The sequence below is a fragment of the Gobius niger genome (genome assembly GCF_951799975.1).
Source record: "Gobius niger genome assembly, chromosome: 3".
Taxonomy (NCBI): domain Eukaryota; kingdom Metazoa; phylum Chordata; class Actinopteri; order Gobiiformes; family Gobiidae; genus Gobius; species Gobius niger.
Window position 1 is genome coordinate 17,320,641 of NC_136854.1, and position 72,089 is coordinate 17,392,729.

At 41.5% G+C, this 72,089-nt stretch overlaps 2 protein-coding genes across 2 annotated transcripts; both read right to left on the reverse strand.

Annotated features, from left to right (window-relative positions):
- Nucleotides 1-2,599: 2,599 nt before the first annotated feature.
- Nucleotides 2,600-10,662, reverse strand: tmem184c (transmembrane protein 184C). The gene is made up of 10 exons (XM_079552777.1): nt 10,090-10,662; nt 9,439-9,569; nt 9,112-9,148; nt 8,826-9,031; nt 6,411-6,485; nt 5,897-5,990; nt 5,639-5,751; nt 4,772-4,871; nt 4,407-4,578; nt 2,600-3,182 (listed from the first exon to the last, which is right to left on the reverse strand). Exons 1-10 carry the CDS (start codon nt 10,204-10,206, stop codon nt 2,893-2,895), a joined length of 1,335 nt encoding a protein of 444 aa, XP_079408903.1. The 5' UTR covers nt 10,207-10,662; the 3' UTR covers nt 2,600-2,892.
- A 4,886-nt stretch (nt 10,663-15,548) lies between these two features.
- On the reverse strand, nt 15,549-34,457 carry ednraa (endothelin receptor type Aa). The gene is made up of 8 exons (XM_079552723.1): nt 34,063-34,457; nt 28,436-28,952; nt 24,211-24,338; nt 22,115-22,313; nt 19,983-20,135; nt 19,746-19,879; nt 19,555-19,663; nt 15,549-18,986 (listed from the first exon to the last, which is right to left on the reverse strand). The coding sequence occupies exons 2-8, from the start codon at nt 28,889-28,891 to the stop codon at nt 18,849-18,851; spliced, it is 1,317 nt and encodes a 438-aa protein (XP_079408849.1). The 5' UTR covers nt 28,892-28,952; nt 34,063-34,457; the 3' UTR covers nt 15,549-18,848.
- Between the last annotated feature and the right edge of the window lie 37,632 nt (nt 34,458-72,089).

Below are 72,089 nucleotides of genomic sequence, written 5' to 3' on the forward strand. Positions count from 1 at the left end.
TTTTGCCTCCCAAACAAAGTTTTAGTAATTTATATATGACAGTCTGATGTCTATGGCGGAAGCCATGCTGTTTGCTGTGCCAGAGCGTCATTACGCACATGTCAGTTCATATTTTTACTCGTGTAAATATTCATATTTTTACTAATTTACCAAGTTACAGTTAGATTCTACTATTTGCAGCATTAGTTTTTTCTGAGAAAAAGGTACTGTGTGATATCCGACTGAATCAAATATCAATCAAATCGAGTCGGGCCCTTGTGAAGAGAATCCATTTGGTCAGAATCGATAAACAGGCCCTTTTTCTACCATAGTGTCACATGCAACGAGCTGCTGCAAGCAGTAGGGGGCGCCATTTCAATCGGAGTTACTTTCAGTCATTAGTTTCCATTCTCATAATCCTGAGTGAAGTTTTCACCTACTGAATGATCACTTTATCAGTTGTTTTTTACTGAAGCATCAGTTTATTCTCACATGGTTAAAGAGCTCACTCATGACAGCTTGATTCACATTTCTGAACTGGAATAAATGAGATCAGCCCACATTTTTTAGCTGAACAGCTGCAATTCATTTTTCACCTTTACAATGTAGCCAGCCAACACTGTGTGAAACAATGTGATGTAAGCATGTGACACAAACCTCTGCCCATCACTAGACCTATGAGCTAATCCTATGACGACAAAAAAATGATTTCTGGATTTTTCTTATTTTCTTGATTTCTTTATAAACCTTGGAATAACCCCAGTGCCGTATCCATGAGTTTTATTATAGATATGTGAATAAAACAAGGACAGGAAACAGTTACAAGTACAGAAAGTGTAACATTCCATGCACATACACAGAGCCTGTCTGCCAGAGGGGTCCAAACTTTTATTATTTTTTATTATCAAAGGCCGCATATCAAAGTGTACACGGCATGGTCTCAGATGGTCAGTGCAGGGAAATATTCAATTAGGTGCATTTAGTGAAGGTTTTAATCATGAAACCAAAGAATGAATTTAGGCTTAATGCGGCTCTTTCTCACTTTCAAATCAAAGGTATTGAGATCACAATCAACTACTGTGATTCAATTTGCTGTAAAAAGTACAACTTCTTTCAATGTGTGCCTACTCGGTAAGAAGCCTGAGGGCCGCACATTGGGCTGTAGGCTCCATGACGGCATTGAGCTATACACTACGCTTAACAGATGTGTCCCTGCATCAGTCAGTTCAAGTAGCTAAGACAAAGCTTCAGTGAACATAAAGTTGACTAAAAGCTGCATCTAAATGTTTCTGTAGAAAGAAAAACATGTACTGCACAGAGAACAAGGCAAAATGAGACTAGTCTTGCTGCTAATTACAGCCGCTTACAGTTACTTGACTTGAATGCAAAGCAATGATTGTATAGTTGTCAGTTGGATACTCACTTTCCACTTCATGTATAATTGATCATATTTTTGTTAACACACACATGTAGAACAATTTATTCAGGCATCCTAACATGTACAAGGCAAACATGTGAGCAATCAAAAATGGTAATAGATTAAAGAAGTTGTGTTTTTTTTTTGGTGTGCAAAGATGCTTTGCAGATGAAATGTAGAATGGCTTGGGTTCAGAAAAAAGATGTGCAATGTGGTCGGCAAAAAATTGCTCTCTGGTTTGTCTCCTTAATGTAATAAAGTGATAATAGGAGGACTTAATTTCAGATATTTCAAAATGTATGGTTTGTATAGCAGCCATGTTCTTCTACATGGAAAGGTATGAATGATTATGTGCTTTAGGAGTCATAGACATTACTAAATCAAGTCCCTTGATTCAGGGGTCCCCAACCTTATTTCCCCATGAGGTACTTTTATGAAATGCTGCAAAAAGAGGGAAAGTTATTTGTTTTTTTAAGAAATCTGTAGTCATCTGTAAAAGCAATCATGTGTGGCTCCTTTGGAGAGCTACATATTGGAGAACCCTGCCTTGATTGCCATATCTATTTAGTTGGCATACCTAGACTAGCTAACATAAAAAACACGATGATAACTGCATGCCTTAAAGGAAAAGGCCACCGTTTTTAAATACTGAGATATGTTCTTAGCTTAGACGAGCTAATATGTACCTGCCTGGTCTTTACGCGTGCCCGCAGTCACGTAAACAGAGCACAGACGGCGTTAGCATATAGCCTCTCCTCTTTTCATCTATGGATCCAAACAGAAGTGAAGCGACCAAGCTCTTCCATGTGTTCTCTATTTAAATACAGTTACATGAGCCTGTACACAATCCAAGTATAGTCACACAGAATTAAAAATGCGGATAAAAAGGGGCATTATATTGCAAGGCCTAGTAATATTACTACGCCTTGCAATATAGTTCCCCTTTTTATCCGGATAGAAAATCGACATGTTTAATTTTGTGTGACTACACTTGGATTGTGTACAGGCTCATGTAACCGTATTTAAATAGGGAAAACGTGGAAGATCTTGGTCGCTTTTAACTTCATCTCCATTTGGATCCATAGATGAGGCTATATGCTAACGCCGTCTGTACTCTGTTTACGTGACTGAGGGCACGCGTAAAAACCAAACAGCTACATATCAACTCGTCTAAGGTAAGAACATATCTCAGTATTTAACAATGGCCTATTCCTTTAACCAGACAAACAAAACAACTCAAACATTTCTGAGTTACTGTGTGCTCCTTACAGTTAGAGCAGGTTCCAGAAAGAGGCGTGACATTCTTGAGCTGTCTCTGGTCGATACAGTAGGTCCTTCTGGCATTGCATTAGTTTGCCCAAAGTCAATATTGTGTTGGTCTAAAGGAGTAGCTCTAAACTGGTGTAGCTTGTGAACCTTAAACCTTGTACCTATTTGTCATTTTCGGCAAAGCCCCATGAGCCACCAGTTGAGAACCACTGATCTAAAAAGTAACGTTAATTAATCACTATTAGATCCCCCTCGCCCGGCTCTTTGCTTTGGTCCATCTTATCGTCCTGTTCCTGGGAGTCCTCAGCCGTGGCCTCGTAGCCCTCGTCCCATTGGGCGGAGCTGAGTCCGGCGGGGGCGGACACAGAGTGCGGGGTGTGCGTCCGACCCAAACCCTCGTAAGACGACTGTTCAGTGATGGCGTCCTGAGAGGCTGAGGACAGGAGGCCGGAGCGCTCCCCGTCATTCCCTTCCTCGCCGAAGTAGGCCTTCCTTGGGCGGCCCATTACTGTTCTCCCTGTGGATGAATATTTTCAGATGAAATATCACAGAATAAAATATCCCTTGATTGTTCAACATGCGTGTGTTTAAAGAAACCTGTACGATTCATGGCACTTCTTTCACAGCCATAAAAGGTGAACACATCTTTAACCATCATTGCCGTTTCATATGAAAACACATTGACCAGTGTTAACCTCTTGTGGCAGTATGAATGATGCGTGGTTGCCTGCGGGGTATAAATAGGGCAACATTCCCCTTTGTTCGTCCCACCTGACCTCTCCCCTCCGTGACGTCACCCGCCGACCAGGAGCTAGCATGGCTGTCAGAGCTTTGTGTAACATGTATGAAGATTGTCGCTAAGAAAGAGGAAATGTCACTGTCTCAAGGCGTCAAGCCCAGTGTTCGGAGCATGCGGTGTAGCATGTGCTCTCGGTGAGTGGCAATGAGATCATTATTGTTCGTAACTATCAGTTGTGCGCTGAGCTAACACTAGCATTGTTTGTAGCTTCTCGGCTGTGCGAGGTCGGCGTCGCGGCTGTAGCCCTCGCGTGTGTGCAGGTCTGGATGTGTCACAGCCACCCGGTATGTGCACGTTTACTGTCCCTGTTATGTACGTAGATTTATACTGTTAGACTAATTATATTGTAACCTCCTAGGCTGCTGGTCGGCGGGAGAGCCTCCCTTTCTGTCTCGTGTCTGTCACCTGGTCCTTCCTCCGCCACACGGCGTCTCGTGGTGGTCGAGACCCGTATCGGACTGGTAACATGGACATTGTGCATTGGACTGACTGACAGCTACATGAAATGATACCTGTCAGTAACTCAAGGAACTGTGAACCTGTCTATGAACGAACTATGTTTTAAAGGCAAAGCAACGAAACGTTAATAAATTAACCGACTGTATTATTGTCTCTGTCCCAAGTTAATACGAACCTGTGGTGCCTTAAGCGTGGGGATATTTTCATTTGCCCAGTATAACGCTGGGCTGGCGTTGTTGGTTTTAAATGGTAACATCATGGTAAGATAATGCACCCCCCCTGCGCCCCCGTCAGGTCACACTCTTAAAGCATATTTTCTCCCAATAAATCAAAAAAGCAACAAAACAGCTTATAAGCTATTTCTTCTTTGCAATAAAAGATATCTTGCCATGGACCACACAGTGTAGAAGCATAATCATCTACTAAAGGTTAACTACAGTGGGTTGCAAGCTTCTGCTGGTACTCTTAAACTCGGACACTTACCGACATTGCGAACCTGCTCGGAGATATCCGCCCTGACGTCTGATATGTCCCACATGGCCATGAAGGAGTCGAAGCAGGAGCCCTCCTCAGCCTCCTGGATGTAAGGCTTGTACGTGAAGCTGAAGTGATGCGCGATGGCTGCCAGGAACATCTCCACACAAATGACAAAATCCTGCACGCAAACAACAATCCGCGTGAACCAGTTTGTAGCGGCGCATTATGCTTCCAAACCAATCTTGGGTCCCTACATACAGCCTCCGCTAAGGGTAGGTAATGTTACTTCATAGATTTTCTTTTTCTCCATTTTTGCAACTTAAAAGGACCGATTCATGATTGGAAAAAGCGCCTGAGCAAACAAACCTTACCTGCAAGCCAGTGGCTACAGCTTCTACACTATGCCAGTCCCAGGTCTGGGCCTCAGAGATGACCCCTGCTTTCACCAGTAACGCTATGAACACGGCTTGCCTAAAGAGAAAGATACAAAAGGTAAATGTGCCTGCATGTTGTGCTATTTAAACATTATCTGCATATTTTTAAACCCCCCCACCTTATAACCGGGCGCATTTTCTCCAGTTCGGCTTTACCCAAATCCAACAGCTTCCCGACCGCAGGGCAACAGTGTAATGTCTTTTTTTCTTCTCTTTTAATGTCGCTTTTTCGACATGTTTGAGTTGTTTTTTTGTGGTTCTTTGGTCACTTTTTTGTTGCTCTTTTGTTGCTTTGTCATCATACAGGTATAGGCAATCAGGGTCCGGCTGCTTGAGGATAGCATCTTCTGGCAGCAGACTCCTAAATCTTGTTTCTTTTAATGCAAAGCATAGGACACTTAGCAAATGATGGTCCAGCTCCCCTCTGGCAGCAGGTCCAGATCATTAAGATTAAATCTTGTTATCATGAGCATCGATCAGTTTGTTATTACTATACTTTTCAAAAAAATGTAAATGCATTTGTTGCAAATATGTAGCCAACTTAAGTACCAAGGACTAAACTATGTTATTGTAGCAACCACAATATTATTTAAGTATTTGAATAGGGGGTGGGAGTAAACAAGCTTGTCTTCTTTCGAGCTTGAAATAAAGTATTCATTATCTCAATTTTTTGCGTTTTCATCCTTGTATTCTTCGCTCTATTGTCGCTTTTTCAAGCGTTTACATTTCTGTAAAGCCAAACTGGACAAATGTGCTTGGTTCAGGCGGGGATTAAGTGGTTGAAAAAAGAAAAAAAGTCGTCACCAGAAAGAGACAAACACCACCATCTTGACGCAGAGGAACTTTCCGACCGGTTTAATGGGGCTCAGTTCATCTCTCAGAGCTCTGTAGAACAGCACCAGGCAGTACATGGCAAACTGCGGAAGGAGAAATGATATCACTTTGGACATTACTCTTCAGGTAAACTATAATCATGGATTTAAAAAGGCAAAGGGTGTAGGATTTATTTTGGTAAACATTTCACACTAAAATAAAATAAAGCAAACAATAAATTTTCCTCACCAGCTGGGACATGTTGTTGAAGATCACGAGATATGTCCACGCATTTTTGGAGCTGAAGTTACCTTCGTCGTATACACCACACAGCTGACAGATCCTACGGGACGAGAAATGTTGACAGCTGAAATCTGATACTGAAAATATCAAACGTAAAAAACATTTAGGCTTATGTATTTACAGTAGACCTTTAAAACTTGAAAGGAATGAAATGGGGTCTGCAGATGCTGTATGGGGTTTAATACTTTTGCCATTTTTTGTCTTTAGTTTTATATGTGTTCAAGTTAGAATTTCTACCTATAGAAAATTACACTACCTAAAAGGCTGCCACCACAAAAAGCTCCCACACTTTTAGCTTTGACAAAGGCGTTTGCTGTGACAGTGTTTCCATAAGGTTGCTCAATGTCACCAGATTTATTTCCAAGCTGTATTAATTTTTCATGGGACGTCAAATCATAAAAGAACAAGCTCTGAACACTTTCCCGACGTCCTGTACAGGTAACACATGTACGTTACTTACAAGGCGATGACAGTGGTGACTGGTCTGACGACGGTGTACTGCAGCACTCCCAGCTTACACCGCAACAGCAGCACTCTAACAGAGGGAAATCAAAGCAGACTTTGAGCTGAACATATACATAATACATATATACATAAATACATATACATTACGCTTGTTTAAGTTGTGGCATGTGTTAGTCAGCTGCTGTCCTTGATGGAAATTCATTGAGATTTAAATGGTCAGAGATAAAACAGCGGCGTGCCTACAATGAATCCTTTTGACTGGGGTTAATATAAAACTGATGACAGCAAGTGGACCGGCCCATAGTCACAGGACGAAGAACAATAAAATATTACTCACGTCTACAGTGTGCTAATAGGGAGTAGACACTCTTTATTCATCAGTACAGTGTAGAGTAATGTTAGTACAGTGTGATGTTTGTGTATGCTTGTTTTGATCAGAACTAAAAATTTGACAGTAATAAATATAGTCAGAGTTTAAAAAAATATGCCAAGAAAAACAACTACGGTAACACTTTTTTTTTTACCCTACCCTTGATACATTGTACCTGCCAAATTTAGTGCAGTGTAATGTGCTGTGAGTATTAACTTGAACCTATGTGTTACATACACAATGGAATAATATGTATTTGTAGTTTGTAGGTATATAATGTAGTAAGACATAAGACCCCAACTCTAACCCTAACCCGAAGGATCCTATGTCTTATTACAAAAGGTACCTCCAAAGAACTAATTCACATTATTCTTTTGTGCATGTACAACATAGCTACAAGTTATTACAGACTGTTACAAAGCAGATTACATTGTACTAAATTTAGTACAATGTATCAAGGTGGTGTAAAATAAAGTATAACCATAGATACAAAAGGAGGATTTTCTTTTATTTTTTATCATGAGTGATCTTCTAGTTACTTTTTTTTAAAACACTGACAGCCTGTGCGTCAACATAACTTAGTAATATTTACTGGAAAGTGAAGACTTTTGTACATTGAGCATTTGTGACAATGTTACACATTGTTCAGCTCAGTGTTTTTCTTTCTTCACTGTTTCTTCACTGAGTAATTCCTGGACATACAATCCTAACTTCGAGATGAGGGTGATAGGTACTTGAAAAAAGTAATGACTATATTAAAAAATACTACACAAAAAACGTATTTAGAAAATAGTAAACAATCATTAGTTATACTTAACATGTAAAAAATGTTTGTAGGTGTTTATGTTTACATTTTTCATGTTGGGTTTTGAGGCAGTTACCCCATCAGAAAGGAGCATGTGCCCTACACTTTGGGACTTAAAAGTACTCTCTCACTTGTAACAGGCCTGCAGCCCTCCTGTCGTAAAAACAGAGACTAAATGTTGCCATTTTCCTCTGACTGTGTGAGCCCTCGTCTTTGATTGGTGGATTGCCTCATACCCTGCATTAGGATTGGTCCCAGTGGTCTGCTGCCTTCTACCTCATGATTGGTGCGGCAACTTGTCTCCACCTTTAATGGCCGCACCTATTTAAGAACACACCCGTCCACATGTTTGGGGCTGCCGAACCTTTGTGGCCTGTATGCCATTCGTCTGTGTCTCTTTTTGGAACGTTAAAAAGGAAAAACACGCACATCCAATCTTAATAGTGTGCAGGACCAAAATCGACGAAGATGAAAAAGAGAAAAGTGCGGACTAAGTAGAAAAAGTGTTTATTACTTACACCACATGTAACGTTTCAGGCCTAGACAAGGGCCTAGGCGAGGGCCTAGGAGGCCCTTGTTTGAGGAAGGGCCAAGCCCGAAACGTTACATGTGGTGTAAGTAATAAACACTTTTTCTGGGAGCTACTTAGTTGTGCGGACTTTTCTCTTTTTCATCTTTTTGGAATGCTCACTGTAATGTGACCTGGAATTAAGTGACACTCGTTCGTTTAGTCATGACTTGGTTTGTATTTGTTAGGCCTAATGTTGTTAGCACACTTGTTTACTTTTGTGTGCTTTGGTTTTGTTGGTTCAGTTTGCAACCTTTGCTTATTGGTTTTGTTTGCACTTGCAAATTTGTAAATAGTCTTTCTGTTCACCTTTTTACTCCGCTTTGTTTATTTTATTAAATCACGACTTCATTTAACCTTTTACATCTTCACTTTTTGTTATTCCCCTTTTGTTACTGTCCAATCCTGAACCCCTTCACTACAAAGACAGTGAGCTGATAAAAAAAATTATAATAATAAAAATAATGTCCTTTCTAAAGTTGTTGCTGAAGTTGACACAAGAAAAAGATCACAACTATTCAGTTTTGGAAGTGGAAGTCATAGTAATCTCATTCTCTGGTAACTTGCTTTGAATAAGGAACTGCTTTGCACAAATGGATTTTCTACTTTGGGATTGCACGCAGCAGGATAAAAACGTTGTGTATTTATGCTGCATGAAGCCACTCACTCTCCCATGGGCCAGGGCGGGCAGCAGCAGAGCGGAGGCAGGTGCCTTTGCTGTTCTTGGACCTCCAGCATCATCACCAGACTGGGGTACTGGTTCTCCAGGTAGTTCAGCAAGAACGTCATGAAGTTGTAGATGACATAGGCCTCATAGCACTCTCTGCAAGTATCCACGTATATGGCTATGTTGGGGTATTTCAATGCAATCCACTGAAAGACAAAAGCGTAAATCATTAGTATTATGTTGTTTATATTACTTGAGTATTTATGTCATTCCATTTGTGACTTACACTGTCAAGGCTATAGATTGGAACCATCCATAATATTCTGGGGAAAAGACAGAATTAGGCTGCAGGCAGTATATCGTCAAATCACAATTATTGTAAAATTACCTCATATAAAAGAAACAAGTGTATCTATCTAAAAAGTAACATACTAAAAAAAAATGCTGTTTACATTTAATGGAACAATCTGCACTGAAATGGTGAAGAAAAATATCGCAATACAAAGAATATGCTAATTTCTGCAACAACAATTCACTCTTCTTCAGTGTGTGTGTGTGTGTGTGTGTGTGTGTGTGTGGGCGTGCATGTGCATGTGTGTGCACCAGAGCTAACCTGATAATGGGTTTCTGAAGTTCAGGCTGAGTGTAGTGCACCAAATGCTGAAGAATGCCCCATAACGAGATCGGTATGGTCATGAAGACGAAGATCCCAGCAATAAACCAGGCTTTATTGTGAGTCCCAACCTGTCGTCACACAAAGATAAAAAAAAAATGTTTGTAGGAGGCAGAATGTATAACAACCACTTTTGTAACTAAAAAACAAAATACTACAAAAAAAAACTACAATCCAAAGTAAAAGAAGTCACCATTTGTAAAGACATTGCAGTGTTTACTATGTTGCTTTGATTTTCTCCCATGAGATCATGTGATATGCGTTACATGTCGGGGCTAAATAAATATTCAACCTAATCATTCAACAACAAATATTACAGCGCACTAAAGTGATTAAAAAAAATACATATATACAACTATATAACTACAAATATGTTAAGCTGAAGCATGCAAGACTATGTGCAGAAACTTTTGAGCTTAATGGGGGAGTTCACATTAATCAATTCCCAAACCCCAACATAATGATACAACTTTATGCTGTATAACAAACTTGACATATTATTGGGCAGTGTAAAGTTAAGCGTTTTATTCATGGTAACTCAATACAGCGTGATTAAGATATTTACAATATGAACTATTATAAAGTACAAACCCCTGATTTCTGCAGCTCCCAGATGCACAGGGGGAGGACCACCAGCAAGAGTAAAATGTACAGGAAGACCACCAGCGGTCGGATCCATCTCCTCCAGTTCCCGCAGGAGCAAGGCATTTTGTCATGTAGACAGCAAAGGCCTTTCCAACTCAAGCAGGGCTGAGTCACTAAACGATTTAACTCGTCTCACAAGATCTAAGGCTAAAGCTCGGTACATTCAGCTTGACATCTTTTGGCTTTCAATCAACCCTCATCGACTGCCTAAATCCAAGGAAAAAGCGGCAATTGTTTGGGTTAGGTGCTTCTAATGTAGTTTTTCAGTCAGGTGGATATAACTGAAAGGTCATTATAGGTTAATATCATTCTTTAACCTAACAGATCAGCTGGCTAACATTAGCATATCAGCTGCTTCATTGTGTAAACAAAAAAAGCACATGACCCATGCTTTATCTCCTTCAAAAATCTAAACGACACAATATTCAATGAAAGCTATACAACCCGATTACAGCATCAACATGTTATACTTAGCGCCATTTCTAGTCCACATTATGCTCGAAAAAAGTTTCCACTGATGTGTTTTTGTTGCTGGTTGTGTACTTCCTGATTTCGAACGTACTTCCGTGCGTTCTGTAAGCTGATTGGTTGCCGTAAAACAGGCAACCAATCAAAAGGCAGATCCCCGCTTCGGGGTCCCGTGACTTGTTGAGTGACTTTTTTTCTCCCTTCTTTTAGCATAGAAATGAAAAGGCATCTGAAAAGGCTTCTTCCCTGCGTCCCAGGCATCGGTTAATAAAACCTACATATAAAATAAATATAAATATAATTCAATTGATCCGGGCAACTGGCCATTTTCCGACCTCCAACCGGGAAAATGCTCGAAATACATACAACATGTAAACCATATGGATCTACATGTAAACCTGGAGATGATCAGATACAAAAAAGAAAGCATTGGCAGCCCCACGTGGAGAAGAGCCGCTGACGATAAAACTTTAATAAAACCACTGCATTATTGAACTTTATTTTTAGTCTCAACAGTCTCAACCTACAATATCAAGTTATAACGCATGTTATGAACTATGCCTGGTGAAGATAGCTTAGTGTTGCAGCAGTAGTCGTGTTGTACATACGACTTTGTTCAGCTGGAAGCTCCGAGGGCGTAAATTGTAATTTTCAAGTGGGAAAGAGGTAGTTGCCCGGAACGCAGTAGACCTAATCCACCAGCAGATGGCACTCACTGCTTTGCGGTTCTTTCTTTTCTATTGTATTCATTTTAAATGAACATTTTAGAACAAAAACAGGTGAGTGGAGTATCCAAAAATAATTAATTGAGAGCAACGTTAAGCTGCTATACAATGATTCAAAAGTGGAATAAAAGAATTGTGACAAATAACTAGTCAACACAAGTAAAAGATAAAAAATAAAAAATAAGAGACTGAAACTTTCTCTATTCTAAGGTTGTTGTTTGTTTTTTCTCCATCAAACAGGCTCTTTCCTTGCCTGCAAAATGTATGTTTTTGTTTTTTTCGTTTTTTTATGGTAATATATTATCTACCAAATACACCTGACATTTAAGTTATTGAACAAGACGTGTCCCATCAAAAGTTTTCTCTTTCATTGTGTACTGACAAACCTTCTTATCTTTTATCTTGAGAAAATCTTTGGAGACAGTGCTTTCCCTTCTGTTGCAGCATGTCTCCACTGCCCCAGAGTCACAGAAATCACTCGTTGTTGCAGGACAGATTGTTCATGCATTTTGCATCCATCCTTTTGGCTTTTATGAATTAGAAATGGTCTTTGCCACAAGTTGTGAGCGTCGCTGAGAGGGACTGCCAAGCAGAAGTGTCATGTGGGCTAAGGGCAGGCATATAGGCTTATGCAGCTTTGGATGATCACTGTATTCATATTTTAGCCCATAGCTGTACATAAATATGCAGCGGGACCGGTGGGGATATGCGTGTGCAATGAAGCACAAATCAAGACAACAAGAGCTCCTCATTTGTTACAGAAATACTCAAATCTATCTTCGAAGATTGCCTATCCCAATAATCCTGCTATTGGACTTCGTTTCAGAAAATGTTGCCCTTCAGTCAAAGGCCTTGGCTAGCGCTCACCTTTTCCACAAAAACATCCCAGAGTAGAATGTGGAATGTGGAATGTCCTGCAACATAAACACCATTTATAGGATCTCTACAAGTAATAAATATTTGGTCTAAACGGGCCTCATTTGAAGATTAGTGCCAGCTCAATTATAAGAAGCCACCATCTGTTAAGAACTGTATTGTGAAACAAGTTAAGAACCCAGAGATGTAGTTCAAGATTTTATGTTCTTTAGACATTGAGATCTTATTTGTAGGAAGTGGTCAGTGCAGTGCCTGAAATAGCTGCTGCTATTTCAAATATTTCTTTTGCTCAAGCGGTGGTTAAAACTATAGTGAAAGTTGTGTGGTATATCCCGTCACTATCTGATACTCCTCTTCTAAGAAATCATTCTCAAAGATTTGTGAACTGTCTTTTGGGGTGCTGTAAGGCTCCAAGTGGTGTTAACCCAGGGCTCGATCCTTCTCCCAGTGGTGCCGATGCCAGAGCTGTGCAATCATAAACTAACACAAGCCAAACCAGAGCGCCCCTTATCGGACGCTTGTCTGTTTGTGTTCGAATTAGTCGACACTACATCCACTTTTGATAATACAGTATAAAAACACCAAATCTGGAAGCCACAGAGCCAGAAAAATACATGTCAGAACAATGTTGTCAAATTTAACATGTTTTGCCATGGAATTATTAAATCTTTTAGTAAATGTTAAAACAACTGGAAAGGTTTTAGATTTCATGTTATTTGTTATTGTCATTTTTTATTTCAGTCAGTCTGTGTTATCAAATAAGATGGTATGCCTCCACTTTATTTGTTGTTATTTATGAAAGTGCTGTGCATTAATTGTTACAGACCTTATAAATCATAAAGCAGAACAATCCACTTAAAGCTGCATTGTGCAACTTTTCATGTTTCATATTTGTGCGTATTTGACCTTGTAGTGATGCAGTGGCTGTGCGAGTGGTCAGCATGGCGCCTTTTAGAGATGCGCGGGTCGGCTTTTTTTCTGACCCGCACCAACCCGACCCACCCGACCCAGAGAAAAGCCTCTCAGTTTCCCGACCCGACCCGCGCCTATTAAAAAACTGCTGCATGAGTCACGCTGCAGCTGGATATCACTCAAACGCGAGCACACCACGTGACCGCGAGTTTACAGGAGAATTAGCACTTGATGCTTTGTTTTGCTACTTACTGCACCGCTGAGGAACCTTTGAAATCGCGAATGGACTTCGAGAAGCAGAAACTATCATGAGGCTTTACTTCAACCACGTCATGGACGACTCTTTCTGTCAAGTAAACGGAGTTTGGACTAAAGTGGAGCAGCTTAACCTGACGCTAAGAAGTTGCCCTCCTCAGGTCAATAAGATGCGGTGTCTTTGATTTTAGTTTAACCTTGCTTCTTGTGGATGCATTACTTTTATCACATGTCATTATGTGCTTGGGAACGGCTATTGTGACGCATTTGTAGCGGTGATCAGAGTCATACAGAAGCGATCGTCCAGGTGACATCTAAACATAACATGCAAACATAACATAATGATACGTTTACCCCATGAAACAAAACATTCAACAAAATACAGCCGGCTTTGTGTGACATTTATGGATAAGCATGCACTGTATATGTAGTAATCCAACAATATAAGGAAAAAATAGTGCACTTTTTAACCCGACCCACCCGCACCCGAAGTTTGCCGTAATTTTGAGATACCCGACCGAATCCGCGGGCAGTGAAAACCTTCCAAACAATTGATCCTGGTGCGTCCTAGAGACCACTGTGATGGAAAGTAAAGGCGCCATGCTGACCACTCATACAGCCCCTGGGTCACTACAAGGTCAAATACGCAATACCAACTTTTATTTTCACCAAAAAAGTTGCATAGTGCACCTTTAATGACTACAACAGGTTTTAGCCATTAAGTGGATTGTTCTGCTTTCTGATGTTGTAAACCTAAAACAGTGTTCCTGCAGGTAGCCAAATTGAATGCTTTTTATTGCCATTTTAATGCCCAAATACTACATTATTAATGCTACCAACCCCCCCAAAAATCTGCATATATTTAAAAGATTTGTAAACATTCCATCATCTGTACTTTTCACAAACTTATGCAGAAGTGTTGTCGATGTGATCCCACTTGGATTCAATTGAATGTGTTTTAATGACACTTAAAGGGAATTTACAAAGTTTAATATTGTTAAAACGTATTTTCCTCCCCCTACATGTTCCTACCATGCCCTAATGGGTAGAATGAGCCCAGACCTATTCACCATAACTGCCTCTAAAATCCTGCACTGCCGAAGTGCCAACATGCACAAGCTTAATATAGAAGCTGCAGTTACACGCAAGACTTGAGGTGGCAGTAGTGAGCATACAATGACCAATTTGCATCTAGTCCCTTTAAGGCCTTCATTTTAGCTAAATAAATGTTCTTGCTTTTGATCCGACTCAGAATAGGTTTTATGGCCATTGTCAATGAACAGGTTCTTGCTGCCAAAATTGTCCCCAACCATCTTATATAGCAACGCAGACGGACACAGGTATGGCACACTTAAAATCTAAACCCTGTCCAGTTGTTGAGAGATAATTGTGTTAACATTTGTATCTCGACCTGGATATAGACATGAACCCACATAACCAAAGCTTGACTACACTAACATAATACGTTTTAAATGGTGTAGATGTAGAGAAGCGATAACGCATTATTAATTCCTCAGAGCCGGTTTGACAGAGGAGCTGCAAAGTTACTTATGTGGATCCATTTCCCACCATGTGCTGCTCACATCCTCTGACATTAGCAGCGACCCTTAGGGCCCGGTTGCCAAGCGGGTCACAGTGTGCTTCTAATCACTCCCAGACGACCCCTGCCACCCCCGGCCCCCCTCACATACACACACACACATATATATATACACGCAGACTCTGAGAAGGGGCCCTGTTGCGCTTCCCAAAGAACCAATATTAGTTTGAGAGTGTAATCCACCCCACAGTTTGATCCACGGGAGATGAAGATGGATTTATTGGTATAAGCAGCGCGAGCATCGTAATCAGTCAATGAAAACAAACATGTAGTAACACATAGTGGCAATTAATCCTGTACAAACATGAGCTGTGTTATTCTGGACACTTCAAATACAGACGTTTATCTCTACTTATGTGATATATTCATAAGAAATCACTCATATGGACCCTCAGTTTTTGAAAAGTAGCGATACATTTGATAAAGAAGCATTAAAATAAATAAATTAGACGACTAGATTGTGTCAATTGTTACAGCTTTGGTAAGTAACTTTTGCCAATGTGATTTGTTTTAAGAATTACACATTTCATTATTTAAAAAAAATCAAGCAGAAGCACAAACTGGCTTCACTGAATGAATGTTGAGGGTTTGTCCACACACAGAGTGACACTGTTCTTTGGTAATTAGCTTTAAGTCTCATGACAATATTTACAGTGAATTCAAGAGTGTGCATCACACACAACACTGACATGATACAATACAATGAATAAATACATGTACACTTTATAAAAGTGTTTACTAAACACATATAGTGGGTTATATAGCTGTATACCTCAGTGAATGTCATGGTCACAGTGGTTAAAAGCAAAGTTGTGGAACTGAAGGCGTGTCATAATCTCGGTCACTGGTGACACGAGCATCAAAACAAAACCCTTGTAATGCATGCCGTACAGTGGCACAATGATGTTAATATTAAAGCAGTACTAAGTAACTCATGCCCCTAGAGGCCATAAGCGCCACTGCAGGTGTCGTGGCATGTTGCGGTTTTTTACTCATTTATTGTCTGTGAGAGTAAATACTACACTGACAGAAAAGACAAAGGGAGAGAGGGACATTGTACATCCAATTACACAATGGAGATCATTTTTTTCACTCAAACTTGGCTGTAAATACTGTTTAGGTGGTGCTAGCCTGCTGTTAGCTTTGCCCGTTAGCCTGTTAGCTTCTTCTTCGTGATTCCATTAGTGTGTATTGGTGACTCCGACCCGGTGTAGGCAAAGTTGCAATTGTGGTTTTCTGGCCAGAGACACCAGAAGGAAATGAAAGACCCCCCTAATCATCCCATTAACACTTGTATAACCCTCAGAGGAACTACGTAAAGGATTTATTAAGGTAAACAAGTTACTTAGTACTGCTTTAAAGATCAGGAATGAATCAGATAAAAGTCACACATGTTGGCGGACCACAACTGCTCCAACTGAAAGTCACCCTGTGGAATATTTCACCTCTAAAATACACTCATTACATTTGTCTTCATTCTCCTCAGGCCTGACTCGTATCTTTGCTGGGAGCGGGATCTCACCAGGTCTACTCCATGGAGTTGGTGCTAATTTGCTTTGACTACAGGCAAGGTAAAAGACCTTTCCCAACTGCTTTATTTTGATAAACCTTTTTAATAATAGCTCTCTTGGCTTAGTATTATAGATGTAGGTTTGGTTTGACTGGCATGTTTGTCCATTTATCAAAGTTTAGTTGCTCTTGGTACAAAGCTACATACTAACTTGAAATGTACCAGTGTGGCTTTAAAACAACACCAATCAGTCAAACACAGTTCTCACGGCAAAGTAGTCATTGTCATTTTACTGAATTATTTATTCTTTTTGTTTGTTTTGTAATTCTATCCTCCGTCCTAAACAGAATTATCGATAATAGCCTTTGGTTTTTGATGAATGTGCATGGATACGGCACAAACCATTTGTCAAGTGTTTCATAATTCAACAAAAACATAATGAACACAAGTGCAATATGCTTCCTTTAATCCTATATAAAGTCCCTTCATAAATCAAATGCAGACATATCAAGTGCTGTCGTGGGTGACACCTTATGTCACTGGATGGAGTCATGAGCTCAAACTATTTCTTTTTCAGCGAGGTGTTTATGGTGGGCTTATGTGTCAGTCAAGTAGGCACTCCCTGAGAAACTGTAAAACCTACTCTAAGAATAAACGTGGGTGATTATGTTTCTATCGGCCTAATGCTGCAAATGATCCAGTAATGTACGAAATTGATGCAATAAAATTGGCCTGTTGTCACATCACCAGCATCTGTTCTCAAATATGGGAAAAAAAGTCTATGTTTTATGCAAATGTACAAGCAAAAGCGAAATCCTTTTATTTCATATTGATGTAATTCACCGACCTTAGTTTCAGTTCAGCTTCAGTTCAGTTTAAGACACATAAACTGGACCTTATTGCAAACCAAATCTAGCACTATTTACAAAAAAAAATGTTTCCATGAATGTCCAAGAAAACATCCTCATCACATTTGTTCCCTTGGAAGCATCTCCTCATCTCCGAAGATCGTCTACGACAGCGAACATTAAGGATGCTTCCTTCCTCAGGTCGCTCGACGCATCTTTCCCTGAAGTACTGCCCTTTTTACAGGAATAGCACACTCAGCTACTGATGGATGAGAGTAATTTATAGCTACAGTTCAGCTGTATCCTGTTAAAGACTGTTTCTCTTACGACTCATCAAGAGTCTCCGCTGTGTTTCCCCCTCTCGCTTGCGTCACTGTCTGGGGGTGTGGGAATACTCTGAGTTTATTCAAGGAAAGTTGCATCTATTGAGAGGCCGGGTCTAGGTCGAGGTCTAAGTCCATTGTCCTTCCACTACCTCCTTAAAACAGCTTGACTTTGTCTTCCTGCACAAACATTTCCAAAAATAATGGGCCATTGATCTAAAAGCAAGTTGTTTGGATTGTGTATTTACACCACTGTTGTGAGAACAAGGTACTAACTCCCGCCATATGGGGGCAGTAAAGAAATAAAAAGTTTTAGCATATGAACTAATCCGAAAAGTAGTAACGCTAACCCAACGGATGAAGACAGCACTTCTCTGACCCTTCGCGAGGGGTGAGTTCAGAAGGATTGCTGAAATCCTATGCAGACTTTACATCATCCAGAAACAGCTTATAAACATGGCTCCATTTTTCCACAGATACAGTTTCCTCTTGTGACAACTCTGAAGGGGATAACATATGTTTAAACACGCTGGTTTTTGTTCCGTGGATTGTTAAAGATTGAGCTTTTGGCTCTGATTGACAGGCCATGGACTGAACTGGGAAGTCATGTTGCCACTTCGCCGTAGGAACGTGCGCTGTAGGAGGAGATTGAGTCGCCACCATGGCTTCTCTAGTCATTAAGGTTAACACGGAGGAGTGAGGAATAGATGTCTATTATATATTATGTCTATATAAACTAAACTAAATAGAGGTTTGAGAAATGATGCTGACTCCACCCACTAGGGGTGAGTATGAACATTTCTTCCCTGGACTTAATAGTATTCATTTTATTTACATATTTAAAAATGGGACAATGCTTGTGCACTGACATGAGCATGTTAAAGTTCAAAATGTCGGACTTTGCCATAAAGGCAAGTTTTCCTAGCAATCCCATGATACAATGTACGCTTTACTGTTATGGATTCAGCCCTGAAGTAGATTTGTTTTTGGATTTTAAGTCTTTTAAGTCTTTTGGTGAATATCAATAATACTACCACGGGGAAGCAGTAAGGGACATTTGTTGACTGCTCTTTGGGACTTTACGGGTAGCACATTTACTCACGATGAACTCCTCATTTTTGTTTCTTTAGCATTGCTGTCCGCAAGTGCCCCTTGACGGAATAGTCTTTTCTTGATGGAATTCTCTCTTCAGTCGCTGTCTTTCCTTAAACTGCGGTCCATGTGGAGGTTGTTGGGCTCGGGGCTCTTGCACTGGACGCTGGTTCCGTTCATTTGGCCGATGCTGCTCACTTGGTTGTCGGAGTAGCACCAGCAGCACAGGCAGGACTGGGAAAAAAAACATGTGGGAAAGATAAACATTACGAGAAGAACACGATACATGACGCGAGCGCTTCATGTGCGCTACGTGAGAAGTCGGGGCATGGTTTTTCTCAAAGAGGCCCGCTTTGACGTTTGCAAGACCAACCTGAGACAGTGAGCTCACGCTAGACGGACGTAAAAGCTGCTCATTACGAGTCATCCCTGTGTATCGCAGACTCTGAGTCATTCTGCTGTTAACCTAAGCTATACTTCGGGCCAGAAGTGTTGTAAGTCAGGGACATAGATAAACCTGCTTCCATAGGTTGGAGAAACATGTCAAGAAGGTCATGGGCCACAGGAATTGGTCAATCTTGTTAGGGTTTGAACTACCTATCATCAGAGTTAACCTTTGAAGGAAACTGATATGTCCCACAGAGGGATCTGATTTGTAAACATTATCGACTTCGAGGAAATGTATCTAAAGGTCTTTTGACAGATGACTGAACCAACTCTCTAACTAAAAAAATCTCCCACATGCAGAGAAACTCAGTGACGATGGCGAAGTTCGTTTTGCCAAGAGCTCAAGATGAATTACCTTGAAGCAGTTCTTGAACTTCTTGCTCACAAAGTACAGTATGATGGGATTGATGCAGGAGTTGATGGTCGCAAGGTTGCTGCCGACGTAGTCAAGAACCAAAAGGAAACTGAAAGGGACAGGAATCAGTTAGAGGCCAAATATCCTGCGTTTTCTTCTCTCACACGGACCTGTTGGTGACAGTGACTCACTTGAAAAATTCACAGCGCGACTCATCGTTGGGATGGTACACCAGCTTCTTGAGAATCCTGCTCAGATGCAGTGGGAACCAGCACAAGGCGAATATCAGGACTAAACAGAAGACCGCCTTGGCCACCTCCCTCCTCTGCGAAAGGAAAACAGGCAGGTTGAGGATGGGGAAGCATGATAGCAAGATCTTTGTTTCACTTTCTATTCTGTGTCAGTTTTAAGGTTGTCATTTGTGTGACCTGTTTGAGGTGCTCGCTGAGGGCTATCCGCAGGCTGCCGTTCCTGTGGTTGAGCATCTCCAGAGTCATCAGGGTGTAAAAGATGGCGGTGCAGGTCAGGGGCACACAGAAGTAGAACCCAAACAGCCACCAGTCCTTTGCGTCTTTGTAAAACTAACAGCAAAACAAAGCAGCACAATAGAAATCATTTTGTACATTTACTTGAGGAACTCTTGTGCTTATTTCCAACATATTAGACATATCTTAGTCTTTTTGCTAATACTGTACCACTCTCACTGGAGTAATTACTTGGGAGACTATACGTTTTACTTCCACTTGAAATCAGCATCTCTATGTACCATTATTTTTCTTGGAGTAATTGTTTGGGTATGTCCCGCTAGAAAAGATACATCGGCTGCTTCAAAAACTTCCAAAAGGGCCAAAATAAGGGACTTTTCAAGAAATATGTGGATCACGGCAACAAAAAAGCTGGGACAAGGGCAACAAACATGAGCCAGAGAAGCATAGAATAGCAACAACAAAAAAAGGTGTCTAAAATGTGTTCATAAAAAGAGAAAAACGTCCTCATCCTATCCTCCAGCCTCACCCTGCCCTCCCAGCTTCACACTTGGCTGCTGCTTGTGTGCATCGTTATAAGCACCTTCTTCTAATTTCACTGTGGTAATAAGGCCACCCTGTTCTCTGCGGTTTTCCCCACGCGGTAAACACACTCTCAGACCAAACATTTTCTTTGGTGCTTTTTCTCGGCGCGTTTTCTTTTTTTTTTTACGATGCGGAGCATTGTGGAGCGGATATTTGAGAGCGCATGCATGTGGCACACAAACACATGTGGCTTCAGGCGCACAGGCCTCTGTAATTGCACTTGGCCTGCGCTCAATTATGTGCTCTGAGCGGGTCGTAATCGCCGTAAGACTTTTCGACAGAGTAGACCAGTTCCTTGAAGTCATAGAACTCCGACAAATGAGAGCGAGCCTGCATCTCGTGATCTGTATTTACATATTAAGCACTTTTAATTTAATACTTTTAATTACTTTATTTTTACAATAAATACATTTAGTGCAATCTGATGTATTTTAGAATATGCTGTTTAAATAAGCCTTATACAGGGATGAAAATCAGAACTGTCTACATTATGATTACTTTCCTTAAAAAATACAAAAAGAAAAGCAACATTATTTTTTATCGCTGCAACTATAGGCTACATTTATCTTTATTTATTTATTATTTTTTTTATCTTGTGTCAAAATCATGTTTGTTTCCCAGTGGGGCCCCTCAGTCCCTCTGCTGTGGGGGCCCAGTCCCTCTGCTGCACGTGTCAGCTCCGCCCCTGTTCCCTGAGCAGTGAAGAGGAGACACAGGCCCCAGACAACTCTAGAGCCTAAACTTTAGCCAGGATTTTTTGGTTGATTTCCTCATGGGCAGATTCAGAGGATCAGATCAGAGGAAAGATTGTGTGAAAAAGGCAAACACTACGCCCACTGTAACTGTGCTTATCACTTTCTCTTCATCATGCATCTTAGTTCACCTCTAAAACTGAAAAGATATGGCCGATTGTTGTGAAAGAAAAAGTGGGTATAAGCTTGGGAAGAGTAGACTCCGTTTATGGATTAGTTTATGTCCGTAGAGTTCATTTCGTGTTAATTGCTGTTATATTGAGGCGCATTAAACTTGAAGTCCATTTCCTGATGCATTTGGTTGTTCGTTAAACTTGACATTTTTTGTGATTATATTATTTATTATTTTTAATTAGGTTCAACTTACTCTACAGTATGTTTTTTATTGCTTTTAAAACCTTTTATCAAGTATCAAAGCCTTTTTACATCTGCGTTTATCACAGGATATGCCATTTGATTTTACAGGCTCTATAAATAAGCCCTAATAGCTCATGTGAGTGTGCCAGCCGCCCATTAGAGACTCTCGGCCTTTATCCAAACAACCAAACAGAGGAATTTCAACCCTGAAGAAGCACTTTCAGTTTGAGATGTTTTCACACGAGAGTTTTGTCTATCACATTCAAACTCTGCATATTTGCACTCCTCGAAATTGAAAGCAAAACGGCAAAAAAAAAAAAAACACGACTGAAGTGTCATTCTCTAATCAGTTTTGATAAGACACAAAGGGAGATGGTTTACCACAATGAAGTCTGACTTGGGTTTGAGCATGCAGGTGCGAAGGGTCTGGTTTCGGTACGTGAACGTGACAATGTCAAAACCGACGGCCTCCGGGACGGCGAGGAGGAGAGAGAGCACCCAGATAGACACGATCTCGATGACAGTGAAGAGGGGGATGCCCACGCCCTGCACTCTGCTCCAGGAAGCCACTGCACGGTACCTGCCACAGAAAGATACAGGCTCATGAGTGTTGAAGTGGACTGCAGACTGTATTGTTGGTATTGCTTAGTAATACAAAACCAGTGCCTTGCCCAAGAACAGTTGAATGAACCCCAGACAACCCCGTTCGAAGAAGACTTGGGGAAACATGGACTTGCTTAAGATGTACAATGTGACATCTTGATTACAAAATAGAAGGTTCTGTATATCTGCAGTAAAAAGGCACCCAAGAGAAAGTATAAAAAGTATTACTCAAATCTATAATCTGCTTTTATACTTGCTACTCTCGACTTGCATGGCAGCGCACCAAACACAACAAAAGACTCTGTCAGCAAGATTATGAAAATGTTAAGCTTTAATGAAGCGAGATGATCAATTGTTTATTTTAAATATCTAATATTTATATTTTTGTGAAGCCTCCAGACTGGCCCGCGTTGGCAGAAGGGCCTGTTGGCTGCCGTCTCTCATGTACTCCATACTTGTTTGCTTGTTTGTTTCATTAATGGAAACCACTTGTCGAAATGTTTTAGTAAAACCCTGCATCAAGATTTTATGGCCAAAACAATATATTTTTCATGACACATTTGAATTTCTCTGTAGAACAACATGGTGGCATCCATATTTCACTAAGTGGTAATGTATCCACCTTTTTCCTCTTCCTCCAACATTGAAAAGATACAAAAGAGACTCAAGTACATCTATAATACACCACTTATATGAGCTGCACATATCCTGAAAACAAACGAAGAGCATCTGCTCTCGTACACAAGTAAATAGCACTGCAGGCAGCCGCCTTTTCTCAGAATACGCCCATTAGATATGTCTGCCACGATGACTCTCAGAGCCTCTACAGCACAAGTGCTCTTATCAACAGGACAATGCAGCCTCACTTCCAATTCATCATTTATTTACCATAGCAACTCTGTTAAGGTCTCTCTAAAAGTACATCTGCATATAATATGGAATTATTAATATGAACATCATAAAGTGTACGTGCATTAGGTAATGTGGCTATTAAAAGACTAGATATTTCCATTGGCTGATAGAGTGAACCTTTGGAGGCCCTATTGCAGTGTGCTGTATCATGTAAAATGTTTCTGATAAAGTTTTGCAGGAGAAGTCATGTCTGTTTTCTAATGAAAATCTGGCACTAACTTTCATAATCTTAATGGCGTCACAAATTCTTATCATATGGGCTGGTTTGCTCAATTCCTCTACTGGCCTATAACCACAGGCAAGCATAGCATAGTGCATGTAAAATGTAGGCTAAACCCTGATTGCTAATAAAGTTTCAAAGCCTCCTCATATCCTCCTCTGTGATGCCCCTGGTTTACCCCCCGTCAGCTCTGGCGTAATTCCCTTGATAGCGATTCATAATGTGGGCCATGTTTTTTCTGTGGTGAACTGAGGCTGACATCATATTAGCTTTCCTTCCCTACATGGCAACTTTCATTTCGTACTGAGCAAACTTTACAGAGGTCATTTGGCGACATTCTTCAAGCGGTTAATCAATCGTTGCACTTCAAAACACTCACACAAGTCCAAAGCGTTTTGGAAGGTCTTCATCTCAAGTCTTCAACTCAAACAAAGTGCTCAGACTGTGTGTTTTTCATTCATTCAGCAGTAGGCAAGGCACGGCCAAGCATCTATCTGTTAGCATCGTGTGGGCAATAGCCATGCTGCTAAATTGTTATTTCAAAAATCTATTGACAGCCAGGCCGTCAGATATCTATTCCAAGAGCTCGAATTGAAAGTGAGAGAGTTTTCCATACAAGCAATAGGCTGTTATTGTAAGTCTTTACTAACATGAGGTAGAAATGTGTCCAAACATGGGGCACTTAAAAAAAAAGAGAAAGGAGAACAAGATTTGGCATTGGATTAAACAGGCCTGGACTTACCTGTCCACGCTGAGGGCACACAGATTTAGGACAGTTATGCCGACTGAAGCTTTCTGCACAAATGGCACCAGCTTGCACAAAAACAGGCCGAAAGCGGTCTCTGCGAAGGGCCAGCGTGATTCCAGTAGCTGCCAGAAAGACAAAAGATTATGAGCATTATTTTCAGTTTGATTTTCTTGTGTTACGATTTTTCTGTCCGTGCTTACGAGAATGAAATACTTGGTGTAACTAACAAACAGAGCAGGCTGAATGGGGCGTCTAGCATTGTTCGCTAGCTGCTGTAAGCGATTCATGCTAACGATTGGAAAAATGTAATAGAGCACAAACAGGTTGTGCACTTTGACATCTTGCCACTCCAGACTTAGCGCATTTAAGTAGGAATTACGTGGACTGGAGACTCATGGCCAATGGCGGTGTTATGTACAACAGTCTTTTTCCTCCAACCAGACTCCACGGCCGGGAAGGGGCCAAGGAGAGGGGTTGTGGGGGAGTAGGGGGGTGAACATGTGCTTTTGTTTTGGTCGCGTTAATGCAATTACGGCCGAGTGAGTGCCGATCCACACCACCGCGGGATCGGCTGTAGGCGACTGTGCTGTGCCACCCAAAAAGTTCAGTCATCGAGTTAGAGTTTGCGCTGTCCTTTCACCAGGCACAAGATCTGGATCCATGTCTTCAATGTGTTCAACTAACATCACAGTTAAAGATATTTAATACAACTCTAGATAGGACATGTCCATAGTAATCCGTTGGAGCGAATGGCAATTCTGGCAGCCATGTTGTGACTGGCCCTTCTAACCCAGTGCAATGTAAACAAAAGGGAAAAAAATGTCGAAAACACGTATTTCCTTGATACTACTACTGATCTATTTTCAGTTATTTCATGACTCTTTGATAATTGTGACTGACCTGACCTTATGTCATATCTGGAAAGAAAAGAGACTTAAGCTACATCTTCACATGGATTTTCCTCTGTCAAACACTTCAAATCATTCACTTCTATTTATATAAAATATAACAATCTCTGTTCTTTTTAGCACACATGACCAATAGTTATTGAACATGGGGCAGAGATATAATGAATACTAACCACCTGAATGCTAACCACTAAACCCTGGGAATTAATGGAGAAAAGATTGCTAATGCAGCTAAACATTTCAAAGAAATTACATCCCAACTGAGATACCTCGACCTAGAAGTAATAAACCAATCACAAACACTGAGTGTCTCACATTCTGTTGTTGAATCAATGAAAATGTTGCTCCAGGTTTTGCATTGTTTGCTATAGGGGTTAGCCTAGTCACAATGGCCGCCACGTTTGCCATGTCAACGAGCCATGGATCAATAAAATCTAGAATTTTATCAAATAGCTTTGGTGTCCAAGCTAACAGTAGTTAATTTCTGAGGCATTGTTGGAGCCATTTATGTGCTGCATTACGTTTGAGCTTCCTGCCACTGTGTGGCGCTGTGTGTGTGTATCTTATGATTAGCCTACCTGCCCTATAAAAAGGCAGAGTCAAGGGCACACAGGTATTGCAGTGTAGAGATAAACCGTTTTTCGACCGTGTTGTTTGTGCCTATGGAGAAGCTGTGTATTTCCTGGTTTGTTGATGGCTGAAGGTTATGCCAATAAACTCTTTGGAACTCAGTATTTTTATGCCTTAAAACACTGCTCTCAGAGCGGACATTGCTCAGGGCGTTTTGGCCGCTACAGGCATATTCTACTGCGATCTGCGCAGTGTTATAATGGAAGATAGGAGTTTATTTGATGTGTTTTTCTCAGGCTACATTGTGTCACTAAAACTGGTTCGTTCTTCTCATCATCTGACAACTAACTAAATAATCCCTTCATGATCTACTGCCAGCTTAGGCTGAACAACGTTAAATGTCCTTCATGTTTGTGCCAACCACAACAAATGGCATGCCACTATTTTAATGTCGGTCACAAATGTCGAGCTCTGGCATCAGTTAAAGAGTGCCACGTTCAAATCCAATCATTTTAGTAAATGTTTGTGTAAGCTTTCGGTCGTACAGGAGTTTTCCCATCCGTGAGAAAGGTTGAAAAGCCGTTGTCTGCACATTGTTGTTTTAGTGTCAGGGACGTTTTGACTCTCATCTCTAGAGGCTTCATCAACAAGTACTATTTGAGCAGCAGGCTGTACTTATACTGATCTAGTACATTTAAAATATGAATTAAACTAAAAGTATTTCCGCATATCTGCCCATAGTAAGAGCACTGTCTTGTATGAATGGCATGTAAAAATAGGCTTTATTGTTTGAGCAGTTTCCACTATTACTCCTTTGGGCCTATAAGTCAAGGCTGTGAGTAGGGAGCTTTGTTTTTTCAGTAAAGTGGGACTTGGCAGGGTGGTTACAGTAGGATATAACCTGTGTGAAAATCCTATTGTTTAAGCTGAAGCCAAAGGAAGAGGCGCACAACATGGTGCAGACCTTGTGTTTGCTTACGCCAGGGGTACGACCGGTCGTAAAGAGGAAAGAGCTCGCGTCATTGTTTTGAATGGAGAAGTAGCTGATTATTTTTGGAAAACGTTGCCATATCCCAAACCCGATCTCTTTGTTCTTACATAAAGTTTGTTTTTCTATTGCACTTAATGGGCGTTGTCTATTTTTAAACGTCATGATGCCGCATGAAGACAGCAGATGTGTAAACTTCCATGGTTATTCAAACATTTGGGGTGTAGTAGAAAAACAACCAACCACAAAGCCCCAAGTGGGACCAAAAGCACTTTAATGATCAATCTTGGTGATGTCTAAACCCCGCATGTTTTTTTTGTAATAGCAAAGCGCAGTATTATGTAAACAGATGTAATATAATACAATGTTCACTCTGTAAAAAAAACACATTTTCTCTCATTTTGATGTAACTTTTTTCATAATGCAGTAAAATTTAAAGGGATACTTTACAATAACTGCACATAACACCAATGATGAACCAAACAATTGGCTTTTTACAGATATTTTAGCTCAAACATTAAGCTCTAAAAAGTCAAAATCTTATGGCTGAACCTACTTCTGTTTTTGTGCAGCTCTACAAAGTTACAGTCAATTACAAGCTATTTTTCAGTTGCTTGAAAACTGGACTGTGCAGACGAAGAAGGATTAAAGAGTGTCTGGCCAGATGAGAGAGAGACACTCAGTGGTTATATTTAGATTTACTAGCCAGGCATCAACATTTACAGTTTATTTAAGCTCTTACTCCCAAAGCCTCTGTCGCTGTGAGAAAAAAAATTAAAAAGCTCCATATTTGTCATTTATCACTTGCGCGGCTCTGAGTGTTTTTTTCCAAACAAGATTAAAGATAAGGCTCAGTGACTAATGTCCCAGGTCAGCACAAGGCCACTGGCATGTGTGACAACAGGCGGATTCCTGTGTTTATTTAAGCCTGCCGTATCCAGCTCCTCTCATCACCAGTCGGCCAGCACCAGGAAGATAACAGCGTCCACTGATTACACTTTCCCGTCTGGCCACACTCTCTCTCTCTCTCGCTGGCCCCCCCCCCCCCTCGTCCCGCCTCGAATATTTCACAATAAAAAAACTTACTGCAGTCCATGACACAGCGTCAGTCATCATGTAAATCCGTAAAGTACGTCAAGGCATGCGCAATTGAAATTGTCTCTTTAAAGGGACTATACGAAGTTTAAAACTGTTAAAATTATGTATTTTCCTCCCCATACATGTTCCAGCCATGTCCTAATGTGTAGAATGAGCCCAGACCTGTTCACCACAACTGCCTCTAAAATCCTGCACTGTCACTCAAAAGGTTGTTACTTCGGGTCCGAATTGCCGTCATGCACAAGCTTTATATAGAAGCTGCAGTTACAAGTATGACCTGAGGTGGCAGTAGTGAGTATAAAATGGCCAACTTTAACCTGGACTAAGTCATGACTAAACAGAAAAGCATATGGAAAATTCAGATCTATTAATGTTCATAGTAATAAAAAGCCTCTATTTATGATTTATGGAGGAAATTGAAAACCACAAACAGGATGCATAGTTAAAGGCCCTAAAAAAGATTTTTTTGTTTACAGAACGAGTGCAAAATTGTTATAACTGTTTTGCTTGTACAAGACAGACGAAGAAAAACTACTGGGTAAACAAAAATCAGGCATTAACATCTACTTCTGCTGCTTTGTTAATCCATCATCTACTCACTACTCCCCCTACTGACCCCCAGTGTTACTGCAGCGAACATTAACATGATATTTACCTTGAAGACGTTGATGGGTTTTTCTATGGTCAGGTACAGGAGGTCTCCCAGGGCCAGACTGGCTATCAGCGCGTTGGGCCCATTCCGCATGCACTTGTTCTGGTATATGATCCTCAGCAGAGTGGCGTTGCCCACCAGCCCCACCACAAACACCGCGATGGAGATGACCGTGTTGATGTACCTGAAGTAAACATTTATTTTCGTCGGCATCGTGCAGGCCGGGGGCGCCCTGAGATTTTTGATTTCCGTCCCATTTGAGGACGCCACGACTCTTTGCACCAGCGGCCCCGATGATGGATCCGTAGTGGTGGTGTACAAACCCGGAGACTGGATAGTAGAGTGCATCAGCGACAGCGGTTGAAGCTTCTCCTCGTCTTCAGCTTTGTTTATCTGGCAGATTGCACTGGCCGCCATGCAGGAGATTAGCAGCAACACACGCGCAGCTGGGGGCCCCATTATGGAACGTGTGCTCTGCTTTGATTTGACTGATAGGAAGGGCTGTCCCAATATATCACCGCTGCGAAAAGAAAACAAATAACAAAGAGGGAATCAATTTGCAGCCGAGGGGGGAAAAAAACATAGAGTTATAAGTTATTACAATCTAAGTAAGCTGGGAGACTGGGATCCGATATGTCAGCGACAAGAGAGTTTGTCAGCTTACTGTCCTGTTTAAATCGTGCGAGTTGAACATCTTTGTACATAATTAATAAAGGTTTCGCCATAGAGCCACAGATGGGAAATGCCAGCTCTGGTTATAGTCGCTGTAGGCCCTGCTAATGAGCGCAGTGCAGGGAACTAAGAGGCTGTTCAAATATTATTATTACTATTAAGTGAAAAAATATTGTTTTATGGTACATTACGTCTTCAAATCCAAACTCAAAACTCACCTGTTTAGACAGTCCTACACCACCTAGCTACGCGCTCACCTTCTCAATCATTTGTACTCTGTTGCTCTTGTTTTTAATGTTTTTAATGTGTCCTTGGGTGTTCTGAAAGGCGCTTTTAAATAAAATGTATTATTATTATTATTATTTGTGAAATTGGAAATATTGCTAAGTGAAAGTAATCCATTATTTACATTGACCTCTTGCCCATCCACCTTAAAGAGACTATACAGAGTTTTAAAATGTTCAAACTAAGTATTTTCTTCCCACTACATGTTCCAGCCATGTCCTAATGTGTAGAATGAGCTCAGACCTGTTCACCACAACTGCCTCTAAAATCCTGCACTGTCACTCAAGAAGTTGTTACTTTGGGCCCGAAGTCATGCACGAGCTTAATATAGAAGGTGCAGTTACACGTATGACCTGAGGTGGCAGTAGTGAGGATAAAATGACCAACTTGCCTCTAGTCTCTTTAACCGAGCTCATTTTCTCCAGTTCAGCTTTACCCAAATCTAAACGCTTCTCGACTGGAGCTTACTGCATCATTGGAAAGACGTACAAAACTGATTGTGTCAATGCGTTTTTGTCTCTTTTTGTCTGTTTTTTGTGCTTTCTTCATTGCTATTATTCCTTGCTTTTCAACACTTTTTTGTGTCGTGTTTTTGTCATGTTTTTTGTCACTTTTTAGTCACTTTTTTATGGTGTTTTTGTTGCTTTTCCGGCACGTTTAAAAAAAAAATTTTTTTTGTTTGTTATCACTTTTCTTGTTGCGTTTTCATTCTCGTTTTCGTCGCTATTTCGGCGCTTTGTTCAAGGAGCTTTCAGATTTGGGAAAAGCCAAACTGGAGAAAATATGCTCGGTTCAGGAGGGGGTTAAGAGATTAATTTTGTGTAACTAGACTTGGATCGTGTAACTTTTCACGTAACTGTATTTAAATAGTGAAAACGTGGAACAGCTTGGTCGCTTCTACCTTCACCCCAGTTTGGAGCTGTAGGAATATGCTGGGAAAGGATAAACACTAACAACATTTGTGACTGAGTGCACGCACAAAGTAGTAGTAGTAGTTTATTCGGTCTGTTCATTCCTTTAAACGTAAATACATTTCCAATTCTTTGTGGACAACCCGACCGAAAGGGTTTAGGCTGAAGTGAAAACTTATAACGCCTAACCCAGTTTACAGACTTCCACGAGAGAAAACAAAAACAAAACAGAAACATTAATAATGAACAATATCAAGTGTTAAACAGAAGAGAAAAAAACATGTATCTGAAGTTAGTATATTTCAATATTCCAACAAATATGTATACATACATTTGTTTAATGTTAATTTAGTTGAAACTAAATCATGTCATCATTATTATTTTTTATTTATTTTTCTTACTTTATTCCTCCTAAGCTTATATATTCTTGAATTTTAGAAGCTTTAAACAACGTTTTGAAAGCTTTGACTGTTTGGGACTGTTTCAACTGATCTTCCAGGTCGTTCCACAGATTAACACCTCTTACAGAAATACATCGACTCTTTTTATTCTTTTTAGCTTTTGCTTTTTTGAAAATAGCAGTTCCTCGGAGGTTATACTGACTTTTCCTGTGTTCAAAAAGCTCCTGGATGGGAGGAGGGAGAAGATTATGATATGCTTTGTACACTATTACTAATGTATTTCGATCAACAAGATCATGGATTTTCAGTAGGCTCAGCTCTACAAAGATAGGGTTCGACAGTTATGCATCAACTCGTATAAGCCAAGGTAAGAACATATCTCAGTATGTAAAAACGGTGGCCTATTCCTTTAAAGTTGACAGTATAAGCACCACGTTGGACGGACAGTTTCTTTTCTCTGATTGGTTAACCGGCCTGTCAATCATGCTCTTCAGAACTCATTGTCTGCCAGACTACACAACTTTGTAATGGATTGGAAAAGTGTGTAGTCTGGCTGGCCAGGCTACTGTGAACCCCAGGGTACTGCACTGTACATGAAACTAATGTACAAAGCTTCAAATGGTATTAAAGGCCTTGTACCCATTTTTTTTATACTTCGAAAAAAGAAACAAAGTCTTCTCTTAAACTGTTAGATGCGGGGCCAGATTGTTTGTGGGGATGAGTTTATGAGCACGTATCACCACGTCCAGGGAGCGGAGTGACCCGGCAATGTTTACTGTTAATGTCACTGTCAACTTCCGCCAGTTGTTAATTGTTTTGTAACATCGGACACAGTAGTCTCCTTATTCCACAAATATCTGGCAATACAAGACTGCAGGGAGACAAAATGGATTTCTCTCACTTCCTTCACTAAAAAAAATAGGTACAAGCTTAAAATCAGGAACATATGGGTTCTGAAGTGGGGTACTGGTTGAATGTACGATGCCCACAGTGTGGATTGTGAAGGATCACACAATCCACACTGTGGGCATCGAACATTCAACCAGTACCCCACTTCCAAACCCATATGTTCCTGATAAAGCCCACAGTTGTGTCTTTATGTCAAGATTGTTTCTTCTGCACTCTTGACTTGTTGTCCATTTGTGGTGCATTTCCAGTGTAACCAATGCGCGTATCACCCCCTCGGTTTTTGCGTTCTGCCTGTTTCCAATTTAACCCGGTTTCAAACATGCGGCCCCAAAACAAGGGAGGTTTTTCCTTTGTTTAGTTTTTTACATGAAAAGCACGGCTGGAGGGCTACTCCGTGTTAACATCAGCTCGCAATCAAAACCCACTTTCTCACTGTTAAACATTAGCATTCTTTGCCTCCTTTTTTCCACATCCAGCCAAACAAACACAACCTACCGAAATATGCAATCTCTACTCCAATGATGGGATTTAGAGAGTTCACACTGGCTCAAACTTTAGAAATCTATTATGAGACTACGGCACGATTTTACTGAAATCTTAATAAGATCTTGTCTTTGTCCGTAGACCATAATAAAACATATACAGCTCCTCCTGTTTCCCCGTTTACCATAATGACTACATTCAGGGTGGGAAATCATGGCGGATTTACAGACTCCTCCTACTCTGCTGTGACGGGGCATGTTGCTAAAAAGGGCCTAAGGGCGGGTCCTTCACTGTAGACTCTGCCCTCACGGGGCATGTAGTTCAGTCGTAGCCGCGCCATTAGCTCTAATGCTAACGGCCTGTCAAAGTCCGGCCCTCATTAATATATGAGATTTGTCAAATGTTTCTTAAGAAAACCAGCCTGGTTTCTTTAATTGTAACTAACCCAGCATTATCACAGGAGGAATATCTAGCTGTAGAAAGTTTAGGAAAAGTTTAGAAATTAGGCTTTAAAGTTGTTTTTAACGTGTCTAAAGTGCAATGCTTTCCAATGGGTGACTCACGACTATATGGAGGTCATACAGCAATGGCAGCCCCTAGTGTCATGGCCTCGAAGCAGAGCAGCCAGCGGCCATTGGATTTGTCCCTTTCAGGGCAAATCTCTTCCTGAGGCGACATAGGTGGCCGCCGAGAGCACCATCTGCTGGAGGAGGCGCCGAATTGCGCCTTCATTTATGAACCCCATGAGGTCCATGCTCCCGCCATCTACACTTTTTGTTCAATTTTTGTGTTGGAAACTAGAAATTTCAAACATTCAAACAAACCCTCCCCTGTTTTTTTAACGCCTCCGGGGAGCCATGTAATATTGTGGTGAAAATTCGTAAATTTACTTCAGAAGTAGAGGTTACTCTTCAAATATAACTGTGCACACATAATTCATGATTCAATTTTTTTGTTTTATGAATAAATAGTAACATAATACAACAATGATCATTTCCAGAGTATGTCCAAAAGGATTGGAATAGAAAAATACAGCTTGGGTCTTGGGTCAAAAACATTCTGAAAAAGGCTTTGTACATGTGCGCTCGAGAGGGCGCAAAAGTTCAGTCTTGCCCCTGATCCCTTTTCAAATGCAGAGCTGAACATCGACCCGCACCAAATAGCTAAACATTGTTTCCTATTTTGTCAAGTAACTCTTTCATCATGATTTTTCTTACAGACTAATCTATAACCATCAATATGCTTTTATAGGACCTCAAACACCATAATTCAAATGTTCTCAGCGTCCTGACTCCGACAGGTTGCCGAATGTCTTTCCCCCCTTCTTTTACCTTGCTGTCCTATATCCCATAAAGCCTATGGGCCAAAGCTCCTAAAATAAATAAATAAATAATTATAATCAGATAAAAAATGTGGAGGACGCAAAACAAAATCCACGAAGCAGTCAACAGTACAAGACGGAAACAAAGTGAACAGGACTTCTCAAAACTGTAAGAATGAAGTTGATAAATACTACTCCAGTTCTTTCTTTCTTTCTTTCTTTCTTTCTTTCTTTCTTTCTTTCTTTCTTTCTTTCTTTCTTTCTTTCTTTCTTTCTTTCCTTCTTTCTTTCTCGACCGTTGTGCTCTTTCCTTTAATTACTATCAAGCATCAACAAACTGAACGAGAGCCAATTCGCCACATTATACTAAAGCAAAGTCATCCCGCGAAAAAAATCCTGCAATCTCCATTCGTTTCCTCCCGCAACTCAAAAGTTTGCGGCTGTCACTGTCATCGCAGCGCCCTTTTCATCATGTCACAAAGTACAGGCAACCGCTCTCGCCCCCCGGTTCTTCCTTTTCAAAGTCCCAGCTGTCACCGAGTACACAAAGAACTATTTAGCAGCCAGCCCTTCAAGTAGCATCACACTACTGGGATATGTGACAAGCGCCCCTCCATCAATAATAGATACATGAGCTTTTTCACCTACCTACTGCTGCTGCTTGCTCTGCTTTCGTTGCCCCCCTTTTGGAAAAAAAAAAGCGTCAGGCAAACTTTCGGCCCCCAGACATCTGTATCACATCACATGAGTAATTAACGCGCTATCAAAGGCGCAGCTTATCCCAAATGGTTTGAGCAGCGCAGCCCGGCGTCTGCCTGCTTCTTCTTCTGCTGCTGCTGCGGCTGCTGCATTATGGCTTGGGAAGTTTCCTGTGGAGACTTAGCTGCATGTCAAAGTACCGGAGAGACACTTAAGCTGGGTGGGATTGTAATTCTCCGCCTCCCCTTTGGAGCAAAAAAACAAAACAAAAAAAACGTTCACCCCCACTGGATCAGTCTCCCCGCGCGCTGACAGCCACATAGGAAGGGGGGGGGGCAAAAGGACGTCCCTCCAACCTGCCCTTTCGCTGAAAAGCCCGCCTACCTTCTTCCCTGATTTCAGTATGTGGCGTATACGTTACAAGCAACTGTTTCCTTGGCAGAGATAAGAGTTGAAGGATGAGGGGGGTGACTCCTTCCAAACATGGTGGGTGGCCCCAGCATCTTTAATGTTATAGAGGTTAGATAGGACAAGAGATGGGGCAAAAGATTTATAGACTTGGCATAATGCTTGTGCTTTGCAAGGTGGAATTATGTGGTGGACCGAAGCCAAGGAGAAGGGATGATTTGAAAGAGGAGAGAGGGTTTCTGTTACGAAAGAGAAGCTGTCACTCAATAAGAATGGGGGTCTTTGACAAAACTTGACACTATATTTATCGGCCGAAGTCCACAACACAAAATTTAGCTCAGTACAATGAGTGGAACCAATAACCCCACCCGACCAGATAAGTATTGAAGTATTGAGTCTGTTGCTAAATCATCACCAGTTGCTGACAAAGCTGCCAACTTCAAACCTCTCAGTGCAGGTGAAGTTCTTTGACGGCTACAAAAATGACTAATTATTTCCTTAAACTAAGATTTTCATTCATATTTGTTTACTCTTGTAAACAAACACGAGACCAGTCTTTCAGTGACCAAATTTCTAGACTAAGTTTTGGGTTGAAACAGCTTTGTCAATTCTGAGGTCATAGTGCTGAAAGAGCGTAGAGCTTCAACGATCTTTGAGCTTAACCACGATATATTGGATGAAGTTCAACATCGACAGATATCGACACTTTTGTTACATAAGTCTAAGAGTGTTTTGTATTCTCTGGCAACCTAACCAAGCAAACGCATTTACTGGAACTGGACTTAATAGTTGAATATCCCAGAGACATGAGAAACTATTTAACTCAGTTACCTAAGCTAATGGCATAGGTTACGGGAAAGGAGCTTCAGCGGATATCCCTATGTTACAATAGAAACCATAGAGGAAAAGTGCTTTTTTTCAAACTAATATAATTTAGCTTACATAGTATGTGTACCCACACATGTTGAAATGGCAGGAAACGTAAACTCGAGATGCACAGAAGCAGAATGGATTCATGAGTGAGTAATACAAGTTAGATATGCCACAGCTTAACATGTTTAAGCTCCCATTTTAGCCATGAACCATCGATCTGTTAGCGTTGTATTGCTAGAAGCTGTGTCGCCAGTCATTTAATACAAACTAAGAATAATTACAGAGCAAAACTTTTCGACTTGCTCTCTTAACACATGACTTCTTCGCCTTCGACCATCACTGACCGTTGTCCATAAATCATAGACCGAGTGGCTGAAAGGCTGAACATGCAAAAGGCAGTCCGGGGGAGGATGGCCCGTGTCCATTATAGATTCCAATACAGAGCGTTTATCATGACGTGAGCTGAAAGCAGGAAGAGGCCGATCAAAGTCACCGCATTATTGTTTTTTTCCTCCCACAGCCTATATGAGCTAACGTACTGCAGCCGCTGCTCAGAAGAACAGACGCAATCACATTAATGTTACGTGTCCGACACTCAATGTAAATCACAGACATCTTTGTGCGCTTTCCATAGTGACAGTGGGGTAAGTGCATTTTAGCTCATCTGCGCGGTTGGCTTGAACCCCTGACAACAATTGTGGCGGAAGACAAAAGGGCTGGGAAATCAGGTACACAATAACCATTTACTGTAAATGCTGTTTTGAAGAACCTTTCTTCTTCAAAACTATGACAGTTTCTGAATTCTTTAGCTTTACGTTTACATGAAGTGTAAAATCACTCCTTTCCTACTTTATATATTTAGAAATAACTGTCACAAAGGGCAGTATCTCCTATTTACTGCCGCACAAACTAACAGGGACCGTAGATCACACACATTTGACCACAACGAGAGCAAAATAATACATACACAATATACCAGACAACTGCTACTCGATGATGAACTGCATTAGCGTCGATAAAGTCAGTGTGGCGGTTTGTTCCGGTGAGACAGTGAGGAGATAATCAGGCCTGTTAAATGGTGTAATCGAAATACTGTGGATTCTGTAATGGGCCTAATGGTGACCACAGCTTGTGGACAAATTAAGCACTGGCAATTTGTGGCTAGAATGAAGCCTGTGTGCCTAATTGTGGACAGTATGAAACGTTTGACTGATCCATCTCTTTGCCAGTCATAGCAAATGCTCATATACAGTTAGATAAACAAGCACATTTTATCAGTGTTTTAAGTCCCTATATGTGCTACTTAGACGTTAACCACTTAGCTCCCACCTGATGAGAATGCATTTTCTCTTTCTCTTTAACCAAATCTAAAAGCGTCAAAATAGCTTCAAAAAGTAGGATGAAAAACACAACAAGAAAGTGACAAAAAACATACAAACAAGTGATGAAAAGGCGATGATAAAAAGTTAGAAAAAATGACAAAGGCCCAGGACACGCTGGTGGGACTATGTCTCCGAGCTGGCCTGGTGTCGCCTCGGGGTCCCCCCAGAACAGCTGGAGGAGGGAAGTCTGGGAAGTACTGAGACTGCTGCCCCCGCAACCCGGCCCCGGATAAAGCGGAAGAAAATGGATGGATGGATGGATGGATGGATGAATGGATGGATGGATGGATGGACAAAGGCAAGATACAATAAAAAAGCAACAAAAGAGCTACAAAGAAGTGATAAAAAGGCAATAAAAAAAGTGACAACTCTGCAACAACACAAAGAAAAACATGCATTTAGATCAGGATTGTTGACCTTAGCCAAACTGGAGAAAATGCACTCTGTTAAGGTGTCCAGCATTTATTGAGACTAGAAATACATGTCAGCTTGTCCATATTTCAACCTGATAATCTCAGAGACAGAGGCAGCGTTTTGAAAGATTTATTGACATTAATATTTTTGGCGATCAGACCCCGGCAGTAGACATCGATATACGTATTATAGGTATGGTTGGGTAGGTTAGAGTTAGGGATGTCTTCCCCAGAGCCTGGACGCTGGTGGTGGTATGGGAGACTGTTGAAGGATGTAGCCGGGTGAAGCCACGGACAGAAGAGGCGTTGAAGGGGTGGAGGTGGGTCACAGCACATCTGGGGAGCTGACGAGCCATGAACGCTGGAGCGTAAACGCAGGACCGCGGGCGATGATTGGCTGCGACGAAGGTGTGGCTCTGTGCTAAAAGTCTAAGGTGGAGGTGATAATTTACACCTGGGCTTCATATTTTGTGATTTTTTCCCTTCCTTTAAATTGAAGCTGAAACACTGAAACATGTACCAGTATACTGTAGTTGCCTCTTTGTTGCCTCGATGTTTATCTGCATATTTATATAATCAAAAGCTACACCTTGCTCTTCGGCTTGTGTTCCCCGCTCTCCTCACACCGACTCTCCTAATGATCCCACAATGGCCTACATAACCTAAGCACTCCTTTTCTCCGTATTAAACTTTCATGGCCCGCTCCTGGTTGACTACGGGCCTGGTGTTTACGCTCCATTTGCAGGTGCTTTTCCAACACTTCGCCGCGACTTAATTGGGTAATGCCAATATTTACTGTCATCTAAAATTAACGCAATCATGTTGTCTTTAATTGCGTAGTCATTAATATGCCAGGCCTTGTGAATAAGTCATGGTCAGCCATATTTAATTTATTGGAAAGTGATTTGCTGATGGCAGATTTTTTTTCCCTCTTAAAAAAAAACAAAAAAAACTCTCTTGATTGCCAACAGCTTCGCCGCCATATTGTTTTTTTTCTCCCTCCCCTCTCTGTCTTTTTGTGGGGGCATGCAGCTATAGAGTCTTTGTTAGTAGAGCCATTAATATATAAATGATGAAACCTTTACCTGCTCCCCATTGCCTCGGCTTTCATGTTGCTGTTGTGCTGTTGTTGTTTTGGAGTGGTAATCACGTATTAATGCCATTCTGTCTGAACTCTAAGATGGCAGCCTGCCTGGTAATTCATATGCTTGTTCTCTGATGGCATCTGTCGACGTGTGCTCCGTGCATATTGGTACATACCCGGTGGGAAATTTCGATTCTGCCCCAAACCAGGAGGGATGTAAGCGATTTCTTAACTGGGACGCTTGATGCAAAAAAAAAAAGAAATGGAGAGAGTGAACACAGAGAGATTTGGAGGAGAGTGGAAAGAGAAGAAGTTTGAGGCTAATCCTATGGTGGCACACGGTGACAGAAAGAAGAGTTCATTAATATGGCGCATGTGGCAATAACTTCAGGCGCAAAATAAAAGAAACCAGTGCACGCTGTGACAGTAACAATGTCTAATGCCAGGATGTGATTGAAGACAATAGCATGCGGATATGAAGGCTTTTACAGGCATTTTGTACTAATAATATGTTGAAAACAGATTTTGGTCACTATTAGTGATCTAAATTGACGTTTAAAGCTTCCCTTGGCCCATGTTTCTGATCAACACCTTCCTCCCCTCACTCTCCTTCAACACCTTCCTCCGCTGCCTCCCCTGATGTAGCTACTGTCAGACATAGGCGCTGGTATCAAAAACGCTGTATAGTAGTATTGTAGTTGCAAGGCATTTGGTTGTACAGTATTTCTGATTTTTGGTGTTCCGCAAAGGTGGGAAAGGCTGTGTTTCCAAAGGTGGAACCAGTCAGGAGGTAAAGAAAGAGCTTCTTGGTTATGTAGGGAGGAGCTCTGGGGAAAATGGAGGGGCAATGAGCAGGCGTCACGGCACTTTGAGTAGTCATCTTGGAAAAAGTTTAACGCTTTCTCAAGTCCAAGTATTTTATTGATCAGGAAACAACTGTAGCATGATAAAGAGCCCTACAAAGTTTTTTTTTCCCGGTGCATCACTAGTGGCTTATGGCAAATGCTTGGGGCTGAGATAAAAGAAACTGTGCATGTTGTGACAGTAATCCCTTCATAATGATGTCATAATGTCTAATGCCAAGATGTGATTTATAAAGATATTAAGATAATAAAAGTCACAACTTGAACTCAACAGAGCGGAACATTTGTTTGTTTTGCGCCACAGAAGTATTTGGCAGTTAACCCAGAATAACTTTGGCACTATTCTGACAACGGTGCAATTGTAACTGACTAAATCGTGTCATTAGGGAACGTCTCTATGGTAGTTGAAGAATCAACAAATATAAATAGACCTACATGGCTAGAAAGTGAATGGGAAATTATATTTAGTGGTGTTTTATGGGAGGTAGTGTGAACGCAATTGTATATAAATCAACAACATGTCAAAAGCTGCCTTCACGAGGTTGGTGTTTTAGTCATAGTTAAAAAGTGCTCTCTTTTACTGAAACATTACTCCATAAAGATACTGGAAGGCATCAGTGACTCATACAATTGAACAAGATTTAAAGGGTGCAGATCCCACACATCCATCTCACCGCTTCAGTCCTGCCTTCAGGGAGAAGAGAGCAGTCTCCATACGAGACAGGTTTAACTGACAGACCCACTGAGCCACTCTCGTTAATTTGAGCTTCATTCGGCTCAACACCATCCTCCCAGGTCTGCTATGAGACAAACTCTACCAGCTTAATGTGCCTGACTCCCTCTGCAGGTGGATCTCTGGCTTCCTGACGGACTGGAGACAGCATGTGCGGCTGCGGAAGATCGTTTCGGACACTGGGACCACCAACACTGGAATCCCTCAGGGCTGCCTACTTTCCCCCTAGCTCTTCCCCATGTACACAAACTGCTACACATCCAGTCACCAGTCCATTAAAGCGAGTTTGGCGGACGATACCACACTCATCGGGCTCATCTCAGATGGTGATGAGTCTGCCTACAGGAGGGAGGTGATCGTGGACTTCAGGAAAGACACAGCCCCACCGTCCCACCTCGCCCTGACAGACTCACCCACTCCCATCTCCATCGTGGACTCCTTCTGTTTCCTGGGCACCACCATCACCCAGGACCTCAAATGGGAGCCAACCATCAGCTCCTTCATCAAGAAGGCCCAGCAGAGGATGAGGTACCCCGGCGCTACAGACCGGGACAAGCATGGACTGCAGCGCATTGTGCATGCTGCTGAGAAAGTGATTGGCTGTAAGCTCCCATCTCTCGAGGACTTGTACACATCCAGGACCTGGAGGCGCGTAGGTCGGATCACAGCTGACTCTTCTCACCCTGGGCTATTCGCTCCTCTCCCCTCAGACAGGAGGCTACGGTCCATACAGACCCATACCTCCCACCACATGAACAGTTTTTCCCCTCCGCCATCAGAATCATGACCACCCAATCATTCTATGTCTGACTTATGAACATATTATTACCTGTTCCAGCCATTTTTCACTGCACACTAATACTTAATAAAAGTAAATACAAGTATGTATATTTGTTTTATCTTAATCTATTTTTATGCATGTCATTGTAGTTTTAAGTTTTTATAGTTTACTATTTATCTACCAAGTTTTGCGTTTTATGTTTCATGTTGCACGTTTGCACCAAAGAGTGATAAGTAATAAGTCTATTCTGCTTCTGTTACTGCCATATCAACTCCGCGGACCACACAAACCAAGTCCATAGAATGTGACCTATATTTCAACCTATGGAAAAGTAAACAGAACACAATGCACGATGATATGGCTGATATGGGGAGCCGGTAGCACATGGAGGCCTTTCCTGTTTTCTTGGAGACCGGCTGTTTACACCTGTCCCTTCAGGCCTCTCTCTTCCCCAGAGGCAGGAAATTGACTGGTGATCATCTAATCTGAGTCTGGGCCAAAAAGAAAACAAGTACATTGATTCAACAATTACTCTGGTCTTAGAAGGCTAATGTCCTTTTCTCTGCAATATTAATGCACTTGTGTTATGGGTATAGAGTGTGCAGCTGAAGTGGTGATATAGAGTCATATATTGTGGTATCACGCATATAGTGAATTTGGCAAACAGGTCAATCTTATCTCTTTGTATCAAATTTATTTCCGCCAACTTTAATATGCAGGCAAATATGCACCATATTACGCAATCGGGGTAATAATGTCCAATCCTATTGTGTGCAAAGGAGATGTGTGGCTTTCATAAGCTCCAGACAGGACGGATAGCAAAGGCTTTGACAGAGCACCAAGAGCCGAGACACATTCCTCTCCACAATCTGGCTCTTGTCGGACAGACCCTAAATGCACCGATAAGCCTAAGAACTCCAGTCCAACGCACTTTGCTGCTAACCGCTATCACAAAGCTCCCAACGCTTGCAAAAAATATATCTGGGGTACAATTATTGCATTCCAGGCCTGTTCGTAAGTCTAAAATAGTCATGTGTTTGAGACGCGATGGCTGTAGCTACTTTCTGCTACTGCGAGATGGGTTCTGCAGTTTTTACTCAAGCTAGGTAAATAAAAAACACATCTGCAGGCAATTTGAACGCGACATGCTACTTGTAAACACAGCTGTGAGGACCAAGTGGATCCACCTGAAGAGAGCAAATATCAGTCAAGAGAGACGGATGGGTGTTCGAAAGAGGAGGCAGATGTTGCCTAATTTGAGGTGCAATAGAACAAATCTGAAAAGCTACACAAAGCTGATGGATACACTCATGATCACTTATTGCCCTCTTTTCCCCTCTTTCTTCTCGCCTGTGTCCATCTCCACTACGACCCATATTATTTGCTTTCTTGCAAGCGATAATTTATCATGCACTCGCTGTGTGTGGGAGGTGCGTGCGATTGTGTTAAAGGGATATTTCAGGACTTTTGACATAGGGCCTCATTTCCTAGTTATCCAGAGTGTTGTTGATTTCTGGAGATATATATATTTTTACATTCATGCAGTCCTTACATTTGAAGAGTTTAGTGGTGCTAGGCTAGTGCTAGGCTAGAGCAACACTCTGGATAACTAGGAAATTAGCCCCTATGTCAAAAATCCTGAAATATCCCTTTAAGACTAGTTGTCAGTTCGGAGCCTCCAATACCTCAATTTGTAAGTAACAAACATGTTTGATAATAACCACTCACCAGAAGTTTTCACGGTGGATTCCTCTTGTGGGCTGGTCAGATCAATAGCGCTGTAATATTACATTTTCCTTGACTTTATTCAGTCTATAGACTCGGTCCACTAGTTACGTGACCCACTCCCCGGGTGTACAGGGTCTTTAAAAGAAAATTAGACATTGACAATATGAGTGTCATTAACACATTTTCTCTGAAGCCACAGCCTATTTTGAACTGGTCAATTGAGCCTGTCTGAAAAAAACACCGTACAGCCCGCACAGCTACAGCAAATTAGCAAGTTTCTTAAAGGCACCAGTGACCACATGCTAAGCAGAGCTCTCACTGTCAGCGAGGCTGAACACCTGTCAATCATCTCCCGACGCTGCTTCCATTGGGCCAAGCTCATGTTTACCCTCCCCCTCCTTCTCCAGAACACTTAATCCTCCACTTATTTCTGTGATTGCTGGCAGTGTCGTGTTCGGCTTTGAAGTGAGCCGCCCGCCCGTCGTCCAATGGCTGACTTGTGTGGAGTTTGCATGTTGCTTTGATTTCCCCCATTAACCCAAAACATGCACAATATCCTCTTTGGCAACTCAGACACACAAATCACCTTTCAGGTTGTATGTACACCGTAGTTTTGCGAAAACCCCGGAGACTAACTGAGCGAGCTAGCTGCTATATGCTATATTTTTAACATGTCCGTAGACTGTTGCTGACCAGCTGCCCATGCACTCAAGAGGTAAAAATACTCCCAACAAAAGAACAATAATCAGCCACACGTCAGAGCAATCAGGCCTCTATTCTTAAGCACCAAAGCCTACCAAACTGGACAATTATGGCTGTTACTCTTGTGTGAAAATATACTGTCAGCACGTGCTCACATTTGATCAGCACCTGCTTGTGTCCTGTTGACCAAAGAGGGGACCGTCTGAGCAAGGCATTAAAAGAAGGACCATATCTATAAGTAGAAATGCTTTATTGTGCATTTTTGACTACACATATTGAAGAAGAATGAATCACATTTTACTTAAAATATACAACAGGGTCCATTGACAGTTTATCTTTCCTGGTATGTCAGCATTAAAAGTTGAATCAAGTTAAGAGAAGTCCAACATTCTTGATTTTTGTCATTTTAACTTCAACATCAGAAGTAATGTTCCATCTTAAAAAAGAAAGAAAATACTTACTTAAAATACTTACCTAAATGTGCTTGATTGAAGATAATATATTGCCTTTTTACAATAGCATAGACCAGGGGTTTGGCGGGCCGGGACCCCTCGGGGATCACGAGACACTAAGGTGGGGGTTGCGAGATGTTTTCAAGACGATACTTTTCAAATTCTTGACAATAAATTTGATGTAACACTAATAATTTGATTAATACAATTAATGATTAATACAACAATACAATTTAATTTATTGTAAATGCTAATTATATTTTTCAGTGGGGGTCCCGAGGTGTTGGTCTGGTGATTTTGGGAGTCACGGCCTGAAAAGTTTGGGACCACCTGGTATAGACAACCAAACTAGTCATGTTTTATTTAGTTCTTAATTGATAGTGCCTATTGTGTTGTTTCTTACAAGTTCATTTATCTTATTTGAACCATAATAATACATTTTCATTTAAAAACTATTGTCTTGTTTTGTGCAACAGGCTTCTTCACTGAACATGAGTAATTAAAGCAACTTCCAGTCAAGCTATAACTTGTAATTGAGCAAAACAACTTTAAATTCTTGAATTAAAACATGAAACCCAGTATTTAGACGTGTATATTTTCTCAAATCAGTAGATAAGGCTGATCCAAGTCTCGGCTTTCCTCACATTGGTTTAGTCAGAGTTTCCAAAAGTTTAAAACTGACACGTCTCGAGTCATTACGGCTTGTTCGGGACACATCAGTGCTGCCTGGTGTTTATCGTCCATGTTGATCAGTGGAGCCCTGGGATTAGCTGACCTAAGTTAGCCTTACGAAAGGCATAAGTCATCCCCCCTCCGACCGGCCCGGGACACAAGCCGACTGACCTCATCACTCTCTCCGGTGTGGATGAGCGAGGCGCGCGAGGGGAGGGTGACGAGGCTAGCCGTGGGAGAACACTGACACATCTGGTAGTGATTATATCCTCGATAAGAACTAGATTTATCAAATAACAAGTACGGGAAGGACAATCATACATTTTTTAAAGCCATAACATTTGACCATAAAAGGATAAAGACATTCACTTATTTTATTGCAGGTGATATTGTTGAAGGTCTAAAACAGCAACATTCATCTTTATGTGTATAACTTTGCTTGGTGCTTGATACCACTAGCTTGTCACCATGGACATGCTGCTGCTTTGCTACACATGCTTTTCACGTGACTTCCGTTGTTATGGCTGCCATCTTGGTTACCCCTGAAAGCCAAACTCAACTTTTTATTAAATAAAGTTAAGAAGCATAGCAACAAATATCCTCAAATGTTCCGCAGCGAACAAAAAGGCACAAGTACACCAGTGCAGTCTAGAATGATAGTCTTGTTTGCTTCTATATTATAATGTTCTTGTTTGCACTTTCACATCTCAGCACGGTCTTTGATTCCTAAGCCTTAGAGCCTTATATTCTTCCATTGACTTTGGCCCTTTAGTTTCATCTGTTAATCTAAAACATGCACAATCCTGATAAAAAAGGGTCCTCTGAGTCACCACTGCTGATTCAATTCAATTCAACTGTTTTACGAACTCGGAGCCCAAAGACACTGAGGGACAAAGTAATGATTCATGTGGCTGCGTGTTGTTTCATTTGCAATGTACAATGGATCTCTGGTTCATTCATGTCCTCACACTCACTGTTTTATTTACTGCAGAGTTTGTTGACAATATTGTGAGCTTGAGTCCACATTTGAAAACCACAGGAACACATTTTATGTCCTTTTAATTTGCCAAGGGTTTCAACATCGGGGCACAGTAAAAGTAACCACAGCATGCTAATGAATATGGTGGATATGTATGTCTAAGCACCAATCAGACCAATTAGCCTCGGGCTCTAATGTGACCCTTCACCTTTGCACGGGGCCCCCTTTGGCCCTGCAGGTCGAAGGGCACTGGGAAACCCACCTGTGAACACATCAGAAACAGGAAGCTGTCACAAATCCAAACATCAATCCAGGACATGGTGGTAATTTAATATTTTAAGTGACTGTATGAAAACATTCAACCATATGGTGAATCAAAGAGCGCTCCACTGAGGACATAGGATTTTGTGCATGTTCTCAGTTGTCTCAGAATTGTCTGTCGTTGATGATTTTCAGGTGATCAACTACTTTACTTGAGGACATTTCGCCTCTCTTCTTAGAGGCTTCTTCTCATTCATGAGTCTGTGTTCTACCCTTTCTTGTCATTGGACGTCTGGGCAAGAAAAAGCCTCGGAAAGTGAGGTGAGACATTTTCAACTCAAGCAAACTCTTCTACGTGTGTACTGTATAGTCCACTCTCAGACTGAATCCGCTCAATGAGTGTCTTTGGCAGTCTACACTGACAAAGAAAAACGTGTTTAGAGTGTGAAAGAGAAAGTTCCGAGTATATTTGTGAACAAGTTAGCAAATAATTAGAAGAGAAGTACAACAGAATAATCAGGTGATGACTCATGGATTTATTTTCAGGCATATGTAAACCAGGAGAAGGAGTCTCAAGGAACTCCAAGGACATGGAACTGTTTCCTGGCTTGGATTCGCACGGAGGAGCTGATAAAGTGTGTATAGGGAGAGGGAATTCTTCTTTCTTTGATGTGCTTTCTTATGTCTGTTATATAGTCATCTTGGAATAGATCTTTTATTGCGTGTATTTTTAAATAAGTGGGGGTTTTAGCCAGTTGTGCATGCTATTGATGGGGGGAATCAGGGCACCAGGAGGAAACACATCACTTCTGCAAATTCCTCATGGAACGATCACATTCGGGACCTTCTTCCTGTGCGCCACTCATCTGCCATGCTGCTCAACTTGCTCTGCTGGAGCTTGAATAAGGGAAAAGAAGGGAAATGTAAGGCCTGTACATGCCCTATCACTCAAATAATCAGTCTCCAGCCCGGCACTGATTAGCGTTTCCTGTTTTGGGATCAAAGCTGGGGAAGTGGGCACTGCCAGTCCTGCCCAGGCATAGTATTCCGCACACCACAGCTGTATATTCATGGGAATACGCCCCATTAGCTACGGTCTGTTCGGTTGATAGACGTATTTTTCTTAGATTCCACATCAGCTGACGTGCAGTGTATGAAATTGCCCATACATGCACTGCCTGAACCCCAAATTATGGACGGGTGGCGGAGTTTGCATGGAGGTTGTTAACTCCTACTTTAATAATTATATACACACGGCAATACTGTATGCTCTTGATAACAGTAGTAAGTGTGTCATCGCTTGTTGCGCTAGCCAGAGAGATGACTGTTTTACGCGCTTCCTGAAATCTTCGAGGTGGGCTCGCTCATCATCATTATCATCATTTCCTGCCCATGTTTACATTCAATATTCCATAGCCCGGGAACACTGGAGTAAGCTACTGAAAAGTTCACTGGCCGTAGTGCCAAGTACGTCAGCGAGGAAGAGGCAGTTCCAAGCAACTTCGTCTCTGGACTCATAAAAAATTGGCATAAACAGCAGGTTCTCTGTTTTGACGGGTGCACACCGGCGGGTCAGTCACGTGAGAAGGGTCGAGAAAACAATCTGGAAAACATTAAATGTGATGAACTCTGAAAACAATAGTGGAACAGGCAAAACACGGGACGGGACGGGACTTCTCAACATAGGGTCAAATTATCCACAAGACTCAATGAAAATAAGACATGCAGCTGGAGTATATCAATCTTATTCTGACTACTGTCCTATCATGTTTGGGTTCATTTTAGCACAAACACTGCATATGTTCATTCAGGGTTAACCACAATTTTCCCTGCGACTGGTTTGCCTTATTTCATGGCAAAGATTGGAGAGATTACAAAAAAATAAACCCCAACACAACAGTCATCTTTATCGTTTTGATGAATGTACATCATTCACAATTGTCTCTAATTGCTTGCCCTAAGAGTGGTTTATGCCGTCCACTACTGAGCGGAGAGCTGCTCTTAACCTCATCAATGTCTCGTGTTACATATTCTCATTGACGACAATCGGATTAGATCCATTCCTGTTACAACAACATCATCTAAAAATCCATACGCTGACTCCAGTCTTTCACGTGAGCAAAAACAGACATCATAAACACCACACAGATCGATAGGTTGGACGTCACTCGGAGACAGTACTCCTATATGTGAACACCGACATATAGATACAGTAGAATGAAAACTCTTTTGAACATTTATCTTTCATAGGACATAAAGCAAACACACCTTTATCTGCAGTTATCGACAGTTTCAAGTAAAAACACGTTGATTGAACAGAGTTTTGGGTGCACCTTTAGATAAGAGAGAGATTAAACACAGTATTCTCAAAAGCAGTCACTTCTTGAATAAAAGAAAAAAATACTGAGTGATAAAACTGCTCTCGTATAATTTCTTCGATGTAACTGATTACCCACCTCTGTCCACACCGCCATATCAAAGGCGGCGCCATGAATGCGTTTATTTTGGGGTGAAATGGGGCGAAGGGTGCAAAGAGAGAAGATCAGTGGAGCGGCATGAGAGGCTTCCTGTGGTTAGGGAGCCTCCGAGCCGAGTGGGTTTCATGTTCAGAAGTCTGGGATCACAGCAGAGCCTAGAGCCATACCTCCACCTCCATCTGCGCAGCTGGGCTAATGACCCCAGCCCGCTAGCTAGCTCACAGCTCAAATGGACTCATCATCAATATGTCTGACCCCGGGATGGTCTCGCAGTGCCGCGCCAGCAGGAGGTCAACAACACTCCTTCGCTGCCATCTTTTCTCGATATAAAACTCGCACAGGAAAAATAAATAAGACATTGAGTCACACACGGTTGCAAAGCGGGCATATTTTATTTATTTATTCGCTAAAATGGCAATGAGTAAAGAAATTTTGTCCATGGAGCTTTCTCTCTTTACCTGATGTATTTTATTGGTTTAACCACGGGAGTTCCACAGGGATCAATTCTAGGCTCAACACTATTTTTGTTTTTCTGCTGTCTGCTGTTTGCCAAACCTTCTCAAGTAAGATACATAAAGTTTGATACCATTTCTCAAAGTATTAGCTATGACTCTGCCGGGGCATTTGTATGTACTTCTAAATTCGAAAATGTGGCCGTTAATGTTGAATTGTTCCTGAAAATAGCAATCACCACCATTTTATTTCTGATTATGTGGGCATGATTTGCATGTTCCCCTTGTGAAATCTAATCCTTCTGCTATAGGTACTCCTGTCGAGAAAGATCTACTCCAAAGGGTTGCCCGAGTGGCATTGTAGGATGTATCAAATGGAGAGTAAAAAGAAAAACAGCCTCGCTTACACTCTGCAAACTCCAAGGACTTGAAATTACACCCAAATTGTAACTTTGACTGGATCAAGAAAACATCTTGCAGCTTAGTTAAAACCTCCAAGCCGTCACTAAAAATATATTGCATAACTTGACACTTTAAAGATGACATTGTCTTGCTTTAGTATACCAAGTTATACCTTATCTCATGGCCTATTTGAAAAGACCACACGGCTAATGAGAGAAAACACAAAAGCCGCCTTATCTCAGCTTGAATCTGAGCTACTATAACCTCGAACCACATCCAACTCGTTTCAACTGTGAACATTGTTATACTTCTTAATAAAACATCAACACAGAGAGCAGACCTGGAGTGACCCGAGGCCTGTTGTGAATGCCGGGGCCACCTACTGGGAGCCAAAACCAGGGGCCCCTCCGCACTGCCCATAGTGTTACAAGTCGTGGTGATCATGGCTGTCTCAAATGCACACCGTGTTTTTCTATTTCCAGTGGAGCCAATTCCCAGGGACAACACATGCAGTCTCATGAAGCGCATCCAAGGAAAACACACACCCCGTGACCTGCGGGGACCGTCCAAATCCTCCAGGGGGCTCCCAGGGGCCGAGCACCTCATGATTTAATTACACAAAGACAACATGGTGTGTACACGTGGGGGTTTGCCCAGAATTAATGTTTGGTTCTCGTCTTTGCTTCCCTAGAAAGATAACGGCTGGTGTGGCATTTTGAACCCTAAGACATTATTTGTCTCCTTAAAGCAACATTGCAGATCATTCCTGGTTACATGTTTGCTGCGTTACAAGGGATACTAAACTCTTATGAAGAATAGACAAACATTTGACTATACCATACATTTATGACTATCATTGGCAAATTATACATTTGGTCCATTACAGTACACTAACAGCTGCTTTAGGTGATGGACATGGATTCAACCAAACAGCCGAGCCCACACATGTCTCTAAACTGCTACAAACCCGGTAGATCATCTGACCAGGCCAGGTCCAAATAACAAACACAGCCATGAAAAATGGTCCAAATGAAACACAAGCTTTAAAAAACATTTATATAAACAGTCTGCTGCCGTGCCCTGTTGGAATCAACAACAGAAGCATTCCTAACCAAACCCGATGTGAGCCAAGTCTTTCCATCAGGATGTTTCAAATGGTGGACTTTGATTGCCTGGTTCGAGAACAGATGCCTTGTGGTTTTGCTTACAAACAGTACATTTGTCTCGGCACTATTGGACATACCAAGGATAATTGAGACTTAAAAACATATTTTTTGGTTATCCCAGCATTGTTAATTCATGTTTAATGATAAAAAAGGCAACATTTAAGGATAAGACAGTGACTCTGAAACACAGGGGCTGGGCTGGTGAGGAACTTGCCTGGAACTCCCTCATAGACGCAGTCAAGACAAACTTTCAGTTTCAGCTAACGGCGTGGTTAGCAACTTCGTGACAGTGTGCTGAACACACTTTAAGTGCAAAGCTGCTCAGAGCCAATCAGAGGTGAGGGAAAGTATTTTGGTTAGGGGGCGTTTAGTTTTATGTCCTTATTTCCGTGAGTTGTTGCAGCACCCTCAGCACTCTGGGTTCCCGCGGCATTGGAACCAATCTACGTTGGATTATGAGCTTTAAAAATGTGGACGACAGCTTTGTGTTTCCCCCGTGACTGAATATAACCCAGGAAGAACAGATCGGAGGGCTTCTGCATTAGAAGAAGAAGAAAGTGAACAGGATAACTCTGTGTGAATGAATTGATATACTACCCCATGTGTGTGTGTCTTATAACATTTTTGCATGGTATGTCTCCTTTGACGAGACTGAATAGAACTTACCCTTTCCTGCACTTTAAAGTCAATTAGCGCGCTGAAATGATCGGTGAAGGTTTTACGAGGTCGGTGGAGATATGACTGTGAGACTTCTGTATGGTGTGGTGAATGAATCAACCAAAACACAATTTTACATCGTGCCGACCAGAATGTCAACTTAGGATAAACACATTTGCTGATATTTGGATCCACGAAAGCAACGCTTTTAAATTGGCAAAGCAGGGACAGCCTTTTACTGCAAAATGTGTGACTCTGTCTTTCACTTCCATGGCAAAGAGCCCAAACTTTAAAACCTCAGCGCTTTGATGCCCATGTGATTGCTTCTGCAGAGTTCAAGTAAAAGCATATGCATGTCCCTCCATTGGTACTACTACAACTACACATATGGTATCACTTAGTTGGTGATGGCTCGGAGGCTGGGGCTTGGCTTGGACCAACGACAAAGAGCGGAAAAACTGTTTGGAGACAAAAGAATCAGTTTTGGGGGATCGCAGTGAGGACAAATATACAGCACACAAACACAAAACACAGCCGACCCCAATGTATTCGAGTCACGATTTTAGCATGGCGCCTAAACTGATAACTTGCTGCTGATGTAGAGGTTATGACCCTCTGTGGTGCAGCGCTATAGCAAATATTTAAAATGGCTCCGTGATGAGTTTATTTTCAGTTGTAAACAGGAGCAGAAGGAAGCATCAAGCACAACGTGATTGACTATGTTGTTGATTTCTTCGGGAAATCAGTGGCAGAAGCTTATAATATATTCCCCCCCACAGGAAACATTGATGACAGATATATTTATGATGGTATAGCATTAGTGTAGTTCGTTTGTTTGCTTTCACCTATAACTGGATCCGGTTTGATTACAACACAGCAGAATTGTCAGGACCCTATAAGCAACAAATGGCCATAGAGAGTTGTTCCTTCAAGTACTTTTCATTCCATATTTAAATGCTCAGTTGTTTGTTTGTACTTCCTGTTGTGTAACTCTGGCAGTCTGCCCCTCGTGGCTGATTCCATGTGAATGCGGTATTAGCCATCTGAAACTGATTTCCTCATGGCACTATTACAAGGGTGCATTTCGTAACAACTGGTCACCACATGACCTTGACTGAGAAGAAAAAAAAAAACGAAACATATGCAGCCTGAGAAGTAAAGGAAACTTGGTCGGTCAAAACACTGACAATGTACAGCAATTCTGTGCTGTCCTGTACCCGATTATGATTTCACTGTTGAATATAACGGTTTGCTTCGGACGCAACTTATTTCCAGCTGTCACAAGCCCATCTGCACAACAACATTGCGTACAGTTTCTGTTTTTCTAGGTCTTTATAACATAATGAAAACAATGCAGTTAATTTGATTTCTCATATTCTCATTGCGTTTGCTGAATGCTTTAATGAAATATGACTTATTTAAAGGATAACATCTGTTGTACGTAATAATTATCATTTTATTTCAGTGAAGCATCCATTTTAATGAAGACATGTTGGGCAGGAAAGTTATTATTATTTGATTTTTTTAAGTGACAGGAAGTGACATAGATAGAGGTAAAGTTCCATAGTTTGACTCACTCATTCCCCATTGGCATAACGACCATGTTATGTCAATGGGCAACAGTTTAATATTGTTTGCCTCTATCTATGTCACTTCCTGTCAGTGTCCAATAAGGAAATGAAACTAAAACATCACAAAAACGGTCAAACTAAAGAAAGTGGGTCAAATATTTTTGCAAAATCCGCGCTTTAAAGGTGCATTATGCAACTTTCTATGTGGACAAAAAAGTGACAAAAAAATATTTGTGCATATTTGACCTTGTATTGACCCAATGGCTGTGAGTGGTCAGCGTGGCACCTCTACTTTTGATCACGGTGGTCTCTACAACGCTCCAGGATCAATTGTTTTGTAGGTTTTCTGGTGAGAGGCTCCGTTAGCAGTGAAAACCTTCCAAACAATCGATCCAGACCACTGCGATGGCCATGCTGACCACTCATGCAGCCATTGGGTCACTACAAGGTCAAATACACACATATATCAACTTTATTTTTCATATAAAAAGCTGCATAGTGCACCTTTAAGTTTGTATGACATATAAGCTACATTGTCTGTATGTTATTATATATCTTATACCCCTGTGCTTTGTATTTAATAAAACTTTTCTTTGGCGTACTACCATTTTCCCCAATTCCCACTGTGTTTTGACTTGAGACCCCGACTGCCATTAAAGGTGAGGAAAGAGTGCGGTTTTGAGAACTGTGTGCGACCAAGTGTTTGGACAATAGTGTTTGGTCGTTCCGAGGAGACTGTTACATTGAAACTGAATTTATCTAAGAGGCCCTAAAGCTAAAGATATGCCAATCTCTACAGGAGTGACATAACCTCTGAACAGCTGATATTTGGTAAAACGAATACCTACACACACTGTTGGCTCCGTGTTAACAGACACATGTGCCCAGTGTATTTATACCCTCATCTCTCTGCACTTGTACTTTCACTAATCCTGATGAGGGCCCCAGAATCTAACAACAGACCCCAACTAAAATGCCTTTGGAAATGCCCTCCTCGTTATGGTGACCGGCGGGCCGCTAAATGAGCCCGGATAGTGGACCAAGAAGAGAATAACAAGACTGTGTGTGTCTGTGTGTGTGTGTGTGTGTGTGTGTGTGTGTGTGTGTGTGTGTGTGTGTGTGTGTGTGTGTGTGTGTGTGTGTGTGTACACGCGTGAGAAATGTCTAACCTCTGGAGGGGTTGAGTGGGCTTTGGCGCGGTGCCTGGCCTCAGCAAACACAAATGCACCAGGGCTGTCCGAGACCCAAAAATACCAAAGGAAACACTCCGTAAATTACGATGTAATTTCAAAAGGGAATGATAAGGGTCTGCCGCTTTGCATGTCAAATTGGAGACGCATTAAAAACAGGGCCTCGGTGATGTTCAAGTCATCTCTATGTTCCCATGCCTGGCAGCGGGTGCATGGATGGGTCTTAAGGACTAAATGTGTCATATACTAATTCAAAATGACATCAAAGTAAGAGCAAACATGTGGCGGTCAAAAGTTGCAGGACTGACGCGGGAAACTCTGCCAGTTGTGCTTCTGTGCAATGTCCACTAGATGGCAGAGCTGTCTGCTTTCAAGAAACTTTCAATATATAGGAATTCAGGAATCGTTCTTATACTCACTGCAAACTTAACAGTTATTAAAAGTAAAGTAAATCAGAACTTTTTCTTTGGCATGTACGTTTGTTGTGATTGAAAGTACATATTTATATTTATAAAGTAGAGGGTTATGTAAGATTATTGCCAGGAGGACAAAAAAGGTAATGTAGAAATGTTACTTACATTTGTTGACCAGATGCAAAGACTTGATTCGGTGCCTCACACCATTAGAAAATAGCATTTAGTTTCCACTATTTAACTGCAAAATGTAATTAAAATAATATAATACATAAATCATGAAATAAGAACATTTGCCATGGATTTGAGTCTTTTTTATGCCTTATGGATTTCTGTTTTAATATTACTGTTAGTGTAATAAAAATAAGATTTAATGAATAATATCATATTGCAAAAAGATAATAAATATTTTTTTTTATCTTGGCATTTAAGAAATGTTCTTAATTCCATTCATTTTAACAAACAAATAAAGACATCTCTGTTTTTGCAGAATTGCTCTGATCATTGCACCAAGCATCCATGACCATACACCTTGTCTCATCAGATCTCGGAAACTAATACCTGGAAGGCCTGAACGCCTGCAATAAACAGATTTCTCCTTTTTTTTTTCTTTCTTTCCCCACCTCCAAAATCTTTAGGAATGAAATAATCTAAAAACATTCTAAAGATCTGTTTAGCACAACAGTCTATTCTTTTAACAATGAATATAATCCATGTTCAATGATTTAAATTTATTTGTGGCCAAGAGAATATTGGCACTTTCAACAAGATACGTCCCCTTTGAAATTTCATAATTTGATAAACATTGTATGATTTTTTTTTTTTTCTTTGTCAAAACCAGACTAAATTACAATAATGAGGCAAAAAAAAAATGAATCTAATGGGGAAAATCCTGACTAAAACTGAACAATTGCACATTCAGTAGATGGTTGCATTTGGCTGGAAGCAAAAAAATGTGTGCACAGCAAAAAGTTATGCAAACAAAATTTGATTTGACTCAATCAGTTCAAGAAATCCGTCAGCGAGTACCTTCGCTTTTATTAAAGCACACTGCGTGACATTTTGGATTGCACTGTTGCCAATACAAAACACACTTCCTCGACACAGAAAATGCAATTTTTTTAGTGAGTAATCAAAGAGTAGATTTGGATAAGAACCTTAGGTCGACATCTCCATGGAGACGAGCTGGAGACGTCCCGCTCCCAGTAAAGTTATAAGTCAGGTCTGAGGAGAGGTGGGCGGCTCACAGCAAACACATGTTTTTTAGGCCTTTTTCAATTATAAAATCATCTGGAAAGTTTAAAAAGTTTAAAATATATTGATAAAAAGAAATTACTTGAAAGTTTTCTTGAAACTGATTACTTAAATCACGGGCCAATTTACTTATTTCAAGAGAATTTTACTTTCTTTAATTTCTCGATTACTTTATGCCTTGCAGTGATTCATCGTGGCTTCTTGGGTACTGCGGATATGGATACTGCGTCACATATTATAGTCCTATTACATTAAAGGCACTACTTAAACCATTTTTTTTTTCAAGTAACAATGTTTTTGTCCTCCTTTAGTATACTGCAAACTCAAACATCTGTGGGAAATAAACAATGTACATCAAATTATAAAGCATTTTCATGAACTTGCAGGCTAATTTTCCAGATGTGAAATGTCAAACTCCACACATATGTTAGGAAGGTTAGGGATGAGTCCGGAACACGACAAACATGTTAACTTTGTGGCTTCCTCTTAAATAGTGTGTGATCAGAAATACCATTCACCGGGCCTTTATTTTGTCACTATATTGTGCAGAACTTTATCTCACACCATCCTCCTTTAGCTCCCACTTCTTCCCCACTGCGCACAATGCTCAGCCTCAACAAAAGCCGTGCCCCCGCTCTGCCCTCCCCTTCACTCTTTGCCTATACCCACTTACTTCCACTTCTCTCTAAACTCCCCCCCCCCCCCCCCCCCCACACCACCACCCCCCACCCCCATCTCTCACTTACATCGCCTTCCCACTTCAAGCCCGAGACAGATGCCTCTCTCCGGAACTTCAGAACTCCTCTCCTCCGCAGCAGCGTGGAAGTGATGAAAGCCACAAGCCGGAGTCCCATGGCCTGCCCTATAGCGCGCGCACAAACCCCCCCCCCCTTCATTTATCCGCACTCGTCCCGGATCCTGGGCCTTAATTAAAGCCTTGGTGAATTGACGGCAGAAGAGGTTGCGAGAGACCGGGGGGAAACCTTTAACTTGACAGGTATACTTAAGTTCACCAAGTTTTTTTTTTTTTTTTTTGACCAGATGGAGCATGTATATTGTATAAGACTTTTGAATATCGAGGTGGTTGGGGGTGCGGAGAATTGTAACGCAAGCATGGCAGGGAAAAAAAAAAAAAAAGGGAAAGTTGTGGGGTGCGAAAGCGAGTCGAGCAGTTCGGGGTCTATGGGGTGAAAAGTTTCATATAGTGGAAAGTTGCTGTCGAAAAATTGAATATGACAGAATTAATATGTAAAATGCCTATAGTCAGAACACCTTTGGGAGTAATAAAGGAAATCAAATTACCCTTTTAATATTTCCTAGTATCACATACTATATTCTTAAGTTGGATGTAAGGGGAGAATGTACAGCGTAATAATAATGTGAACTGCTTCAATGAGAGCTTAAAGCAGAACTAAGTAACTCTTGCCCCTAGAGGCCATAAGCGCCACTGCAGGTGTCGTAGCATGTTACGGTTTTTACTCATTAATTGTCCGTGAGAGTAAATACTACGCTGACAGAAAAGACAAGAGGAAAGAGGGATATCGTACATCCAATTACACAATGGAGATATTTTTTTTCACTCAAACTTGGCTGTAAATACTGTTTAAGTGGCGCTAGCCCACAGTTAGCTTTGCCTGTTAGCCTGTTAGCTTGTTCTTCGTGATTCCATTAGTTTGCATTGGTGCCTCCAACCCGGTGGCAGGCAAAGTTGCAATTGTGGTTTTCTGGCCAGAGACACCAGGGGGAGATGAAAGACCCCCCCCCCCATGAACACTTGTATTACCCCCAAAAGGACTATGAAAAGGATTTTTTAAGGTAAACAAGTTACTTAGTTCTTCTTTAAGCCTGCATCATGCTACAAGTTTCCTGTAAGAGCTCAGTTTCTTAAGTAATTCAGAGTGCTGTACGGAACATTAAAGGATGTACTGAAGTACATGAAATTACATTTAGAAGGCAGTTGTCGTATGAACAGCTGAATAGAACAGGCTGGATCTGCTCCTCTAAACCCCCCACCTGAACCAAGCACATTTTCTCCAGTTTGGCTTTATCCAAATCTAAAAGGTTCTTGAAAAAAGCGGCAAAAAAGTGACGAAAACATGACAAAAAGTCAAAAAAGTCGCAGCATGAAAAACACACCGGAAAACACAATTAAAAAATAGATTAAAACGCGGAAAAAGCCAAAAAAGTGCGACAATCGTGACAAAAAAGATCAGTTTTGTTCAGGCTGTAGGCTCCAGTCAAGAAGCTTCAAGATTTGGGTAAAGCCGAACTGAAGAATATGTTCTGGGTTAAGGCGGGGGTTAAGAGATTAAGGAGTTGAGGCCTGTCTCTTATTTCCAGAATGACTGTTCCAGATATTAAGCGGAACAGTCAAATGAAATGAAGCCTCACTGTTTTTCAGTCCTGACTCTGGATTCCAGGCATCAGAGCCTGAGATTTGACAACAGGCCATTAAGAGAAAACACAAGTCAGCAGAAACGCAGCAATGAATGGAAACTTTACCTCTGTTAGAACCACAAGTGGGCAATCACTTGTGAGAAATGTACTTAAAACTTAAAACACTAAGGAAGAACATCTCACTAGCGTCAATGGATATGTCATTATTTTTGAGAAGAGGCTTTTGAAATGTGACAAAGAGCAGAGAAAAAAATTCCAGGTATGTGTAGGGCAGTCACGATTATTACTATATCGACTATTGTTCAATAAATGACAGAGAAACAATACATATTTGGACATTATTTGCATTTCCCCCTCAATTTTTCTAATGTAGTACTTTTTTACCCCACGTAAGTTGTGTCTAATTATATTTCATGTTTACTTTGGAAAATGTTTAGATTAAGTACTTTTCAAATTGAGCCCAGCTGTAATTCTTAAGCTTTAGAGTAATATAATTTATCGCAATATTATTTTCCTGTGTCAATATATCAAACTTTAGATTTTGTTATCGTGACAGGCCTATAGTGCTGTAGGACATAGTCTCACAGTAAAGAAGGTCTCAGGTTCAATTCCCAAGCTGGATTGGGTCCTATGTGGAGTTGGCATGTTCTTTATATGTTTGCATAATTTCCCTGTGGGTGCTTTTGTTTCTTTGGTTGTATAGGGTCTGATCAGGGCCCGGCAATCCAAGCATCGTTTTAACTTATTTCTACCTTTTTTTTATTCATCTCTTCAAACTCAGCAGTGAATGTAGTTGACTTCTTTCATTTGCCACTCGGTCTCTGCTCGGCGTCGTATGAACCGTAGAATAATGTTTTATTCATAAAAAGTTTCTTCTGCTCAACCAAAACTTTTCTTTTTTTTTCATTATCGTGATGGAAAAATGGGCAGGCAACACTCTTGAACATCCTCGGTTCAGTTCAAAATAACACTATGAGTCCACCCCCAGTGAAGTTCGAAAGTTAGATGAGTTTGATCTGGCGCTGGATGAAATAACTTGTTTATGCGGCTTAATATTCAGCGATACGGCTAATTATGCAGAAGGGGGAGTGAAAAATGTATGGGATCTTCCCCCTGAGCGGACGTGTCTGAAGTGGCTCTATGATTCATTCATCTATCGACGCTAATGAAGCTCTGGACAAACAAACAAGGACTGAAGTGGCGAGCCAACCAGGAGCAGCAGGGAGGAGAGGGGGCACTGGGGTACGGCGATGCAGAGAACTCTGGTTACTTTCTCATTACGCTTGTTGCAATTGAAATGATAAACTTTTGACGTTTTCCCTATTTCACAGGGCTTGTCCGGTCTATGTCACATGAACTATAGAGTTGTTCAGGTTTATGTAGTAAACACTTGACAGCATAACATTTCACCCATTATATAGAAAAATGGCATTTATTTGTTTTTAAAGATATTTGTATTGTTGAAAAATTCCTAATAATATGAACAAACAAACAGACACGTGTCTTTGCCTCCTAAGGCCTGATTGTAACTTGTCTCTATGGAGATGTGGACTAAAACGGCCAAATATGAGACTTAAAGGGACTATAGAGAGTTTAAAAATGTTAAAATTATGTTTTTTCCTCCCCTACATGTTCCAACAATGTTCTAATGTGTAGAATAAGCTCAGACCTGTTCACCATAACTGACTCTAAAATCCTGCACTGTCACTCAAAAAGGTGTCACTTCGGGTCCGAAGTGCCGTCATCCACGAGCTTAATATAGAAGGTGCAGTTACATGTATGGCCTGAGGTGGCAGTAGTGAGTATAAAATGGCCAACTTGCATCCAGCCCTTTTAAATTGGTCATGTCCTCATCCAAATCCATTCTTTGATTACCCGCAGAAAAAATATTGCCGTTTTCTGTGTCTGTCGGTCATTAGGGGCATGTTTTATATGGCTGGCAACAGTATAATCCAAAATGTTACGGAGGGTGCCTTTAATTTTGAATAGTTTTGCTTTCCACTGCCACTCGTGAGCCAACAACAATCAGTATCACAAGCTACACTGAGCCCAATTATTGGAAACGGTATAAAACTAAAAGCAACTTTGTCCTATAGCAGAATTTTCCAGCATACCTTGTTTAAAGGTGTAAAAAAAAACAATACCTATCTCACTAGTTTAAAATAAAGTACGTAATATAGCAACTTTGAGAGCCTTTTTCTTCAATATTTGAGCCCTTACTATTGTTGATAGAGCAGTTGCACACAAGCGATGGCATCTTAACCCCAGCTCGGTTCCCGTGGTTCGGCAAGACACTTCACCCACTCCCAAATGACCTTTTCTTTGTTCATTTATTACTGTTCACACACAAATCTTTATATTCAGATCCATCAGAGATAAATCTGCATGATGCAGCATACTGCATATCATGTAAGACTGTAAGATTGCCCTCTCCCTCTCTGATGCAGGTGCACTGGCTGCTCTGGAGCGCAGTGGTTGCTCCCTCTAGTGAATTGAATAGGAAATGACCACTACTACGCTACCCCTCCGCTCACATTTGGATTTGTTTTCAGAGTGGTATGAAAGTTTCAGTGGGCCTTTAGCTGCAGAAGCAGCAAATCCTGAGAGGCCGGGTGGATATTTCCCCACACCAAAGAGCTCCGTACCCTTTGGCCAACACTTTCACTTTGATTTCATCATCTACTGGACTTGTGTAATTGGGAAAACTGTGGAGAAAGTGCCTCAGTTACATTTCATGGACATTCGAACATCCGCTCTCTTCCGGTAAATATTTGATTGGGTTTGATAAAACGATGTGACAGGACCATTGACGGAACAAGATGGAGCGCTAGGTAAGATGTACTTCCTCAGTGCAATAGATTTTAAAGTTTTAGTACAATTTTAAGTGAATGCCCACTAGTGGTTCCAGTGGAAGTAAAGTCTACGATATTTTTTTTTGCATTCCTGCTAACTTTTGTACAAGTCTCTTCATCATTTAGGGCCATAGTACTTCTGTGACATGTTCGAGAACCTCGGCGAGTGGTCCCCTGCTGTTTCCCAGAGTCAGGACTAAAGGCAGTGAGGCTGCATTTCAGTTTTATGATGCTAAGATCTGGAACAGTCTTCCTGAAGATGCGAGACAGGCCTAAACTCCAGGCTAAATACAGTTCTGTTCAGCTGTGTATCTGACAACTGAAAGTATTTTCTCTACACTCTGTAATTGATTCATGATTACAGTAGTGTTTTATGGATTTTCTTTGCCTCATAATGTTATGTAATTGTAAAGCCCATAACATATAGGGCAGTGCAACCAAGCAGGCAACACAACTTCAGACCTAACTTCAGAAAGGACGTGGAAAAGATCAAAACACACATTCAGTACTTGAAACTTGCATCGGACACATGGAAAGCCAGCTGAGATATAGCGCTATTGAAACCTTCCAGTGATACTGAATAAGATGTGTGGTTGCTATTAAGTGACCATGTATCCCTCAGGTGTGCCGGACGCTTTGGGCATGTCCTGTCCTGTCGGCGGATACTCTGGTTCAAGTTAAAAGGAGCAGTCAGGTCGTCTTTTGCTTCTGTGAATTAATAATCAAAGACAAGAGGAAGGAGTGTGAGTGAGGCCTTAAAAATCAATGGAGCTATCAACAGGCCGGCTGTGGTGTGTTCCTGCATGCGCTCAATGAAGCCGCTGCAACGGGGGAACATGAAAACACACACGCACACACACGATACGATACTTCAAGCTTGAAATATTATTGTGAAAGGATTCTGAATTGTTCCTTTTAATTCTTACACATTTCGGGCCACAACTTTAAAAAATATGTGTTGAATATCTTTACTTTTTACTCAACCATGGCCCATGAGTTGTGTTCTGCTCACACAGATCTTACACATTATTTTCAGAAACTACAAGGGCTTTCAAATGAGGCTTTGACCTGGCCAATAGGCTGGAAACAAAAACGGGCCAAAAAACGAAACGACGAAATAGGGACAAAAGAGCAAGGGAATAAAAACATGACAACACGGGGGAAAACAATACATGACAAAAATTCGATAAAAATGCGACGCAAAACAAAAGTGCCGGAAAAGCAGTACCAAGTAACTCATGCCCCCAGAGGCCATAAGCGCCGCTGCAGGTGTTGTGGCATGTTACGTTTTCACTCATTAATTGTCCGTGAGAGTAAATACTACACTGACAGAAAAGACAAGAGGAAAGAGGGATATTGTACATCCAATTACACAATGGAAATATTTTTTTTCACTCAAACTTGGCTGTAAATACTGTTTAAGTGGCGCTAGCCCGCAGTTAGCTTTGTGATTCATGATTCCATTAGTGTGTATTGGTGGCTCCGGGTCAGTGCAGGGAAAGCTGCAAGTGGGGTTTTCTGGTCAGAGACACCAGGGGGAGATGAAAGACCCCCCAATCATCCCATCAACACTTGTATTACCCCAAGAGGGACTATGGAAGTAAGGTAAACAAGTTACTTAGTACTGCTTTAAGAGCTGATACTTCTTCTACCACTGCTTTCTGGAGTCCTGTGCAGTATCTTCACCTTGCTACACTCAAGCATGAACCCCTTGCTCTTATTTTTAAACTTGATAAAAGCTTTCTCCGTGGTGTTTGCTGTTTGTCCACGTGGAAGCCAACTGTAGTGTTGCTTTCTACTGTTTTCAACTCTAAAACCATTGGGGTATAATTATTTCATTATTGACCTCTTATGTGGGGGATTGGGAGGTCCAGGCTCAGATGGTGTCCAGGCCAGAATAAACAGCCATGTCCCTACCCTCAGTCTTATTCAGCTTATCTGAATGTAATAGCGATCATATGTTGTCTTCAGGAGAGGCCCTTAAACCGGGATAATGAGCGGACATTAGGGGAGAAGGGCAGGGACATTGCTTGATCAGCATGTCATATTTTTTTCCCCGAGTTATAATAAATGTGGTGTGGGTAAATTAATTAGGAGACAGGCCGCGCTGGATCGATAGCGGCGGATGAATATTACACGCAGGTGGTCGACCTAATCCAGCCTATGATTGACAGAAATTGGATTTACACTGGTAATTATCACTTAGCAGTTCAAGTCACTTTCCCAGGCTAATATTAGCCTGTCATTCAACTTCAGAGCCCGCCAACCGTTTCAGGGTCACTAGTTAACGCTTACAATTTATATCAGCATGGCATAATTGTACTCATCTCAACATAAGAAGAGAGTCAGTCAATATCAATGTAATATTAAGGCCGTAATTAAGATTCGTGCGTGACTAGCTTTGCATTTGCACTTGATGCCTGACGCATTTCCTGTTTAACAAAATGATTGATTTGTCAATACTTATGTAGTAACCAGCTCATTTAGATTAATTAATATACAAAATGAAGCTATGTAATGTGTCCGCATCAGCATATTAGACTTTTACATGCATGCCAGCTGACAGGAGAAGTACACAAAGATGAAGACTCAAGAACGAAGTCTCTATCGATAGATCTCTGTCCTTGTGTAGTGAGTTGGGGTTAAGTGTCCTGCAGTTAGCCAATTGGATGTAGGGGGTGTGCATTAAACAGAGCCCTTTCTGCCATATCTGACCTCTCCTTTCTCCGACGTCATATCCGCCCGCGCAGCACTCGGGCTAGGCATGCAATGGATGAGTTGTTTACAAGTTGTGCAAGTCATGTTGGAGCGTCAAGCCTAACTGAGTATACGACTGAAGCAATGTGTATCAACTCATGTGCGTGGACTGGACGGTTCCTGTCATCTGTCCAAACCAGCTATTCCCAAAGTACGGAACATCGCAGCCCCCTAAACGATGGGAATAACTTTCGGGCCGCCCCAATAATTATAATTTACTGTTTTTCTGCTAAAATTACACAAAAAGCAACACCTAGCAATGACAGTAGCTCTCCGTGGCTTGGCCACAGAGTGTTCATTAATGTGCACTGTCCTCTTAAAATAAACAAATAAAGTTAGGTGGTAGTTGGTTTCAAATTAGTTCAAAGTAGTACATCATTTTAGCAAATAAATGCACATTTCCATTCAAAATATATATGTATGTTTTCAATGTACGTACGTCGTACGTGTTATGTAGACAAGCTTTTGAGGACCCCCTACAGTGCCTCTGAGGACCATCAGGGGCCCTGGACCCCACTTTGGGAACCGCCAACGATTGATAATCCATCCATCCATCCATCCATACATCCATACATCCATACATCCATACATCCATCCCCTATGGCTCCTTCTGCAGGTGGTGGGTCCACAGAAGGACGGCCTCACGATTCAAACCGGGCCTGTTGGTCTCTCATAAGGGGTTTCTGAACCGCTCTTTGTCTGACCCGTCACCTAGGACCTGTTTACCATGGGAGACCCTACCAGGGGCATGAAGCCCCCGACAACAGAGCTCCCAGGATCATTCGGGTGCTCAAACCCCTCCACCACATTAAGGTGGCGGTTCCAGGAGGGGAGCGATTGATAATATTTAACAAAATCTAACTTGACTCAATGAGAATAAATAAATATCTCTGATCTCAGTAGCCTTCTTGACCCAGTGCTTGTATTTATATTCTTCTGTCCACTACGGTCCTCGACCCGTCCCCATCCACCACATGATTATCCTTTTGGCTGTGGTCAAACATTGCCGACTTCCCTTCCTTCAAACACATAAGGTCATAAACAAACAGCTTTGTCATACCTGCTGAATGGCTAAACAATAAAACAATATCAACACCGTCCTCAATAACTTGCCTGGAAAGAAAAACACCCAATCATCTGACATGTGACACTCTTCTTCTCTTCCAACCAACACATGATCAAACTTTAACTTCAGTTGGTCTCATTGCTAAAACATAACCCCCATTCCGCAGTATTGAATGGGCTCCGGTTCGCTACACCTTTTAATGAGTGCTGCGTTTGAAGCCGTAAAGACCTTATCAAAGCCCCGCTGATGATGACCATAAGAAACCAAGTTGGGATATTAATATTTGAAACGATATGGCGCATATTTATCCGCACGCGTCATGGAGGAATTGGGGATGCGCTTTACCTTGATGTGTTCTGATTTATTCCACAAGCCCCGAGGTTATCCGTGCGAATTAGCTAGCATCAATAAGGAAAGATCATCTCCCCTCTCCCAAAAGTGATAATTACCAACATCGCTATTGATCTGGCTATCGATGCATAGCTAATTGTTTTATTTTAGTTCTTTTTTTTCCCGCCCTCACTGTTCATTATTTCATTTCAACCCCGACCTTCAAAAACCTTGAAAGAAAAAAAAAAAAAAACTCACTCCTGGAAAGACTTCACGATTGGTTGACGCGTTGGAAAATCGACGTTATCCAATGGCCTTTTTCCGTTAGCCTCGACACGCTGGCAAGTCTCGTGTCCCCGTAGAAAAGTTTTGCGCGGTATCGACTTATTCTTACATGGCATTACGTAGCGAGTATAGAATAATGATGAAGATTATGCAGAATTAAATGCGTTATCGGATCGCGGGCATGAAAAATGCATCGCCATCTCTTAAATTGCTTCCTCCACGTGTCGGCCCCTCACGTAAAGCCAAGGTCTGTCTTCATGAATATGTCAAGGCATTTTTTGTTATTTATTTATTTTTTATTTTTTTTTTCATGTTTGGGGGGTGGGTGGGAAGTTGATTTGAAAGTTTGCAGACACTCATTTGATATTCCATATACAGATGTTATGCGCTTTTTCTAATTAATCGACTTTGCATTGAAATCATGCCCAGTGTAATGAGCCTTTCATTTGTTATTTATACGGCACTAATCAATGTAATGTGAGCTCCCAAGGATACAGACAAGAGGCACAAGCAGCAGACTGTGTGAGCGGAATCCAAGTGGTACCGCATAGTGACACTGGGACTGAACTTTAAGGTTTTTTAGTCACATCTGTCACACCGTGAAATTTAAAAGTTATAGCAGCTTAAATTTCATTGAAAAATAAAGCTAAGCAAACATGCCACACATGCTCCGAATGATTAGCTATGTAACACAGACGATGCTATCATTGCAATTGGGGCACCGAATTAAACCTCATCCTTGGATACCGGTAGTCAAAGCCAAAGCAGCAACATGACCATGGAGAAAGACAAGGCAAAGTCCCGCTTCCAGTCCCGCTTCCAGCAAAGTCAGATCTGAGGGAAAAAAACCTGAAGAATTGCGAGCTACTAACGGAAGCTCATTCATGCTAGCAGTTTGGCTGGGTTTTAGGAGCCAGTTCCTATATTTAGAATAGGGCAAAAATGAATAAAAAATACAGAAAGGAAAGAGGTAGGACGATGTATAGCCGTGTTATGACAAACTGGTGTAGGTGATGCGATGAGTGTGTGTTTTATAATTGCAAAAAAAGCATCAAAGGAATATCCATTACAGCAAAGAACTTCCGGAGCCTGCCCCCATTTCCTATTAGGCTTCAGCAGCTATAGCGATGTATATATCCATGTTTATTCACAGTCAATGGGTAAAGCAAGGCCATTTATTTATTTGTTTTCATTTACTCATTATAATGAATGAATCAATCATTCTTTACATTCATTAAAAGGCATTAACAAAAGAAAAGGAAAATAAGAAAAGTTTAAAGGTGTCGAGGGTAAACTTACTGATCATTTCTGCATGTGAACTGATTCTACAGTAGAAAATATTTGTTCTCAGTTACAACTAGAATATGTGGACTCTTGCATGTGCATATCAAGGTCTCGTGAGATATGTGCCCTTCTTGGACATCTGGTCCCTGTTCAAGCCTTGCCATCCACTCCTGTTTATGGTCTTTAGTCAGCCTGTCCCGGGACATCACCAGAAGCTGTGTGGGTGTCTAATGGAGCTGCATCAGTCCTATCACCACTCTGGATTGGGATGTTATGTACAGTGTGTTCAGTGGTCCCTCTAGGTTTACAGACGTCATCCAGAGGAGAGCGTCACTGGACCGAAATGACTCATTGTGTTGACCATGCGGTTCTTTCCCCTACATTCACCCTGTGCAATGAGGTTTCAAACAACCCCAGACTCAATTCTTATCATTACTGCACAGACATTCACTACATCTAATTTCATATCCTGTTTTGCAGTTGGATAGTGACACCCCATAGGACTGAGGCTAAATCAATGTCACTGTATATACTGCATATAACAAAACAAAAGCAAGCATGGGGAAAGTTGGCTAAATCAGAGAGGAAAGTCTTCAGTAAGTAATGTAAGTATACAAGAACTATTTAAAGGCACACTACGTGCTTTGGACTCTACTGCCATCATTACAAAACATGCACCTATGACCAGCTCAACACAGACAATGCTATTACTGCAGTGGGTAATCAAAGAATGGATTTGGATAAGAATAACTTGTTTAAATATCAAATTCTGCTGCCTTTCGTCGACATCTCCATGGAGACGAGCTGGAGACATACCCACTCCTGGTAAACTTACAGTCATGTCTTAGGAGAGCTGAGTCGTTCGTTTGTTTGTACATTTATGAGGTATTTTTCAATGGAGAATCTATGTGTCATTAAATAAATGCTGGTGTTTTGATTTGATATATTGGGTACGATTCTACACGGTGTGGCTTTAAAGCTTGGGTCAGGCCTGGTGCAACTCTATCATAAATAAGTGCTACAACACAGCCAAGTGGAAAGTCTGATGCACCCCTGGTCTTATAAACTCACAAATGCCGTGGTTGGTTCATGCTGAAACTGTACTTAACCACTGGGAGCTTTGTATATTGAAACAAACATTTATTGAATAAATTAGTACTCAATTAATAGTATACAAATATTCTTATTTGTGGAATGGAATGAAAACAAGAGGGATGCCCAATGATCATACAATTCCTGATATAGACAATGTTAATTCAGACTCTCACAAAAAAAGCACATCCAGAGAAATAGATTTTCAAGTTTTATTTTTGTGTCATTTATTTAAAGCCACACCTCATAAAATTTCTCCCAATAAACACAATTGAGATACAAGCATTTATTTTATGACAGATATTTTCTTCATTGAAAATAATGTACACACAAACATGTGCCTTTGCTGTGAGTGGCTCACCTCTCCTTAGACATTTCTGTAACTTTACCGGGAGTGGGTACGTCTCCAGCTCGTCTCCATGGAGATGTGACTAAAAGCAGCAGAATATAAGATTTAAAACAGGTTAGGTTCTCATCCAAATCCATTCTTTGATTATCCACTGCAAAAATAGCCTTTTCTGTGTTGAGCTGCTCATTGGGAGCATGTTTTCGATTGATGGGGACAGTATAGTCCAACATATTACGCAGTGTGCCTTTAAGGAAGAGAGTAAATTGTTCCCAAATAGGGCTCCCCAAAGTTCCACAGAGCCAAAAGAGCTTCTGAAAAAAAAAAAAAACATTTCACTGAAGGAATAGCATTGTAGTATAATCTCGAGTAAGTTACCCCAATTACCCCGTAAAATGTGTATTTCCTCAAAAGGGTGTCGGGGATGTATACACGGGTAAAATTGGGGTCACGGGGAGTAAAAAAGGTTGAAGCAAACATGCACTCAAACCCGTTCCAAGGAACTTCACAGCTAAACTCCGATAAACAATTCATTCATTTATTTATTCTTTCAAAACATCCATGAACCCACTTCAATCTCCCCCTCACTCGAATACCTGCGCTCCTATTTGCCCTGGATGTCAGCGGTTGAGGCTAATTAGCGCCTGCTGCTCTCTTTGCGCTCCTCTCTCTCCCGCCCTCTGGATGGTAGATGGTGGATGATGGGGCGGCGGAGTGCGCTGCTGCTGCCTTGCCTCGCCTCGCCTCGCCTGCCGAAGGTGTGTTTGTGCTGTTATGCCCTCTGGCTTGGCTGCCAGCTTACTCCCAGTGATCTGAGCCAGGAGGCAGACTGCGCGAGGAATACCGATCACCTTGGCCAGAGCCGAGGCTTTGAGCTCTCTCTGGCATCTTTCCCCCCTCTCTGCCAGCTTCCTCCACGGCTGCCTCTCTCTTCCCCCTTCTGAAGTTGACAACAAAGACATCCTCCGGGTCCTGCTTGATGTGAGACCCACTCTTGATCTTTTTTCCCTATGTTTTTGTACCTTATAGTTGCGCTACTTTCATATTCCGCTAGCACAATATTTACACACCAGAAGACAAAGAAACAGGGGTCTTTTCATGTCGGAGGCCCTGCCAACATGTTAATCACCCGAGGACCTCGCGCTTGGACAGGGCCGACCCGGCAAGACATGGGCATTAGCGAGACAAGAGTGCGAGGTTTCCTTCTGTCAAAGCGGGATCTGAGAGATTTTGTTGCTATTTTAACATTTAACGGAAAAGGAAATGTATACGTGAAGCCAAACTGCACAACACTTAACACACTAGGTCCTCTTCCGAAGTTGCACACAGTTCTTTAAAGCCCCAACACAGAACGGACTTGTCAGGCAGCAGAATCAGAAAACTTAATAATCCCATGAAGAGAAATTTATCGCAGTGAATGGGTCAAACATACACAACAGTATGATCAAATATGTGCTGCAACAGTTCTTTATAGTGGTCCAACTGAAGGCCAACTCGTTGAACAATCTCATAGGTGCATTTAAAGAGACTATACTGTGTTTCAAAATGTCAAAATTATGTATTTTCCTCCCCCTACATGTTCCAACAATGTCCTAAGATGTAGAATGAGCCCAGACATATTCACCACAACTGCCTCTAAAATCCTGCACTGTCACTCAAAATGGTGTTAAAGGAATAGGCCACCGTTTTTACATACTGAGATATGTTCTTACCTTAGCTTTGACGAGTTCTTTAGGACCTGTCTGGTCTTCACCCGTGCCTTCAATCACGTAAACACAGCGCAGACGGTGTTAGCATTTAGCCTCTCCCCCTCTCCACTATAGCTCCAAAACTGGTCAAGATAGAAGGTACCAAGCTCTTTCACGTTTTCCCTATTTAAATATGGTTACGTGAAGTGTTACACTACAAAGTATATCCATCCATCCATCCATCCATCCATTTTCTTCCGCTTTATCCGGGGCCAGGTCGCGGGGGCAGCATCAGACAGGTCCTAAAGAACTCGTCAAAGCTAAGGTAAGAACATATCTCAGTATGTAAAAACGGTGGCCTATTTCTTTAATTCGGGTCCGAATTGCCGTCATGCACAAGCTTAATATAGAAGCTGCAGTTACACGTATGACCTGAGGTGGCAGTAGTGAGGATAACATGGCGAACTTGCATCTGGACCCTTTAAGTGTATCACAGATGTAGCTGTCCATCTATGAAACTGTCATCCTCCTACGGCTCCGTATGTGCTAGCACTGTCAGAGCATTTCTCTCATTTCTGTCACCAAAATAATCACAAAACAGTCAGATTATTCTTCTTGAAACGCTTTTCCAGATGCTCAAAGTGCATTATGCATTCATATCACACCATACTTAGTGACATAACTGCCCTGGGGTAGACTGACGGAAGCAAGGCTGCAAATTTGCGCCATCTGCCCGTCTGACCACCACCGATTACTCACTCACACACTACAGTCTCCCAACTAGACCAACCAGGCTTTAACCTGCTTAGCTTCCCAGATCAGACGGGATCAGGCAGAGCAAAGGGCATAAAATGATGTGTTTATGTCCATAAAATTACAGTTACAAGGTCAATATAAGCAACAACGTACATTTGAATTACCTGAGCTTAGACGAGTTGATACGTACCTGTCTGGTCCTTGTGCGTACCCGTGGAAGAGCGTGGTAGCTTCCAACTTCACCCCTGTTTGGAGCCATAGGGATACATTGAGAGAGGCCAAATGCTAACAACATCAGACAGGTACACATCAACTCGTCTAAGCTCAGGTAAGAACATATCTCAGTATGTAAAAATGGCGGCCTGTTCCTTTAAAGCAAGGAGGTGCACAACTGAATAGAACTGTTTTCTTTCTTTCTCTTTCTTTCTTTCTTTCTTTCTTTCTTTCTTTCTTTCTTTCTTTCTTTCTTTCTTTCTTTCTTTCTTTCTTTCTTTCTTTCTTTCTTTCTTTCTTTCTTTCTTTCTTTCTTTCTTTCTTTCTTGCAGCGGCGAGTGAACAGCAGACACCAGAGAACACTGCACGATGCAAAACAGACATCTGAACTTAAGTTTACTGATGAATTCACCGAGTTTTGTCGGTTGTATGTCTCCAGGCATCGTTCCCATTGGCACACATTTCTATAACTCTTCTTTGTCATCGTTCTTATTGAATACGGGTTGTTTTTTTGTCAAATGCATTAATAAAACAACGGCACAAATACTGCAAAATGCCCCACACTTGCGTCGAGTAGAACAGGAAGCAAATATGTGGAATTTCAAAAGGTCAGAAGAATCTAAAGACAATTGTTTGGAGGTCAAATGTCGCGGTCAGTAACAAAGTCTTTGGAAGTCCATTTTCGTTGTGGAAGCGATTCATACAGGTGGTCTTCAATATGAGGGTTGTGACCTCTTAGAGCAAAGGGGGCTCTGAAATCATTTTGTTTATTTGACTTCATTTCATTTGCCCCCAAACTTTCGGATTTGTTAAAAATGCATCACCTGACTACTACATACTTATTGTGCGTCGTTTGAGCTCAAACTTCTCAGAAATTCCATCTTCCGTATTCCTTGAAATCTGTGATTGCATGTGCTATCATCCTCAGCACTGGATCCCATCAAAGCGTGTGGGCCTTACACAACCTCCTGACTGTTCCTTCTCTGGTGAGCCCGCCCCCACCTCAGCCCCGTGCCTCCATGAGACAAATCTCTGAAGAGCTAATTAGTGCTGGAGCGCAGTCCAGGAACAGCCCATGGAGCTGCAGACGGAGACGGGCATGCGGCGCCTTTATCGGGCAGGGTTTGACAGAGAGGTGACAGTGAGCTGACACACGAGAAAGAGCCTCAGAGCGCATTGAGAGTGACACACCAAGAGCACTAACATGTCTTCTATTGGAGCGCAGTATGCATGGTGGAGATTTAGGGGTCAGCAGCTCAGGCGGGTTGCTCCTGTCACTGAGATGGGCAGCATGATGATCACCACAATATACTGAAAACACAAGCAAAGAGGGGAACCTATATGTGAATGGTTCCATGTCTCCAAATACTCCAGCGTGTCCAAGGTCTTCCCCGGGGCCTCCACAGCTGGCTCCTTTTGAAGTGAAGGAGTAGCGGCTCTACTCCGAGTTTCTCCTATTTCTAAGGGAGCACACGGTCACTCTTGAACAAGACCCTGAGATACATGAACTCCAACACTATTCGCCGACCTGGGGGGGCAAGCCACTTTTTTCTTTTTGAAAACCATGGCCCCAGCTTTGGAGAAAAAATGTGTTTGTTGATAGACAAAATTCTATCAACAAAAGTCTGACAACAAGCAAAGCTGTTAACAGTTGGTTTATATTTTTTTTTTTGTATGTAAATTATGATTTTATTTATCTGCCTTAAAAAAAGACATGACTTCAGAGAAAACAAATGCATCGGGTTCAATGGACGAGGAACACGCTTCTGTTTGGTCCTTATGGCGGGGAGCTGACAATGCTGTAATACCACCACCTGGTGGCCAGGGGCGACTCCAAAAGACACGGGAGTATTGATTCTTCAAACGTCCCAAGAATGGCTTAAAAGCCTGGCTCCAAAGAATTTTTCTTTTTCTAAAAATCGTTATGACCCATGTGACCATGCTGGGGTAGGCGAAATATTTTTAAGTTTTTGTTTATCAGCCTGAAATTTTTTCAG

Bases quoted from the DNA above. Each gene is read 5' to 3' on its own strand.
- tmem184c (XM_079552777.1), bottom strand. From the start codon at position 10,206: ATGCCTTGCTCCTGCGGGAACTGGAGGAGATGGATCCGACCGCTGGTG. The intron at 6,486-8,825 runs GTGAGTGGCTTC...TCCCTCTGTTAG, and splicing joins CCGCCCTGGCCCATGGGAGA to AGTGCTGCTGTTGCGGTGTA. The intron at 5,991-6,410 runs GTAAGTAACGTA...CTCGTCCCGTAG, and splicing joins GTCACCACTGTCATCGCCTT to GATCTGTCAGCTGTGTGGTG.
- ednraa (XM_079552723.1), bottom strand. From the start codon at position 28,891: ATGGGGCCCCCAGCTGCGCGTGTGTTGCTGCTAATCTCCTGCATGGCG. The intron at 24,339-28,435 runs GTAAATATCATG...TCTTTCTGGCAG, and splicing joins AACCCATCAACGTCTTCAAG to CTACTGGAATCACGCTGGCC. The intron at 22,314-24,210 runs GTAAGTCCAGGC...TTTCTGTGGCAG, and splicing joins TGTGCCCTCAGCGTGGACAG to GTACCGTGCAGTGGCTTCCT.